The 72,089-nt window shown below is 39.0% G+C and overlaps 3 protein-coding genes across 11 annotated transcripts; 2 read left to right on the forward strand and 1 right to left on the reverse strand.

Annotated features, from left to right (window-relative positions):
- Positions 1 to 14,776: 14,776 nt before the first annotated feature.
- Positions 14,777 to 26,777, reverse strand: LOC107828176 (enoyl-[acyl-carrier-protein] reductase, mitochondrial-like). Of its 9 annotated transcripts, XR_012702325.1 has the most exons (12): positions 26,594 to 26,775; positions 26,342 to 26,439; positions 24,656 to 24,787; positions 23,790 to 23,933; positions 23,496 to 23,698; positions 23,141 to 23,217; positions 22,964 to 23,042; positions 22,715 to 22,827; positions 22,261 to 22,390; positions 21,958 to 22,047; positions 19,629 to 19,745; positions 14,777 to 19,276 (listed from the first exon to the last, which is right to left on the reverse strand). XR_012702325.1 is itself a non-coding variant. In XM_075237333.1 (10 exons), the coding sequence occupies exons 1-9, from the start codon at positions 26,728 to 26,730 to the stop codon at positions 22,002 to 22,004; spliced, it is 1,029 nt and encodes a 342-aa protein (XP_075093434.1). In that variant the 5' UTR covers positions 26,731 to 26,777; the 3' UTR covers positions 14,777 to 19,276; positions 21,958 to 22,001. The 9 variants fall into 9 exon arrangements, 6 of the variants coding, with proteins under 6 accessions (XP_075093434.1, XP_016510926.1, XP_016510928.1 ...); XR_012702326.1 differs by lacking the exon at positions 19,629 to 19,745; XR_012702324.1 differs by having other exon boundaries at positions 19,629 to 22,047.
- On the forward strand, positions 16,214 to 18,873 carry LOC107828175 (retrovirus-related Pol polyprotein from transposon RE1). The gene is made up of 6 exons (XM_075236393.1): positions 16,214 to 17,199; positions 17,358 to 17,491; positions 17,573 to 17,810; positions 17,904 to 18,025; positions 18,069 to 18,157; positions 18,256 to 18,873. The coding sequence occupies exons 1-6, from the start codon at positions 16,214 to 16,216 to the stop codon at positions 18,871 to 18,873; spliced, it is 2,187 nt and encodes a 728-aa protein (XP_075092494.1).
- On the forward strand, positions 18,870 to 19,758 carry LOC142172720 (secreted RxLR effector protein 161-like). The gene is made up of 3 exons (XM_075236394.1): positions 18,870 to 19,171; positions 19,272 to 19,482; positions 19,681 to 19,758. Exons 1-3 carry the CDS (start codon positions 18,870 to 18,872, stop codon positions 19,756 to 19,758), a joined length of 591 nt encoding a protein of 196 aa, XP_075092495.1.
- Positions 26,778 to 72,089: the final 45,312 nt, after the last annotated feature.

Here is a 72,089-nt window from a genome sequence, read left to right on the forward strand (position 1 = left end):
CATATCACAATGGACTTCGTTTTTGGACTCCCACGGACTCAGAGAAAGTTCGACGTAGTATGGGTCATCCCTGTGGCAGTTTTTTATTCTTTGGAGCGGTTGGCTGAGATCTTTATCTGGGAGATTGTTCATCTTCATAGTGAACCCGTGTCTATCATTTCTGACCAAGGTATGCAGTTTACCTCACATTTTTGGAGGCCAGGTACAACGTGAGTTGGGTATGTGGGTCGCGTTGAGCACAACGTGTCATCCTCAGACGGACGGGCAGTCTGAGCATACTGTTCAGAGTTTGGAGTATTTGCTCCGAGCATGTGTTATTGATTTTGGAGGTTCTTGGGATCAGTCCTTGCCATTAGCAGAGTTTGCCTACAACAACAGTTACCAGTCGAGCATCCAGATGGTTCCCTATGAGACATTGTATGGTATGCAGTGTCGGTCGCCGGTTGGGTGGTTTGAGCCAGAAGAAGCACGGTTGTTGGGTACATATTTAGTTCAGGATTCCTTGGATAAGGTTAAGATCATTCAGGATAGGTTTCGTACAGCTTAGTCAAGGCAAAAGAGTTATGCTAGCCGTAAGGTTCGAGATGTGGCATTCATGGTCGAAGAGCGAGTGTTTCTTTGGGTGTTGCCCATAAAGGGAGTGATGAGATATAAGAAGAAGGGAAAGCTAAGCCCTAGGTTCATAGGGCCTTTTGAGATCCTTGATAGAGTGGGAGAGGTGGCTTACAGACTTGCATTGTCGCCGAGTTTATCAGTTGTGAATCTAGTGTTTCATGTGTCCATGCTTCGGAAGTATCACGGCGATCCATCCCACGTATTAGACTTCAGCACTGTCCAGTTGGACAAGGACATGACCTATGAGGAGGAGCCGATAGCTATTCTAGACCGGTAGGTTTGTCTATTGAGATAAAAAATTTCCCTTCAGTTCGTGTGCAGTGGAGAGGTCAGCCTGTCGAGGCAGCGACCTAGGAGTCAGAGTTCGATATGCGGAACCGATATCCCCATCTTTTCCCCAACTCAGATACTTTTCTATGTCTGTCCATGGATGAACGGTTGTTTTACAGGTAGAGAATGTGATGACCCCAAAGGTCATCTCGTGTTTTAGAACCCAATCCGAGTTTCCGAGGCCTTCTAGACCATATTTCCTTCTCCTCGATTCGCGTGCACTTCCAGAAAGCCCTTATGTGAAAATTTGAGAAAAATACAAATTTTGCCTTTAAATTTGAATTTAAGTTGACTTCGGCCAACATTTTGGGTAAACAGACCCGGACCCGTGATTTGAAGGTCCCGGAGGGCCCGTAGAAAAATATGGGACTTAGCATGTGCTCGAAATTGAATTCCGAGGTCCCTAGCCCGAGAAATGAATTTTTGAAGAAAATTGTTTAACTGAAAAATATAAGAAGTTTGGAAATTGTATAGTTAGAGGTTGTTGCCTTCAGTCCAGCAGAGACCCGAGGTGCAGGCGTCCGCAGGCCTTTGCATCCCCTTCTATCCTGTTTCTTTCTGTTCTTATCTATTTCAGAGACAGACATGTATTTTCTTTATTCAGACCACTATATGTAGTATTCGTAGATAGTCCGTGTGATTGTGACACCAGTTCTGGGTGAAGTATCATTATGGATTTCGTATTGGTATTAGTTAAATTGTTAAATTCTATTCTTCCGCATTTCTATTTCCACTGTTTACTTTTATTAACTCGGTAAATTGTTAAAGATAAAGGTAAAAACATAAAATAATCAGTAACGTTGGCTTGCATAGCGGGTTCAATTTTAGGCGCCATCACGGTCCCGGCGGTGAGTAATTCGGGTCGTGACACTAAGTAATTACTTGGCAAAACAAACATGCCAAACTATGTAATTACATCCAAATCCATTTCCAATGTGGTTTTCCAAACAGACTCTAAATGACTAATAAGTGTCTTTAAGTGATGGCATTAAGGGCTAATAAGGGTCTTTAAGCGTTGGCATTACATGGCTAATAAGCGCCTTCAGGCGGTGACATTAAGTGGCTAAAAACTGTGTTTAAATGGCTAATAAGTTACTTTAAGTGATGATATTAAGGGCAAATAAGTGCCTTTGGTGTCATTAAGTGGATAATAAGAGTTTTTAAGTGGTTATATTAAGTGCTAATAAGTGCCTTTAAGTAGCGTTACTAAGTGACTAATAAGTGCCTTTAAGTAGCGTTACTAAGTGACTAATAAGTGCCTTTAAGTGGTGACATTAGGAGCCCGTTTGGATTAGCTGATTTGAAGTAGCTGATAAGCATTAGCTGCAGAAAAGCACTTTTAAGTGACGAAACTGTTTTAATAAATAAGCGGTTACATGTTTGGGTACAAGTACTGAAATTGATAATAAGTTGCTGCAGTATTTGATAAAATAAGTGTTGATAAGCTCTTTTTCTATTAAAATGACTTAACTAACCTTAGAACTATTTACACTTATACGGGCGTAATTTCTTCAAAATTTTAGATTTCATATCTATTCAAATACAAAATATTATATTTGTCATTTTATTTTAAATACAACTGTGCTTAGATAAGATAATTATTTACCGTGAAAATGGTAATAAAAATTAAATTTGATTTAGTGGTTGTAAAAATACGTGATTTATTTTTATGCTAGTTGTTAAGCAGCTGATGCTATGTGAAAGACTTAGAAACGAGATAAGAGCTTGAAAGCAAGGTGATAACCAAACCGTATGATTAATAATCGGGGCCTCGAGCTTGCCTATTCGAGGGTCTCGAGGTCGAGTCTGATGCTCGGCTAGGAGCTATCGAGGGTTATCAATGGAGACTAACAGTTATAAATAAATTAATGACGCCAATAATAAACAATAAATAATGTAATAAGATCAAGAGAATGTATTAGAGAGTATAGAGAATGTTCTTGTGTATTTATTATTGAGCAACAGATGTTTACAAAATGACAAGTATATGAGGGGGAATCAAAAACATAGTACAGATGCATTGATTACAAAGATATGGGGCTGATACAACCATTTAATGTCTTGATTCGCTTTTTTAGACTAGTCTATTAGGCTTTGTTAGCTATATGTACGTGCTTTGGGAACTTTGCCCTGATCCACCCAGACCACTAGTTTACATTGCCTCAAGGTCGATCATCGAGAACCCTTGGAGTCAATCACTGAAAATCCTCCAAATGCCTTGATGATCATAAAATCGGACCATGGATTTCTAACGTATACAGATAGTCCACGCGTTTCCTATAGCAAAGTGATAGGAAACGATTTTGAGCTCCTACTCCTTAAGCATCATCATCATGACGTCAGCCCTTCAAGCATTAAATGCCATAACTCAAAAGCCATACAAAGGTCGTCGTCAAACACGACTATCAAGAAGCCCACGAACCGCTACTGGTTCGCCTTTTCTGCTGCACATACGACTTCTATAAATGTATCAGTCATTTCATAATTCACATTTTTACAACATCTTCAAGTTTTCAAAGCTAAATCCATCCCCTTCCATATTCTTTCTTCTTCCGTTCTTAATTCTCTGCCCATCTTCTCAGAAAAACCTTTTTACCATCATGGCGAGAACTTCCAAGATAGTTCCTCGGAAAGACGAGGCTACCTCTTCATCTCGAACATCCAAAGAAAACCCCAAAGTGATACCCACCGTTGAGCAGTGCACTCCTACCGAATTCAGGATGGCGAAAGATTTTTCCATCGATAAACACTCGTCTATGTCGGGCCGCTGCAAACACGTGTCCCGGTATATCAGTATCGTGACCGATATAGGGAAAGTAAAGGAAGACTGCCGATGGAAGGAGGCAGTGCTGGCTGAGATCCCCCGTTCTAACGAGAGCATAATGTATTACAAGGCTAGCTTCCTTTATGTATATACATACCCATTCACTTTGGGTCCGGTCGATTCTTCCCTGGCGATAGATCTGGTCATTCTCGACTTCTATGACAAATACCGAGTGACACTCAGCCAAATCTATCCATCTTTCTGGAGAATAGTCTACATGCTCCGCCATTTTTCCAATAAGGTCGAGGGTGCGACCTTTACCCTTGACCATTTGATTAGGCTGTATAGCCCTCGATTTTATCGAGCTTTGATTAAGCTTCCCCATCGGTCCAAAAAGCCATTTTTCTCGAGCATTGATGAGGACAATGATCGAGGGTGGATGAGCAGGTTCATCCGAGTGAGGACCTCGAACATCATACCTGCCGAAAGGATGCCTTTCCCGGAGAAGTGGAACACGCATCGTAAGTGCTTCTCCTTCGAACATGCTTTATAGTCTTCTTACTTTTATCCTGAAAATTGATCTCCCTTTGGTTTTTGCAGCTATTGTTTGGTATCCCGAAGAGGCTCAGGATCTGTCGGGATGGATTAGGCGATTGGTAACCTCGTTCCCGTATCTCGTGCGGTCTTGGCCCGACCTGGCTAAAATGCGGTGGGTGGCCAAGAATCATGCTAAGGTCTTTCTTGCCACCTATATCTTATTTTTATATTCCTTCCCTGTATCCCTCATGCTGATAAATTTTGGTCATTATGTTTGCGCAGGCCCTAGCGATGGAGTGCAAATGAAATCGCCTCCCAACGGCGAGGTTGAGACTTCGGAGCCTGATAAGGGCAAGAAGAGGAATAATAAGGCGCTTGCGGATTCTCCTGCGGCAAATAAACCTAAATCACGCAGTCCTCGAGATGCTGCCAAGACTTTGGCTTCAGCTTCTGAAGCGGGCTCTGACGACGAGGACGTGGATGATGATAGTGACGATGTCCCTTTGGTATCAAGAAAAAGGTCGGGCATGGATCCTCCCCAAGTGCTGTGCCGGGGGCTGCTGAGTCGGGGTCGGCTGAATAGGCTCGAACCCATGCTTCGGAGGGCCTTGTAGAGGGTGCAAACGTGACCCCTGCCGTGGAGACCGTTATTTCTATTTTCAAAAGGCCCGGTCACAGAGCTTTTTGGGGGCAAGATATCCCCTTGGTGACATCGATGCCTTATGTGGCCTCAATTTGGGCCCTCAACTCTCGTTTGAGGAGTTAAAGGAAGCTCAGGACCCGAATGCTGATAACGTGGGAAGTCCTCTCAAGGGGGAGGTGTGCTTGGCAACTTCCTTGATGAAGTTGATGATGCTAGAAAGGACATCGATCCCGATGCTCCTAGCGCTATCAAGGCAGCAGAGAAGTTCCAGTGGCAGGTGATAGCTATTCATGCATACTTTTCTACTCTCAAGCATTTTTCCCTATTTTTATAACTCTTCTATTTATCCGTAGTCTAAGGAGATGTATGATCACACCCTCTCTAAGCTCCGAGATGAGCTTTCTTGCTGTGGAAAGGAGCTCGAGAAATTTGCCTCGGGACTGTAGGAGTCGGAGGTCTCCTTCTCCCGAAAGGAGAAGGAGCTAGGCGAACTTTAGGCGAATTTGGAGGGAGTGCTCCGAGAAAAGGCTAGCCTTGCTGAGAAGGTAACTCATTCTTCGTAAATCCGTTCATCGTTCCCATAATTCAATGTTTACTAAACTTATATTTTCCTCTACAGATCAGGCAGAAGAATGTGGAGATCCTCGAGTTGAGGAAGCAAAATGAGGTAGTGACCTCAAAATTGGCATCGACCTAGGGTTTTCTCTAAAGCGTTCGAAAAGAGATTGTTGCAGTATCTGCAGCTAAGTCCAAGGTCGAAGCAAAAGTCGCTACTTATCTGAAGGACACTGCCACTGCGAATCAAATAGCCCAAAATATGTCGGTGAAGGCTGAGAAAAAATTAATTCGGACTATTGCTCATGCTAGTGCAAAGGCGAAGAGGCAAGCCTTAGAGGAAGCCAGTGCTAAAGGTCCCGATCTCTCAGCTGAGATCAAGAAGGCCTGAGAGTCGGATGAAGAATTGGCACTCTTAGTCGCTTTGGACGAAGGTCCCTGAGATGGTTCGGAGAGCAGTGGCGATGAAGAGTAGGCCTGCATCGCTGTTGCTTCTCTTTTTTCTTTTTGTGTATGTATTCTTGGGGAAACCAGTCTTGTAATGATGCCCCTTGTAAATATATTTTTTTGGCAATGCAAGAGAATTTTTTCTTCTTCAAATCTTTCCATTCTTTATATTCTGGCATTCATGCGGATTTAGCCTTCAAATTTTGATGTTGGCTATTTGGAGCCTATACTTGGAGTAATCGGGGCCCTCGAGATCGGGTACCATCTCGAAATTAGGCTGATAGCTCCTTTGGGACTGATGCCTATGATAGCAGGGAACCTCGGGGTCTAAATACCTCCCGAACACCGCGTGACAACATCATTCATGCAGCCTGATAGTGGGGCCCTCGGGGTTGTCCTACCAGTATGTTTCCCAAAAAATGGTGCTGTCATGGCCAAACTTAATTGGTTTTCTGGATAGGTGAACAGTCGTCGCTTGCATATATATATGCATTCGCCCATTTCTCAACTGGAGATTCTGCTATTCTGGGTAATCATCCCTCTCATAGAACTTTTTGTTCTTTGCCTTCGCCTAAATCTTCATATTCCTCTTCCTATTTTACCACAGTAATAGATGTTATATCGATATCCGCCCATCAAAGAGAGGGAAGTTTTGCCTTTGTTCCGTGTTCGGTCGATGGTACACTGCCGGCACTCGGTGAGCGGGCCTCGAGGTGCTTTGTCTCGAGGAGAGACTTCACGTTAGAGAGACCTCCCAACGTTCAAGGGCATCAGGAGCATGAATCGAAGTTTATCTCTTCAATAAGGGGGGAACATCTCGAGATGATTAAGAAAGGCTGCAGATTGGGATAAGGAGGGGTACTGCAGGTACCTTCCCTGGAGGAGAGCATCATGACCCATGTCGAGGGGTTTTTGAGAGTGTATACGTATCCTTTTACGTTGGGTCCCCCTGACAAGGTCGTGCTTGAATTCTGTAGGAGGTATCAAGTTACCCTGGCGCAGGCTCACCCATCCCTTTGGAAGATAGTACTGTTGATAAGGTACTTTGCGGATAAGGCGGGGCTCAAATTCACCCTTAGTCATCTCGTTAGGTTATATCGGCCTCTGTACTACCGGGGCTTGATTACTCTACAACGTCGATCTACTCGGTCCCCTACCATTAACGACGAAGAGGACGAGGACCGAGGGTGGATGAGCCGGTTTGTTTGAGTACGGATAGTTGCTATTATCCCTGGAGAGATTTTTCCATTTCCTGAGAAATGAAATTTCACACGTAAGTGGTACACTTGTATTTTTATCGATTTGTCCGTAGTGGAGGCAGGCTCCATAAAGGGATCTTTTTATTTCATTCTTTGTAGTGATTCCTTGGTTTCCGAACGAGGTCCCTGATCTAGCTGAATGGTGTCGTAAGCTGGCAGCTTGTTCGACCCATGATTTGTGCAAATGGCGAGACCTACCCAAGAGGATATGGGAGGCAAAGCATCACGGTAGGTGTTTAGTGGCTCGTTTCCTCAGAAAGGTACTTTCTTTTTAGCGCACGAACTCTACCATCGCAGGTGTTAAAGTTTTTTCCGAGATGAGGCCGTGCCCCCTGGGGAGGAGGAGAGATTGTCGACCTCAGGGTAGAGGATCGATAATAAAGGGAAAGAGTATCTGAGGTGTGAGGATGCTCACGGCGGGGCGAGTTCTTCTCTAAGGTTCAAAAGAGGAGAGTCGGCCGATCTTCCGGCTTCGGAGGCCTCCATTTTTGAAAGAACATTTCCCATCCCCGTTGAAGGTATTTCGAGGGATAAGGGTCATGCAGCACCTTCCTCTTCTCCTACCAAAGGCACTTTGGGGGACACTAGGCCATGGGACGTTGGCTTGACCAGTGGTTTGGCTTTACGGTAAGCTTTGGTAGCCGGTATAGGCTTACCTTGGTTTTGCGCCCTCCCTTTCTTATTGAATTTTCTTTTGTAGGCCTTTGACAAGCTTAAGTCCGAGCTCATTCTCTATGAGGTCAGGCTGTAGAAAGCTTTGGATAGGGAGAAATCCCTTAGGCTCCTTTGTACGAGAAAGGAAGGTGAGCTAGTATACCTGTGGCGTGAGGCGGATCAAAGTCGGAACTGCGAAAGCCGTCTCGAAAGACAGGTAACCTGCATTTTGTGTTGATGTATGCTCCCCCTTTCATTTTCGGAGATTAATGTTTTGATAGAGAGAAAAATGGAGGAGTTGGAACGACTCTAGGGCAAAGTTGACCTGGTCAAACGTAAGTTTAACGAGTTGAAGGCTCAGGTAGATGCCCAAGTTGCGGCCAAGGAGGGTTCTTTGGCTAAAGCTTCTGCCCTCGAGGTGCGAATCTGAAACACTCGTGCGAATGATTCTGTCCGAGCTAATATGAGACTCGAGCTTTTGAAGGTGAAAGCCATGGTTGCGAATGCCCGGGCTGAGGCTGTAATGAGCTGCACTAAGGCTGACCAGAAAGTGGCGTCCTACTTGAAGGGTGCTGCTGATGCTAGAGCTGAGCTGTGGAAGGCTCTTGATCGTGAGAGCAGTAATAAAGAGTATAGGAGGTGTAAATCTCGGAGGGAAACCCTCGAGGAAATTCATGCCATGGGCTTCAACCTCTCAGAAGAGATCAAGCAGGAAAAGGTGGAAGAATACGATGCTAAATTCCTTCTGCCCGATGCCGAGGATGGCGAGGATGGGGTCGTCGGACCATAGTCCCCAAGGGGGAAGTATATTTTCTTTTCTATTTTTGTAAATAGTACTTTCAAAGTATGTTGTAAATGGAGCTTGTATTTTTTTCGCACTTATGTATAAAGACGAGACCTCATGGTTTTGTTTCTCCTGTGTTTCTTTTTACCTTGATTTTAGCCAGATGAACTGGTCTTTGAGTTGAGAGGAATCCTTAGATTCGTGCTATGTCCCTAGGGCTTGTTAGGTTGTCCTATAGGCTCTTACGTGCTTGGTCGATGCGACCTTTTAGTATAAGCTGGCGACAATGGCTCTTACACTTTTACTCTTAGGCATATTTAGTTAACTATTTTAGGTTTAGTCTCTGAATCGGTTTTCGACTCGAGCTCCTTCAAATCTCAAGTTTTTGAATTTAAAGCTGGCTCTTAGGCTCTTACCCGTTGGGTCGGTACGACTTTTGTATGTGGGCTGGCGATAGTGGCTCTTACGCCTTGGGTCAATGCGACCTGTTATGTGTAGGCTGGCGACAGTGGCTCTTACATCTTGGGTCGATGCGACCTTTTATGTAGGCTTTATTTTTCCCTCGATAAGGATTTTTTGAAATAGTGTTTGCCTGACTCTTCGATGGTTTAATAAAAAAACCTCAATTGTGAGTCGTTATAAGGCGATGATCGAGCACCTTGGGAGGTTTGGCTCGGAGGCTGAATATCTCAAAGCCAGTGTTTAAGAGCTGACATGGTCGAAGCTCTTTTGCCTATGCCGAGGGTAGCCTATTTAATCGGTTCTTTTTTAAGTATATTAAAAGTAATTGAAGGCTTGGGATTTTATAGCGACGGTCGGGCATCCCTGAGTTGCGTTAGTTTGGCTAGTACATCCTTGTGACCGTAGTCATGTATGTTTGGTCGGAGCCTTTTAGTCCCAAGTGAAGTAGTTTTGGTGTCTATATTGAGGGTATGCCTTTTTAGGGGTCTTACAAGTTCGATATATAGCTGAAACTTTAAGATCGGGTTTATGCCTTTAGTAAGGTCTTACAAGTTTTACATGCCTTTGAGGTCTTACAGTTTTAGATACTTGGTACAAGTGTGGTTCATGCCTTGCTTGAGGTATTACAAATATTTTTGTTGCCTTATATAGGTCTTACGAGATCGAGATTGCCCGCATGTGGTCTTATGGCCTCGGGTTTTGATAAGTCGATGGAGATGGCGATTGACGGCAGTCTCTGAGTTGTCGAGGATTTCTCGGCTCGGGAGCCATTACTTGAAAACTTGGTATTATCTCTTTGAGGGCTTACGATTTTGGAGTTTTCGACTCGAAGCTCATGTGGCTTTGAGACACGAGTCCCCGAGTGTTTGGGACGTTTTTGGCTCTGGAGTTGTTTCGTGATCTCGTTGTTGCCTCATCTAGGGCTTACGAGTTTGAATCTCTGAACCGGGGGTCGTACTGTTCTGAGTTGTTGGCGCCAGTCCCCGAGTATTCGGGATTTTTTTGGCTCTAGGCCATTTTTTGCAAAAATTGTCTAGCTTCCTTAAGACGCAAAATGCTTTTGGGAAGTATTCTTTGATTACTTGGTACAAGAATACATGCCTTTGGTGTTAGGGGTTCGGTTGTTCTATGAAGACATGGTTTGTTTGACTGTTTGGCCCGGTACATTATTTTCCTATCGAGACCCCATTTGGCGTATCTTGGCTTCTTCGAGTAGGTGTCCTTTCGGGGGGATGGCCCCGAGTGTTCGAGGTTGATTGAGAAAGAATCCTTGAATACTTGTTGAGTCTTCCTTAGGTAGCATATGGTTGTTGCCTCATTAAAAACCTTACCGGTAAAACCCCTCTTGGGATAAAAACTCAGTCTAAGGAAAAGAGTGCAACACATACTTTTTGAAACCTAAGGCCTTCGAGTTGGAAAATGCTTTGGCCATTTCAATCGGATACCTACACTCAGGTTAGTGTAGAATGTAATTGATAGAAAAGGAGATGGTCATACCTTAGTGTAGGACGTGCCGGTGGTGTTTCGAACCCTGATATGTTTCGGTCGCATGTGATGAGGACGTGGCACAGTCCTCTACTTTGTTCATTTTGGTACAGCCGAGAACATGCCTCGTGGTCGTTATTTCACTGTTCGATTATCCTTCAGCCTCTTTGATAGTGGAGATATTGGTGTTTTGGCTTGCGCCAGCCACATTGACTGGTATGGCGGTTTTCCCTTTCGTTGTTTTGTTCACCGTGCTGAGTCCGTTGAGGACTTCAAAAGGCGATCATAATTTGGTCAAACAGTTCGAACTGCCCGGTCACCTTCGATTTGATAGTATTGGCTGAGCTACCTGGACCCACAAGTACATGTTTAATTTGAAATGTGTTCACAAGAAAAGAAGTTACCAGTGTGCCATTGTGGGGATGGTATAGAGCCTCGCATTCGCTTATCCCTATCGAGGGATGTTTTTGACCTCCTAGCAGAGGGTTCCTGTAGGGCGCCAATACCTCAAAAGATCATATGGATGACATGTTGTGGCTTATAAGTTTTGCTCTTTTTGGTCACCTTTCTTTCCCGGAACTAATTTTTGGCCCGGTCGCTGAGAAATTCCCGGAGGTGACCTTTGCTGAGCAGTCGGGTCATTTCTTCTCGAAGTTGTCATCAATCTTCGATCATGTGCCCGTGCGTGTTGTGAAATTCACATACTAAATTAAGGTTCCTTTTTGAATGGTCTAATTGTACATGCCTTGGCCACCTGGTGCCTCTGATCTTACTGGTGGCGAACACGATATCTGATATGTCGACGTTGAAGATGTATTTCGAAAAGTGAGGTGCCTCCGTCAGCCCTGTGTACCTATCGAATCCAGCTCTGTTGACGAGTCCCTGAGGGTTCTTGCCTCGGTTTATCCCTTGATCATTACAAGGTATGTTGCGCCTCGGGGCGTTTCTCCTGTCTTCGGTGTATGGCTGGTACCTTTCTTTCTTAGGCATTGGCTCCTTCGCCAGAAGCCTGCTTGGGTATACCGAGCCCGAGAGGGCTCCCAATTAGTTGTCCTCAACCCTGATTTTTGATTGGTATAGGTTGTGAACGTCCAACCAGGTCATGGCAGGATATTCGACCAGATTCTGTTTCAGCTGCTTCGGAGCCACCGAGCTTCATTCATTCAGACCTAGAGTGAAGGCCTGCACTGCCTAGTCATCGGAGACTGGTGGCAGTTCCATTCGTTCCATTTGAAAGCGAGATACAAACTCTCGCAACATTTCATTCTCCCTCTACTTAATCGTGAAGATGTCAGACTTCCTCATTGCTACTTTGATGGAACCAGCATGTGCCTTTATGAAAGAATGTGTCAGCATGGCAAATGAGTCTATAGAGCTAGGAGCTAGGTTGTGATACCACATCATGGACCCTTTCGAAAGTGTTTCCCCGAACCTCTTTAGAAAGACGGACTCGATCTCGTCATCTTTTAGGTCATTGCCCTTCACTGCACAAGTGTAAGCAGTAATGTGCTCATTGGGTTCAGAGGTTCCATTGTATTTCGGAAAGTTTGGCATTCTGAACTTCTTTAGAATGGGTTTTGGAGCCACTTCCTCCGGGAACGGCCTTTGTATGAACTTCTTTGAATCCACACCTTTTAGGATAGGGGGTGCGCCCAGAATTTGGTTGACCCTGGATTTATAGGTCTCAACCTTTTTGTCGTTGGCTTCTATATTCTTCTCGCCTGATTCGATCCTCTTTGTGTGGTCCTCGAGCATCTTTACGATGGTGGGGTCGGCTGCCGACCCGTTGTTGCTTGATCTCTCCAGTACCTACTCGGCTGGGGTAGCCGTCCCAGGCGCTATCATGTATGGAGTTTTCCGGTGATTTTGTAGCTGAGCAATTACTAGCTGTTGTGCCTGCAACATTTCAAAAATAACGTGAAGGCTAACCTCCCGTTCTTCCCTAGCCGGAGTTTCCTAAGCTTCTTGTTGGTTTCCTTGGTGCACGCTCATGTTGGTATGGGAGCTTATATCGACGTGTTGGGCATCGCGTGAGACCGCATCCATGGGAATTGGTTCTGGTGCATTCTCAGGGTTTTGTGGTGGTGCACCGACACCTAGAACATCCACACCATTTTCTCCATGGTCCTCAAGATTGTTGTTTTCGCCTCCATTTACCGAGTTGGACATTTTGACCTGAAATCGAAGATCTTGGACAAGAAAAAGTGTGAAAGATAACTTGCATTGTGTAGTAAAACCAGCAAGAAAATAATCAGTATTATTTTTAGCCCCACGGTGGGCACCAAATTGTTTACCGTGAAAATGGTAATAACAATTAAATTTGATTTAATGGTTCTAAAAATACTTGATCTATTTTTATGCTAGTTGTTAAGTAGTTGTTGTTATGTGAAAGACTTAGAAACGAGATAAGAGCTTGAAAGCAAGGTGATAACCAAACCGTATGATTAATAATCGGGGTCTCGAGCTTGCCTATTCGATGATCTTGAGGTCGAGTATGATGCTCGGCTGGGAGCTATCGAGGGTGATCAATGGAGATTAACAGTCATAAATAAATCAATGATGCCTCTTTAAGGACAATAATAAGCAATAAATGATGTAATGAGATCAAGAGAATGTGTTAGAGAGCAGAGAGAATGTTCTTGTAAATTTAGTATTGAGCAACTGATGTTTACAAAATGACAAGGATTACCTTTATATATGAGAGGGAATCCCAATATAGTGCAAATGCATTGATTACAAAGATATGGGGCTGGTACAACCATTTAATGTCTTGATTCGCTTTTTTGGACTAGTCCATTAGGCTTTGTCAGCTATATGTACGTGCCTTGGGAACTTCGCCCTGATCCACCGAGACCACTGGTTTACATTGCCTCGAGGTTGATCACCGAGAACCCTTAGAGTCGATCACTGAAAATCCTTGAGATGCCTTGATGATTGTAAAATAGGACCATCGATTTCTACCGTATACAATAATTTTTATGATAAATATAATTTATTTTATGATAAGCATATAATCATAAGTTTTAATTATTAATAATTGACAAAAGTTTCTCAGCAAAAAATAACCCTAAATAGGACAAATTATTTGAAGAGAAACAAATATTGTCTTCATCACCACAACACTTAGAAACCAATACACCAAAAATTTGATATGACCTCATTTATTACATTCAGTTCAAATATATAAATATTAATACACAATCACATAGATATAAATATGCAAAGTAATAGAGAATTTGCTTATCTTAAATACTCAATGAGAATTGCAGACTTGAAGAGGTGGGGAGGGGGTGAGGGGAGAGGGGGTTTAGGTTGAATACTTGAGGCAGTGAGTATCGATGTAGGAGTTTTGTTCTAAAAGGGAATATTTTAAGGATAAAATAGTAAAAACTTTGGTCAAACTTAAAGTGCTTATAAGCTAAAAATTCATAAGCTGGGGGTGACCAGCTTATGGCTTTTGGCTTATTTTTGACTTATAAGCACTTGGCTTATAAGCACTTTTAACTTTACCAAATGTGTAGATAAGCCGAAAAGTGCTTATAAGCTAGTTTGATCAGCTTATAAGCTTAGCCAAACACCCTCTAAGTTACTTAGTGGCATTAAGTTGCTAATAAGCTTTTAAGTTGCGGCATTAAGTGACTAATAAGTGCATTTAAGTGGCAACATTACGTGACCAATAATTGCCTTTACGTGATGGCATTAAGTGGTCATTTGGTAGATTGTATAAAAATAGTACTGAATATGATGTACTAGTACCATTGAAATTAATTATGTTGAGATTATTTTTTATAGACCGGTTGGTTTTGGTATATTAAAAATAATATGCATTGCATAATTTTTAAATAAAAAATTATTTATGTACAAAAATACCCTTCACATTCTTTGGAAAAGATTTGAAAAGGATTTAAAGGGATATTTATGTCTTTATACATGTTTATCCATGTATTAAAAATCATAATATTGTTAATGCCATAAATTTTTATTCTTAAGGGGTATACCAAAGCTTAAAAATCACTTATTATTAATTCGGGGAGTATCAAATAACCCCAAAGTGGCTAATAAATGTCTTTAAGTGATGTTGACTAGAGTTAGTTAACCAAACTGATAAGTTAATTGTATAACTATAGTCAGTTAGTTAGTTAGTACAGTAAGTAGGAGTTAGTTATACTGTAGTTGTATAAATATATTGTATCTGAGCACGTGATTTTTGCCCTATGTGAGAATTACTCCCAAAAATTCAAAATACAGAGATCAATTTCTCTCAAGTGTGGGTTTCCTCTGCGTGTCTTCTTCCTTAAGCTTGATCTCCAGATCTATGATAGCTAACATGGTATCAAAGCCACTGGAGTGAATCGAAGACATCTCTCAAGCTAGCTCTTCCTCTCGCTACCTCAATTTCACAATTCTGTGGGAAATTATCCAATTGTAGCGTGTAGCTGAAAACCTAGGGTTTAATCTTGAAGAAGAAACTGAAAATGACGATTGGAGAAGAAACAACTACTGATATGCCAATAATGCAACTTCTACAGCTATGTTTCCGCCAATTGACCACAATCATCCACTTTTCCTTCAACCAACAAACACTCCAGGTAGCAATCTGATCTCTCTTCAACTTACTAGTTCAGATAACTACGCGATATGGAGTAGGTCTATGAGGATTGGTCTGTTAGGGAAGAGTAAGTTGTGCTTTGTGGATGGTCGATTTCCTACGTCTAAATTTGAACCTGAACTTCATTATCAGTGGGAGAAAGTGAATGTTGTAGTTCTCTCATAGATAATGAATGCAGTAAAGCCAGGATTACTTAGTAGTGTAGTATATGCCCCTAATGCTCATAAGGTTTGGGAAGACTTAAAGGAGAAATTTGACAAGGTAAATGGATCTAGGGTTCTGTATCTCAGTAGAGAAATTCATAACATCACTCAAGGTACTATGTTTGTTGCTGACTACTTCTCTAAGCTAAGAGATCTTTGGGATGAGTTCAATGCAATAATGCCATGTTCTGGTTGTCCTTGGCCTGAATCAAAGAAATATGCCCAATATTTTGAGTATCACAAGCTACTACAATTTCTGATGGGATTGAATGAGTCCTACTCATAGTCAAGGAGTCAGATTATGATGTTGTACCCAATTCCTATCATTAACAAGGCCTACTCACTATTGATTGATCAAGAAAGCCAAAGGAGTCTGGCTAATTTTACTCAGATTAGTCAAAATACTAAAGGCATAGAAGGAGCAGTGTTCTATAGTAATAAAAACTCAACAAATGCAGGTGAAAATTTCAAGTTTAGAAAGAATCAAGTGTAGTGTGACTATTGTCACTACAATGGGCACAGAAAGGAGAATTGCTACAAGCTTCATGGCTATCCTTCATACTTCAAGGGAAAAATGAAAGGGCAGAACTCTAGAGTGTATTCAAATAATATGAGTGTTTTAATGTCTCCAAATACTACTGAACCTGACAATCAACAAGGTGCTTATGGAACTCAATCAGGAATACAGCAGGTTCAGCATGCCTACATGCCTCAGTTTTCTCAGACTACTCCTAATAATAGTCCTACTGCTCCTTTCTTCACTAAAGAGCAGTATCAACAGATACTTCAGATGCTAGCCCAAAGGGAATGAAGAGGGTCCAAAATCATCCAGTAAGCTAGCTGCTGCAGGTACTCTACTCACTCTAATGTCCAATTTTCTCAAGCAAAATTGGATTATAGACATAGAAGCCTCAAATCATATGACTTCTCAACTTGATGCACTTACTTCTTGTCCGTCCATTCCCAGTTCTGAGAAGTTCAAAGTCCAATTACCTACTGGAAATGTAGTTTCTGTATCACATAAAGAAACCTCATTAGTACTTAGAAATAACAATATTTCCAATGTGTTGTACATTCCAGAATTTAAATACAACCTGCTCTCAATATCTCAACTCACCAAAGAACTTCAATGCATGGTTGCATTCTTCCCTGACTTCTGCATTTTCCAAGATCTCTATAGTGGTCAGGTGAAGGGGATTGGTAAGGAGAAGCATGGCTTGTACATACTTCAAGGAGGACTTTCCCAGGATTCATCAGCAACATCAATCAATAAGTGTGCTCACGCAGCTAGCTTAAATAATTCTATAGATATATGGCATTGGAGACTCGAGCATGCTCCTATTGATGTAATAAGGAAGTTAGATGCTCTTAGTACCCTAAATAAAGGACCACAATACGGTCATGTATGTCCAGTTGCTAAAAAGTCCAAACTACCTTTTTCTCTAAGTACTTCAGTATCTAATGTTGCGTTTGAATTAGTGCATTATGATATTTGGGGGCCATATAGAGTTCCCTCATATAGTGGTAAGAGGTACTTTGTTATAGTAGTTGATGACTATACCAGATACACTTGGATTTTCTTGCTCAACTTCAAGTCAGAAGTTATAGTTGTACTAAGAGACTTTCTAACTCAAATAAAAAATATGTTTTCATCTTCTATAAAAGTCTTAAGGACTGATAATGGTAGTGAGTTCTTTAGTAATGAGTTTAAACAATTGCTTTCTACTCTTGATATATTTCATCAGAGTTCATGTGTTTACACACCTCAACAAAATGGAGTTGTTGAGAGAAAACACAGAACAATTCTAGACATGTCCAGGTCTCTTAGATTTCAGGCAACTATACCCCTCAGGTTTTGGGGTGAGTGTGTTACCACAGTAGTCTATCTCATCAACAAACTACCCTCTAGAACTCTTGGGTACAAATCACCATTTGAGTTGCTCTACTTACATCCTCTTTCTCTGCAACACTTAAAAGTTTTGGTTGTCTGTGCTATGCAACATGTCCCAGTATTGTTGACAAGTTCTCACCAAGAGTTATTCCTGTTGTTTTCCTTGGTTATTCGTCCTCTCAAAAGGGCTATGTCTTGTATGACTTGAATGCTAAGTCTTCATTTGTTAACAGAAATGTTGTCTTTCAGGAAGGTATTTTTTCTTTCAAACATGTGTCACCTTCAGGTAGCACTGTGTTTCCTATACTGGATCTATTATCCTCAACTAGTACAGATCCCAGGCCTTCTACTGCAGATTCCTCACCTGAAGTTAGTCCTTCTTCACCTGAGTCTAGCACTACATCTGAGGGGGACTACACTTCACCTCCTGAAGATACTATTATAGATATTGTAGCACTAGAAGATCCTCCACCTAATACTCCTCTTGAGACTGATCCTGTGACTGCCCCACCTGATGCTGCTCCTATTCAAGTCAGAAAATCCTACAGGACCAGCAAACCTCCCATTTGGATGTAAGACTATATGGTGCAATCACATGATGTGTAGTGTCCCTATCCTATTTCTGCTTATGTCAGTTACTCTCATATCACTCCCTCATATAGCAGAGTATTGGTTTCCTATTCAGTTGGTTCTGAACCTCAATCCTTTGTTGAGGCAGTTACAGATCCTCAGTGGGTGGAGGCTATGAGGTTGGAAATTGCAGCATTAGTGGAAAATAAAACCTGGAGTATAGTTGATTTACCTCCTGGTAAAACTCTTATTGGTTGCAGATAGATATTCAAAATCAAGTATAAGGCTTAAGGAGAGGTTGAAAGATACAAGGCCAGACTGGTTGCCAAAGGTTACAGTCAAAAGAAAGGTTTAGACTATAGTGAAACCTTCTCTCCTGTTGCTAAAATGGTCATAGTTAGATCAATTGTGGCCCTTGCTGCATCTTAGCACTGGATGATTTATCAGATGGATGTTCATAATGCATTTCTAAATGGTGATTTGGTTGAAGAAGTGTATATACACATTCCACAAGGGTTTGCAAGCCATGGGGAGAGTAAGAAGGTTTGCAAACTCTACAAGTCATTATATAGGCTTAAACAAGCACCAAGACAGTGGAATATGAAGCTGACAGAGGTACTTTTGCAGATGGGCTTCAAGCAGAGTCATTATGACTATACATTGTTCATCAGAGAAGCAAATGGTGACGCAGTTATTATTCTTATGTATTTGGATGACTTGCTGATCACAGGGAACAATGATAAGTCATTGCATGATACCAGGACACAGTTGCAGAAGAAGTTCAAGATGAAGGACTTAGGGGAGCTAAAAAATTTCCTTGCCATTGAATTTGCTAGATCAAAGGAAGGAATTCTTATGTTCCAAAGAAAGTATGTACTTGAATTGATGTCTGAAACAGGTTTAGGTGGTGCAAAGCCCTCTGGTACACCATTGGAGTTGAATAAAAAACTCACATATGTAGAATGTGATAAGTGCATTCAAATTACAAATCAAGAAGGTGATCAGAATCTTAAAGACCCTAGCTGTTATCAGAGACTTGTTAGAAGGAGTTATACATCACCATGACCAGACTAGACATTGCTTTTGCAGTGCAGGTCCTAATCCAGTATATGCATTGTCCTAAGGTGTCACACATGGAAGCTGCTCTCAGGGTAGTTAGATACATCAAACAAGCACCAATCCAGGGGCTACTTATGCCTGCAGAAAGAGCAGACAAGCTGATTGCTTATTGTGATTCTGATTGGGCATCTTGTATAGAGTCGAGGAGACCAGCAACTGGATACTTGGTTAAGTTTGGAAATGCACTGGTGTCTTGGAAATCAAAGAAGCAAATAACTGTGTCCAAAAGTTCAGCTGAGGTCGAGTTCAAGAGTATGGCCTCATGTGTAGTAGAGGTCGCCTGGATGATAGGTCAAGGAACTTGAAGTGAAGATTCAACAGCCTATAAGTTTGATATGTGACAGCAAGGCTGCAATACAAATAGCAGCTAACCTTATCTTCCATGAAAGAACTAAACATATTAACATTGATTGTCATTTTGTTAGAGAAAAAATTTGTGAAGGATTGCTGAAGACACACTATGTGCATACTAAAGACCAACTAGCAGATCTACTTACAAAGAGTTTGGGAAAGTTTCAACATGATCAGCTGTTGAATCAATTAGGAGTAAAGAATGTATATAAACCATCAGTCTGAGGGGGAGTGTTGACTAGAGTTAGTTAACCAAGCTAATAAGTTAATTGTATAACTATAGTTAGTTAGTTAGTTAGTACAGTAAGTAGGAGCTAGTTATAATGTAGTTGCATAAATATAATGTACACCTTGTAATGAAATACACGCTTGTATCATTCTGTTCTTCTTCTTCTAATACAGAGATCAGTTTCTCTCAAGTGTGGGTTTCCTCTACGGGTCTTCTTCCAAAAGCCTGATCTTCAGATCTATGACAGCTAACAAGTGATAGCATTAAGTTAAGTAGTTAATAAGTACTTCCTCCGTTCCAATTTATGTGAACATGTTTGACTGTGCACGGAGTTTAAGAAAAAATGAAGACTTTTGAAATTTGTAGTCCTAAACAAGTCAAAAATGAGCCCAGAGTATTTGTGTGGTTATAAAAGCTTCTCATTAAGAGTAAAATTATAAATTTAAGCTAAATTATTACCAAATTTAGAAATAATTCATTTTTTTTTTGAACGGACCAAAAAGAAAATAGATTCACATAGAGTGAAACAGGAGAATACTTTTTAGGTGGCGGTATTAATGGCTAAGTGTCTTTAAATATCAAAATATATTTGTGGCTAGTAACTGCCTTTAATCCTTTCTTTCAAACAAGAAAGAAAAATTGACTTGCTGTCATAACATGTACGAAGAGTTGTCAGATTTTAAAAATGACCATAGTATTTTGAAAGCGAAAGAAATCGCCGTCAGGCTTCAGCTAGTCCACCAACTCTTGCCACCACTTTTTTTTTTTTTTTTTTTTTTGCCTACTTTCCTCACCGAACGGCCTACTAAACTGTTTTGGCCAATTTTTGTCGTCTCTTGTCCTTGGCCCGATTAGTCACGTCTCATTTCTTAATAAAGAATGTCAGAATTTTAAAAAATAATTTTTTGAAGTTTATAAAATTTTCGAACAATTTTGAATTTCATCTTTAAATGAAAAATCGAAAATTTCATTGTCTAATATTAATTTCGAAAAAAGTACTTTTTAGGTGACGGTATTAAGTGGCTAATAAATACCTTTAAATATCAGTATTATGAGTGGCTAGTAAATGCCTTTAATTCTTGCTTTTAAACATTAAAAGAAAAATGAACATTTGTTGCCATAAGATGCACAAGGAGTAGTCAGATTTTGAAAGCGAAAGGAATCTCCTTCAGCTAGTCCACCAACTCTTGCCACCACTGTTTTTTGCTTACTTTCCTCAGCGAATGGCCTATTAAATTGTTGTGCTATAATCTGGTCAAGTTTTGTCCCGATTAGCCCCGTCTCATTTTCTAAAAGAAAAGTAATGTCAGAATCTTAATGTCCGGTTCTGGATTCATCACGTGATAGTTATGCTCTTTCTCCATAATTCTTAATTATTACGGTGGGTTGCTATAAGCACCCTCTACTTTCACTAAACAGGTTGTGAGTTCGAGTCACCCAAAAATAAGGTGGAAAGTTCTTGAAGAGCAGGATACTTAGTCCAAACCTCACTAGTGGGATTATACTGGGCAAGACTCCGTTCAACTAGCTTACATCTTAGTGCGCATTTGGACATAAGAATTGTAAAAAAATTAAAGTGAAAATGTAATTTGAAAATTAGAGTTATATATTTGTACATGAATATAATTTGGGGCTGTTTTTGAATTTTTCTGGATAATCTGAAGTGAAAATTTTAAAAAATAGCTTTTTGTAGAGTTTTTCAAATTTTCAAAAATTTTTGAATCATCTTTAATCGAAAATTGAAATTTTCAAGGCCAAACAGTGATTTCGAAAAAAAAAAAGAATCTTTTGTTATGGCTAAACGGTCCTTAATCTGATTAGACTCACTCATATTTTTACTCAACTCCTCAGGTTAATGCCGTTTTAGAAAAGGCTGAACTAGATACAAGATTACTACATCCGCTTTAATTTAAAAAAGTTACTTTGATAGGACATGAAGCTTAAGAAAATAATAAAAATTAGTAAAATCAGTTGTATTAAATTCGTTATAATATTTGTGTGGTTATAAGATATTTAAAGCTCGTGCGGCTACATAAAGTTATTCTTGCATTAAAATAATGACGTTATTTACTTATTAGTCGATTTTTAAAATAATGGTATTTTTTAAAAAACATATTCAAGATTACAAGTTATAATATTTTTATAGTTATACAAGTTTTTCCCCGAAAAAAAGTCTATTCATTCTTGAATTGCATACTGAATTAAAATACATTATATAAATTGAGGTACTATAACAAAACTCAGTTGAACTCGTTGGCTTTGACTCCGAGACGTGAATTTATGATTTCTAAAACATGATTGCACCATAATAAATGGTATTAAGTGGGAATTAATCTTGCACCATTCCATATTTTTAGAGCATAGAAGTTAGCAAATAATATTATACTAATTCTAGAAAATACATACATAAAATACCTAATTTGATGAAAAAAGATCATGAGTTCACATACCCTATAATTGAAGCAAAAATCCGCCCTGGCAGGAAGCTTCGAATTTAAAATTCTGCCCGACATATTCTTATCAAAGGAAAAATGGGTAACCTATATCAATACAATTGAAATCACTGAGAATTTGTCCCCTTGACAACATAAATTAGACCTAATTATCTGATTTGAAAAGAAAGCATATGAAAATTACTGCAAACCACTATGGATGAGATTAAAAAGTAGATCTGATTATTTAAAATGAAAATATAACCCAAGCTCAGTGGAAAACTATTGTCAGATTGTTACAGTAGATAATATAAGTGAAACCTTGAATTTTCTTCCCTTCTAATCTTAAGTTACAAGTTAGAACTTAAGAACTTGTTTCTTTCGACTTCCTTGTTTCCCCATTGCCTTTTCAAGAGCTGTATGAAAATCATTAAAAGGTACTAGCTCCATCCTGTATTAAATATTTCAACACATTAATATCAGTACACTGTTCATTTAATGTTACTTACACTTTATTGAAATAATGTAAAGCGAAAAACAAAAAGTCGTCCATATCTAGTGATATGTGAATTGCTCCACAATCCTAGTTGGCGAAAATAGCTTATAAATAAGAACGCTCAACCTACCCCTGCTCAAATGGGGGAAAATTCTCAAGTCGATTAACTATATACTCCCTATTATTGTAATTTAACTTTTGTGCATCGATCAAATAACATAATTTTTCAACTACAAGTAATTTGATCTATATATAGAGAGAGAGGGCGAGAGATCGTACTCATATTTCAATCTCCCGGCACGGGCAAGGGCCAAGAGATAATCAATCGAACACCTATATTGTGCTTGGTCTAAATTCTTTTCTTGCAGCCAGAATCCTCTCAATGAAACATCCTGTAAAGAAAGAAAAAAAAAAGGAAAAAAAAAATCCCAACAACATTTCAATATTCTTTTTCCAACCAAGTATGTAATTAACAATCCAAAAGATTATGTAATGTTTAAATTTCATATTTGACTGTTTGAAACTAACCTTAAAAATGAAAGATGAAGTAGATATTGTAATAGGTTTCTTTGACATCCCTCCATATGTAACCATAGTGCCACCTTGCCTGAAATATCATGGTATTATGTTAATTTTCTTTATAACAAATTGGTGAAAACTTAAGCTTAGAAGAAAACCAAATTAAATTAACAAAAGGTGTCTCACCTTAATAATTTTATAACTAAAGTAGCTGCATTGCCACCAATACAGTTCAAACCCAAACGAGGTTCAGGTATATCATCCTAGAACATGCACATAAATAACACCGGAAATTAGTCACTGCTACAACATGTTAAAATATATTAATAGTATAAATTAATTTGAAGGAGTCTTAGAGTAACGGTAAAATTGTCTCTACTTATTAGAGTTTGAGCCGTGGAAGCAGCCACTAATGCCTGCATTATAGTGGGCTATTTACATCACATCTTTTTGGAGGATGCGACCCTTTTCCGAACCATGTGTGAACGCAAAATATTTTATGCATCGGTATAAATTAATTTGTGGTCTAGTATAAACATACCAAGAGACTTTTGATAGATTTCACATCCAATTCACTCTCAGTAAACACCAAATCAGCACCAAGTTTCATTAATTTTTCTTTAACTTCATCAGATCCTGGCTTATCTCTTATGATATTGATGCTATGAATTCCACGAACTCGAGCTAGCTGAATGACACATTGCCCCACAATACTTGTTGCTCCATTTTGCACAATTGTGTCTCCTATTTTGTAGAGAGAGTAATTAGTAAAAAATTAGATGGTTTGAAGAAAGAAAACTAAAGTAATTAAAGAGTTTTTGGGAATTATTTAAACCTGGTTTTAAAGCCACAAAGTCCTCGAGCATTCTCAAGGCGCTCAAAGGATTAACAGAACATGTGGCAGCATATTCAATTGGGGTGCTTTTATCAATTTTGTGCCATAAACTTTGGTCTTCTACAACGTAGGTCTGCCATGTACCTGAGTAGATACATAAATACAAATGTCACTGCAAATTACATAATTTAAACTTAGTGAATTTTTGTTGCTTATATATATGTGCCTAGGGATGGCAAATGGGCAGGTCGGGTGGGGTCGAATATAGATGGGTCAAAAGGGTAATACAAAAATGGATAAATTATTCGACCCGACCCATATTTGATATGGACAGAAAATGGGTTAAAAGACGGATAATACGGATATTCATAGCTTTTTGAATATGACCACTTTTGGGAGAATTCTTAGTCTCGTAAACTTGAAGAACCCCCAATTTCAGTCTATACAAATATAAAAGTTAAACTCATTAGTTATTCATTGGTTATCCATTTTCTAAGCGGATAATATGGTTTTATTCCATATTTGATCCGTTTTTGAAGAGCTCAATAACCAACTCATTTTTTGTAGATAATATGGGTGGATAACTGGTTTTTTTAATCCATTTTGCTACCACTATATGTGCCAATAATTTGTTCACACAAACACATTGCGTATATAGTCTGAGTTAGATCAACAGTTTAAGATTCGAACCCTGGGTATGGAATCGTCTTAGTTAGGGAGCATTTTACTATCAAATGTGACACTTTCTATGCAAATCCGGATTCAATCGGTTCTCAAAACGAGTACCGGACACAGAATAAAAAACCAAAAAAAAAATAATGTACACCCATTTCATATTTTGAATCTATTTAACAACATAAAAGTACCTGGAATATATGCAGAATGAATAACCAAATCTCCATGGGAAAGAGTCTTAACTGCAGAGCCAAAAGAATGTACTTCTCCAACCCCTTCCCATCCACCAATTGTTGGTACTTGTGGCCGTACTGGATAGACTCCTGCTATGCAATAATTCAGCAAAATTTATGGGGTTGGTGGGAGAATATCTATTCTAATAAAATTACTATTACTGATAATAAGGAGAAAAATAGTTGTAGTAATAAAACTTTTGATGCAAGATGATGCCAAAAGACTAGTTAAATCAAGGTTAGTGAAATTATTAGCAGGTTATTAGTTTGTCTAGAAGGCGGTTCAGTGCACTAAGTTCTCACTATGCGCGGGGTCTGGGGAAAGGCCGAATTACAACAGTCTATTGTGCACAACTTTACCCTGCATTCTTACAAGAGGTTCTTTCCACGGTTATTAGTTTGTCTAATTGTAAAAATGTTTACATGATAGTGGATCTCATATTAAAATAATAGTTAGTCACTTCATTAGGACATTAATTTGTATAATCCTGGAAACTTTTACAAGACATGATAACCCTAATTACTATAAATTACTAAGGTAAAAAAAACTAGTAGTACTAATTTATATAGTGGAAGCAAACTTTGAATTTATATCATGTGCTTCAAAGAGAAAACAGAAAAACAAAACTCAAAAGGAGGAACTTTAAGCATTTTCCTCTTTATGCAGTTTGATTTGGTAAACTGTAATTTTTCTTTGTAAAATATAATTATGATCCCGCCTAATTTTTCACGCTCTACATATGTGTAGAAAATTTTAACCACGTAAAATCATCACGAAACTAGCTATTCCAATTATCGTTTTCTCCTTTTTCCCAAATTTCATTTTTGAAGTTTCTTGGACAATGAAAATATTTTTCAAAAAAATATATAATTAAAAATTAATAATTAGCTAACTGAAGAGTGTTTTAAAGAAAAAATTGAGTCTTAGAAATTAATATAAGATCCAAATATTAGTTAAAGCAAGTAATATGAAATTAAAAGTTTAAATTATTATAAAAAAATATTTTCGCTCGTAAGGCAAGTCGTTTTTATTTTCTGAGAGCGAACATTTTCTGGTAGTCAAACACTAGAAAAATGATTCACTAAAAAATACATAACTTTTTCACAAAAAATACATTTCTTCATACAAAACACATCCTAGGGGTCAGATCTCAAGGACACAAAAAAATGCAATGTGATTTATTTATACTTGTCCTAGCATTGGAAGCCAAAGTTATCTGATCAAGTGTGGAGCAAGAATTTAGGTTAAGGATTCAGCGATCAATAGCTTTGGATCAAACTCATTATTTTCATTTAAAAAATTCATTAAATATATAAATTATTAATTTGCAATTAATAACTTAAAACGATTAGAATCATAAATGGTAAGCTTAAGCTTCGCCTCTTCTAACCTAATATTTGTGAAGTAATTATAAATTGCAAGTAATGACATGAACGAGCAACGGAGCTGGGGATTCGAAACTGCTTGGTCGAGAAATTATACTTTGTATGTAAAGTTAATTTTTTTTGTACAATATATGAGATATTGAATTTCTTTGGTTTCTCCGCATATTTAATTTTATTTTAATTTTTAAACTTTTTTGATAAATTCTAGCTCCGCTTCTGACACCACGCAATTCGCCAAATAAACCCAAGTTATCAAACCTTCTATTCTGTTAATATCGGCAGGGTTGATTGGAGCTGCGAGCATTCTTACACAGACGTCGTTCTCTGTGATCTTCACAGGCGGAATTTCAGTCACTCTGCAGAAAAAAATTTCATTTTAAAAATGCAAAAATACACCAGACAAAAGCATTTCTAATTGTACAGTATGAAATGGCCGGTAGTAGTACATTTTAAAAAAAAAAAGTATGAACAGTGTAAAACTAGAACAGGAACGTGTATGTTGCGACGGACCTAGTGACGGTGTCAGGAGGGCCGTGCTGGTCGTAGACAACGGCCGTAGAAGGCGGAGACACGGCGGCCGGAAAATCTACGATAGACTTTTGTTTTTCATGGCAAAAGGGAACGTAATGTGAACGTTGCGATAACATTATTTCCTCTCTCTCTAGTGTTTGTACTCAATTGCTAAGATTGGAGAAGTGTTGGTACTTAAATAGTGGTAAGCAAGAGATTCGCTGAAACCTACCACTGATTTTTATTTAACATATGCCCGATTTTTATTTAACAATACACCAAATATTTTACTAGTATTTGGACATAAAATTGGTTGAAACTTGAAAAAAAAAACTTTTTGGAATTGTGTTGAAAAAATAACATTTAGAAGTTGAAGGTGCGTTTAGACTTTGGACATGCATTTTATTTGAAAAAAGAGTCAGAAGTTTTGTCAGTGGATGAAAAAATTTCACCCAAAAACTGCCCTAAACCAGTTTTTGGAAATGTGAATCTTTTTTTTTTCTCAAAAAATGATCATATTCAATGAACAAATAATGTTTTCAAAACAATTTTAGAAAAAAGTTATCAAAATTTATGGCCAAACGGGAGCTTCGCTTTTTTGCAATTGGTTACTCTTTTGATCTTATTTTATACTAGTACTAGTATAACTTATGATGGTATTTAACTGAATACTAAATTTGCGATGCTAATTTCTATATACTCCTTTTGTCTCAATTTATGTGGTGCATTTTTTTAGTTTGTTTTAAAGCAAATAACACATTTTTATACTTAAAAAGAGTTTAACTTTAAATTATTTATTTAATGAGATGATTTATAGCTACAAAATATTTATAACTCATATTTTAGTTCACAATTTCCGAAAGTCTTTTTTTCTTGATAAACTATGGCCCAATTAAATTGCATCACATAAAATAGGATAGCTGGAGTAGAAATTACTACCAATGGAAAAAAATGTTAAAACGGTTTTAGTTGATTGAAAAGTTAATTAATAATATAAATAAACTATATCATAAAAATTTAAAATGTGAATCCTTAAGAAAATTAAAATAACGTCAAAAGTTTTGAACGAACTCAGATTTAAAGAAATGTCATAAAAAATTGACAAATAGACTATACTTACAACTATATTTTACACATAAAAAATGTGGTTTATTAAATGAGTATTGCAATTCCGACTCCTAGCAAGTTAATTATTCGGGTAAAATTCAAAAATAGCCAGATTTACAAGTGGTAATTGAAAAATAGTCACAGTTCTTAAAGTAATTGAAATGTAGCCACTTTTCATGTAAAGATAAATCTGAACCAAAACATTGTTAAAAATTCAAAAAATATTCCAGCATAATATACTGTAGTTTGAATTTTTGACATGTGAACTTTTAGCATAATATACTGAGTTCCAGCATGATATACTGGAGTTCCAGCATAATATGCTGGAAGTTTATGCACAGGTGCTCCAACATCTAGAATATTATGCTGGAACTTTTCTTGTGCTGGAGTATGCTGGAAGTTCATACACAGGTGCATGCGGATCCAGGATTTAAATCCTATTGGTTCAATTTTAATGTTTTTAATATTAAACCCATTATATTTTTAAAGTTATGGGTTCATATCTATTATTTTTGCAATTTTAATGAATTTTTACTTCGCGTCGAAAGTTATGGGTTCAGTTGAACCCGTAGTTATTACACAACATCCGCCTCTGAGGTGCACCAATCTCCAGTATATTATGCTGGAACTTTTTGTGTTGCAGCAAAATAGCGGCTATTTTTTAATAATTTTGTAAACACTGCTTATTTTTTAATTATCATTCCAAAAACTGGCTAGTCCATGCTATTTTCATAATTATTCGAATCGTATGAAGAAAGCACACTGTACCAATTTATAAAAGCAACCATAGGAAACCTCGAATAATTTGATTTATGCCAAGTCATCAAATAGCACCCCACGTGTTTTAAATGATTTGGAGAGTAGATTACACGTTTTTCCCAATAGTACGTTTTAACCCCTAAAGTTTCTATAACTTTATTTGAACCCCGGAACTCTCTGCAGATTATAGCTTCCAGGTACAGCCATCACATCTCCACCACTTCCATTTTTTTACAAAATTCAACGTACGATCTATAGAGATGGGGCAAACAGTTTTGGAAAAAGGAATCAAATAAGATTTAAGACAGATGTCGTGTTCTTAATTATGTCCCCCTCGAGTCCATGCAATAATTCTGGCCTCATACTTTGCAATACGAGAATTCCATTAGTTTTATATATAATAAAACAAAGAGGTAGGAAAAAGATTTTGTTCCCCTGTTTTAACATTTCTGGTTTATCTCAAATTGATTTTATGTACTATTTGTTCTTAAAATGAAAACTTTACACGTTTACTATTCTTTAACCAAAACTTTTAACGAGTCTCACTTTCTGTTGCTCCTTCTCTTTGAAAACTTTCTTTCTTTTCTTTTTTCATTTACATGCATGATGCAACATACAAACCTCGTACAACTAGTGTGAACAGTATTTTATTCTGCAGAATTCAACATTTATGCTAGAAATTTCATCAACAATATTCAAGATTTAGTGCGTGTATGAAAAAATAATATTTAACCGGCACATACATTATTCTTTTCAGGCAAAAGTGTAATTCGAACATAAATTCTTCAAAATTTTTAACATAAAAATCACATTATATAAAAGGTAATATAATTCATCGTAGCATATAATTTAAAATATTTAAAAAGAGTTTGAGTAAATTTTAGTTAAAGAAAAAAACTTAGTGTCCAAATTGTACACTTTCAGAGAAAATGGGATGAAGGTAATATACTAGTATTATTTACTGTTTAATTTTCACCGTATTTTCGTTTCTGAAACTGAAAAGAGAGAAAATACAGCACATGCACTCGTTTCGATCTTCTTTTTTTTTTTTTTATAACTATTTGATATTCAAAATTTATCGGTTCGACTAATTCAGATTCATGTCGTGTATGATCCTAAGGGGAACACCATTTACCAAGGATTTTTTCTATTTCTAAATATCAAAATAAAAACTTCCGATTAAAAGTTGAGGAATATCATTCATCTCATTCGGTAAAAGCCTCTTGGTTTGCCTATTTCTTCTTCTCTTCTTCTAGCCATAACTATAAGCAAAATATCCCCTTGGCAAAGCCTAATTGGAGCAAAGCCAATAAACTTAAATATGTAATGTGTGTATACGGTGGAAGTCGGGGCTATCCGATTTCGTTCTTCGATGGAAAAAGTGATACTATGTCGGAAGACCAGGACGTCGAGCTCGGGATAGAAGTTCCTTTCCAAGGTCGAGGACGATAACACTTACCGAGGTCAGAAGAAGGCATGCTTCGAGATGATGCCGGTATGATTTAGTAACGGAAAAAGCAAGATACCCGCATGGGCCGGAGATCACGGCGTGAATTTCGGAATGGATTGGTCTTCGGCGGTTAAACACTTGTCAAATATGATTTCTTACTATAATTGGAAGTGTATCTTATTTAGGACTCCCCTATTATATAAAGGGAGATCCCATTCATTTGTAAGATTCATTGTTAGCTGATAAAAAAGTATACACACATTACTCTCTTGCTATTTCACTTACTGTTCATCAGAGTTGCTTTATACTTTGCTATTCCTATTATCACACCTCGAGACTATCAGCTGTCGACGTCGAGATTTGGCTTACATACTGGTTTGGTTTACTTTGTTCTCTAATTTATCTATTTAATCCCTTGTTTATCAATTGACATTGAATTAAATCACATATCCTTAAAACCACAATACAAGTTTAATTGTTACTTGAATTTTAGGTAAATAGTTTGGCGCCCACCGTGGGGCTAAGGATAATAGTGATTGTTTTAGTGCTGATTCTGATAACACACGTTATTTTTACACTTGTTCTTGTCAAGTATTTTTGCTCTCAGGTTAAAGCATGTCAAACTCGCAAAATACACCTGTACATGGTGATGATGGTTATGGATTTCACGAGGAAAACGACAATGTAATTGCTCCAGGAGCCGGGTGCCACCTGCTAATCTCGGGGGAGCATCGATCGCCGAACAGTTGATATCAATTCGCACGTTGCTCTAAATGCGGACCGAGGCACAGACCCCGAAGGGAGTGTACGCACGGAAGGCCGATCTAGTGGCCAAGGTACACAGGGCAGAGAAGACGGGGGAGTTAGCTCCAGATAATATTCGAGATGTTATAGGCAACAGGCTACTATTTTTCGATTGCAAAATCAACATAGGACTCCAAGTGTGGTCGGGCCAGAAATCACTCGTTGTACCGAGCCAGTGCCAGAAAGGTCGAATGGTAACGAATCAAGGACTGATCCTGTAGTAATGAAAATGCTCGAAGAGCTCACCAAAAGAATTGAGTCGGGAAAGAAGAAAATCGAAGATGATGATAAAAAAGTAGAAACATACAACTCATGAGTTGATCAGATACCGGGGGCATCCCCGATCCTAAAGGGTTTGAATTTGAAAAAGCTCGTGCAGAAGCCTTTTCCTCAGAGTGCGGCTCCGAAGCCCATTCCTAAGAAGTTCTGTTTGCCCGATATACCTAAATACAATGGGACCACCGATCCTAATGAATACATCACTTTGTACACGTGCGGAATAAAGGGAAATGACTTAGAAGATGATGAGATCAAGTCTGTTTTGTTGAAATCATTTTGGGGAAACTTTGTCAAAGGGAGCAATGATTTGGTATCACTGTAAGCACGTGATTTTTGCCCTATATGAGAATTACTTCCAAAAAATTCAAAAATAAAATAATTTTTCTTGGTGTGCCATTTTTGTGATATTTTGTGACATTTTGAATAATTATTTGTATTTGTTTGTGCATGTTTATTTGCTAAATTAATAAAAAAATACAAAAATATATCGCATTTTGCATGTAGGATTTAATTCTATAATTGATAATAATTAAATTTGTTTTACAAAAATTAAAAATTACAAAAATAGGCATCGTTTGCATTTTTAGCATTTAATGTCCAAATATACAATTTTATGCTTAATTAATACTTAATTGTGCGTTAATTGTTATTGGGAGTTAATTTGCACTTTTATAACTTAATTTAGTTCTTAATAATAGTTTAAGTATTTTTATAATTTAGTTTTAGAAAAATAAAAGAAGAAAAGAGAGCGAAAATATAAAGAAAGTCGGAATTAGGCCTCTTCTTCAACTTCAAGCCACAGGCCCAAAAAATGGCCCAATCTTCCCTACGACCCAGTCCATTTCGAACTGGGTCGACCCAGTCCATAACCCAACACCCCTATTATTTTACAAACAAAATAAAACAAAAAAAAAGAAAGAATAACCCTAAAAATGCCTAAGCATCCCCCCCCCCCCCCCATTTCTCCTTCTTCTTCCTCAAAACTCCATTCCAACCATGGCTGCCCCTCTCCCATTCCCTTTATCCCCACATCACACTCACACACACACTCACCAAACACCTCCAAGCTGACCTCCCATGAACTGATGAACGACCTCAAACTCCATAAACGACCTCAAGAAAACTCCATCGCTGCTGTTTTTTTTTCTTCTTCTTCCTCCCCCTTGCGTCCCATGAACGACCATCTGTTGGATGACCTCATCGCCGGACAGAATCCCAGACGAACCCAGTCGCCAGGTTACCGCCCAGGCATGAGCTGTTGCTGTCACGCGATATAGCTAGTCGCGAGCTACGTGAACTGCTGGCCGCGTATAGCTTCGTTGTTATCTTCGTCGTCGTCACGTCCAAACGACCAGCAGCGTCCATGCTTCTTCAGCTCGTTTTGCTGCTGTTTCTTCTACTCCGAGCTGCTGCTTCTCCGCCATGGACGAGCACGCACAGGTGCGTCGAACAGCTCTACTGTGAAGCAATGTTACTTCCTCCGTTTCTGCCGCGTCAACTACTGTTGCTGCTTCGGCGCGGCTTCATTTGTTCATGTTCGTCGTCGTTTGGTCAAGCTTTGATCGAGGTCTGTCAAAACAGTCCGTACACCTTCGTTTCAATCCGGTTGGTAGATTTTGAGTTTTATTTTATCCGTATTTTGTTTTGATATTTCTCGAATCTAAAAACGGCAAATGTTTGTTTTGTTCATGTCTATCGTTTGAATTATTTTTTTTAGTTTGTTCATATGTTTTGTTAAATTAATTTTTCAGATTTCAAATAAACGATTAATTAGTTGTTTTCATGTTTATTTCATGTTTGTATTATTGTTTAAGTGAATATTTGTTAGTTTGTTGTTTGTTAGATTCAAATTGAAATTTAATTAATTGTTTCTTCAATTTGTTTCATGTGTTTATGTATTGTTAGAAATTGTTAATATTGTTAAGTTCAAGTTTAAGTTCATAATTGTTTCTTCGTCGATCTTGTTATTTGTTTAAAGAATTTAGTTGTATTAAAGGAATATATTGTTTTAATCGTTTAATCCGTCATGTTTGTTGTCTTAAAATAGATTAATTCATGTTCATACTTTGTTTGGATGATCTTGAATCCAAATTTTGTATAGTTTGATTTCTTGTTTACCATTTATGATTATTTCTTGAATTGTTCTCATAATCTTGTTTAAAGTTTAATATAAGAATTGTTTGTTGTAATGTTGTTAGAGTTGATTTTAAGTTCAATATGACTGAGTTTAGAAATCTTCATACTTTGTTTATTGTTGGTGTTGAATCCGAAAATAGGATTGTTTGTTGCTAAAATATTGTTCAATCAAATTTTAGTTGTTCTTGGTTGTTCAATTTGTGTTCATGGGATTTGTTGTTGAAATGTTGTTAAAATCATGTTCATGTGATATTGTTGTTATGATGTTCATCCGTGTTCATATTGTTGTTTGAACATTGTTAGAAATTGATCATATTGTCTATATTTTGGTTAAGTTTGATTAATTGATGTGTTATAGCTGATGGGTAGTTTGGTAAATTTGTAATACGTTCAGGGGTAGTTTGGTAATTTCAGTAAGGTCGGAAGGGGTAGTTTAGGAATTGTACATTTTGAAATTGTTTATTTGAAGCATGGGGGACAAAATGAAATGGGGTGGGTTGTGATATGATTATTTAATATAAAGGGGGGACAAGATTTAAATTAAAGGGGAATCTTGCATTATTTTAAATAAAGCATGGAGGACAAAATATAATGGGGTGGTGTGATATATTTATTTAATGTAATGGGGATGAGTGGGAAGATAATGGGTTTGGTAGAGAAAGGGATTGATTTTAATTGATTTATGGGATGGGATATATTTATGTGAAGTCTTGAACACAAGAGAGGAGGAGAAATAGAGACAGAAAAAAAAGAGATTGAAAAAAAAAGCTGAACATTTATTCCGAAAAAAAAACTTGAAACTCTCAAGAAAAGAAAAACATACAAAGAAAAAAAAAATTGAAAATTAGAAGAGAAAGTAGTACACACCTGATAAATATTCTGGTATACAAGTGTAGAAATTAAGGGTTGAAGATTAACTAGCCTTTCAAAAATCTGAAAATTTCCCTTGGTTTCTGTCCATTATTTTCGGCATTCCTGGATTTTATTTTGAATTTTTCAAAGCTGTCACTAGGATTTTCGTTGACTGGTTATTGATGGTTATTGTTGTTGTTGCTGTGTTACGTATTACGTTGCTGACTTTCTTCTTCTTATATTGACAATATCAGGTACACAACTGTAATTTTGGCATTTTGTAAGCTGAAATGAAGAATGGAGTGTTAAATTTTTAATTTAGTTTAATTTAATTTTTTGTATTGTATTTAGGTTATTCATGTATTATTATTCCGTAAATCACTGTCATCGGCATAACTAGGCATATTATAGCGACATATTAAATAACGTCTTTACCAGATTATTAGGAAATATATTTAAACCTGATTATTAATTAAAATTGTTTAAATAAAAAAAATAGAAGAAATAACGTAAAAATGACGTTATTGAATCAGTTTGGCAAAAATTAACTAAGTTCCTTATTCATAAGGTTTTTCGTCAACGATAAGTTAATCCGAATCATGTAGTCAATTTCAGTTATAACATGAATTAGTTTGCAAACAAGTATTAGGACATGATGAATTAAAACAAAGTTAGTTAATGTTAAATTGTTTAAATTTTTAGAAATATGATTTAGTACTCAAGTTTTTATTTTTATTTCTTTCAATTTTCAGTATTTGTAAATAATTAGTTTCAATAAGCTTAAGTCTTACTAATAATTTGAATTTTAATCCAACTATGGGATAATTAGTTTTTTTATTTTTTTACTTTTCGATAATTCCATGTTGTATTTATGATTATAATTTTATTACTTTCTGTTAATATCTGTTTTTCTCTTCTATTTAATATGTCATTTTCAAGAATGTAGATATTGATTTTATATTTATAAAAAAACTTAGTAATAATAAAAAGGTTGTCATTAAAGGATATTCTTAAAGGATTTCGCTAAAAATAAATAGATAGTCTTACTAACAATTTGAATTTTAATCCAACTATGGGATAATTAGTTTTTTTTATTTTTTATTTTTTTACTTTTCGATAATTCCATGTTGTATCTATGATTATAATTTTATTACTTTCTGCTAATATTTGTTTTTCTCTTCTATTTAATATGTCATTTTCAAGAATGTAGATATTGATTTTATATTTATAAAAAATTTAGTAATAATAAAAAGGTAGTCATTAAAGGATATTATTAAAGGATTTCGCTAAAAATAAATAGATGTAAATAATACAAATGTATAGGATTCTCCAATCTCATTTATTTATTTAATTATTTTAAAAAAAATTACTTAGAATTTGGGATGGATTGTTTAGTGAATTTCACTTCCTTCCCAAAAGATAATGACGCGTTAGACTCTTTAGGCGCGATTTAATTAATTTTACCTTCTTAAACTCGGATGCGCATTTCATGCGACCCAAATCTAAATCCTAAAACATCAAATAAAATATGTTTCGTATTGTGGGTGCATTTCATGTGACACAATCCAAAGATATGTTTTAAGCGATGTTCACATTCCTAAAAAATAATAATTATAATAATAAAGCGGTAAAACATAAAATTTGCACATGGTTCATAATTGTATTAAAAATCAGATAAATAAGCCGAATATAACAGTTGAGCGACCGTGCTAGAACCACGGAACTCGGGAATGCCTAACACCTTCTCCTGGGTTAACAGAATTCCTTATCAGGATTTCTGGTACGCAGACTGTAATATAGAGTCATTCTTTTCCTCGATTCGGGATTAAAATTGGTGACTTGGGACACCCTAAATCTCCCAAGTGGCGACTCTGAAATAATTAAACCAATCCCGTTTCGACTGTCCTTTAATTGGAAAAACTCCCTACGCTCCTCGCGGTGCCGGAAAAAGGAGGTGTGACAGCTCTGGCGACTCTGCTGGGGAATTAACCCAGAACCAGTGGTTCAGGGTTAGAAATTCGAGCTCATATAAATTGTTATATTTGGTTTTATCTGATTTTTACATGTTTGAGCCTAATATGCTAAATGTTGCTTTTACCGCTTTGATATTACATGAACTGTGTATAAACTGTGCCGAAACCCATCTCCTCTCTGAGTCTTCTAAATCATGAAGAAGGGTGTACTTCGTACGACTTCTTTTCTGTATAGTGTAAAAACCCAATTTAGAACGAGGTTCGGACAAGTTGCTAAGCCGGTGAAGCTTCTGTATTCCCGGTACGCTACCCCCCCTCGGCTCGAGTTGTCTGCTCGGGTAAGCCAGGTCTAGAACAAACACCCAGGTTCTGAACCTAGTATAACAAAGCCACATGCCGGATCCCTAGTAGGAACGTTTGTTTGCATCACGTGCATCTGACTTTGGAGGCTCAACACAGGGGTTAGGTCTGTCTAGGACAGGTGCACCAAAAATGAAAATGACCATCCTGATGCATCTTATTTGTTTTATGTGCATTTATTTGCTCGGTCTTGCATGTTGACCGGCTTCTGAGTCTCGGGAGTGTAAAGAATAAAATAAAATAAAAATAACAAGTGGAAAGTTAGATGATTAATTTAGAAAAATCATTGTCCAAGTACTGTCGAAATGCTGCCGAATTTTTTTTTAAAAAAAAACATATATATTTTTTTTGTTTGTTTGCTTAGAAAGCAGAAAGTGTGTAGGAATAAGTCTTTTATTTTAATTTGCTTTATTTTCAAAAAAAAAAAAGATAAAAAAAAAGGAAAATAGTTTTTTTTGCTATAAAAGAAAAAGGAAAAATTTGTTTGTTTTCAAAAATTAGTTAGTTTATAGCCTGAACTACGCGGGTCTGATTCTCACCGGATGTGAGATTAGAGGCAAACCTCTTTGGTTTCGGCTCACTGTATTCAAAAAAAAAATCCAAAAATATTTAACATTACTCACTTCTTTAGAAAGTTTTTTTTTAGACCTCAAATTATTTTTTTTTTTAAAAAAATATATTTCCTTTTAATTTCAAAATCCCATTTATTTGTTTAAAAGATATTCAAAATAAAATTCAAAAATATTTTTTTCTGTAGTATTTCTTTCATAAATTCAGAATATTAGTTCAAAAATATTTCCTTTCTCCTTAAAAGTTTTTTCAAAAAAAAAAAAAAAAATTAAAGTCCAAAAAATATTTCTTTAGAATATAGATAGTTTTTAAGTCAAATAAAAGTTTTTCCTTCTTTAATCACTATAATAAATGTGCAGGATGAGCACAAGTCAAAATGAATCATTCTCAGTGTGTAGCGAGGTCCCTTCGCAACTCCACATGTGGTGGAATGATATGGGAAAAGATAGTATAAAGATAGTGGAAAGAGTTTTGGGAGGTTTTGTCGATCTGTTGAATATCAAGCCAAGGACAGATATCATCGAGGCTCTAATACCGTTCTGGGACCCAACCCGCAACGTGTTTCGTTTTGCTGACTTTGAACTTTCACCTACACTAGAGGAAGTCGCCGGATATGCGGGGTTGAATGGGAAACTAAGAGGGCAGTATTTACTTTCACCAAGACCAGTATCTCCGCACGCGTTCTTGGATTTGCTAAGCATTAGTCGGAAGGTACAGAATGATGATTTGTCGAAGGGATGTTGTACTCTCCAATTCTTGTATCAACGGTACGGAATTCCTCAGGGTTTGGAAGAACCAAACCTCAGATTAATTCACACTGGGAACAGAATCAAGTGGGAAGCAAGACGTACTTTGGCATTTATCACAGCATTTCTGGGAGTTGTGGTCTGTCCCCGCAAAGATAAAAAAATAGAGATAGGCTTTGTAGGGATGGCCGATGTTGCAATCAAAAGAACCGACAGTACTGTGGTTCCTTTAATTTTATCAGAAATCTACCGAGCTTTAACTATATGCCGAGAAGGAGGCAAGTTCTTTCAGGGATGCAATCTGTTACTCCAACTGTGGATGCAAGAACACCTCCATCACCGAGTGGGATACATGAACCACGGGTTGACTGAGAGAAACTGCATTAGCGGCTTTGAGAAACGAATGACAGGCGTCATATTTCCCGAAGGCGTCGAAGCATGGCTTGCACAATTGAGGTCAACAACAGCCGACCAAGTTGAATGGGCATTTGGGTGGTTGAATGATACTGAGGTAATATACATGGCGGCCGAGGAATGTCATGTTCTTTTGATGGGACTTCGTAGCATCCAACCATATGCTCCTCATCGGGTACTGCGCCAACTAGGAAGATTTCAGGTAATTCCCACTGATGAGGATCTAAGCAAGCACGCCATTGAGTTGAGTCCAGGAGTCGTGTTCCCCGAAGGAAAAATTAGAAAGATGTGGCACGAATGTAGATTCCTTGAACCCAAGACTATGGTTCGAGAGCTGGCTAAGGGTGAGGTAGACCCAAAATACGATGTTTGGTTCGGGAAAAGGTTCCAGATTCGTCAGAGGCCTGCCAAAAGAGCTCACGTCCAACAATTTACGGATGATTCGCAGGAACAGTGGGGCTGGTTAGTGAGAGAGGAAGGCTACCAGGTTGAAATCGGTAAGCTGAAGCGACAAATTGAAAGGCTTATGTTTGAAAACAACGTTCAAGTAGCCTCAGAGCAGGGTGAGAAGAACAAATTAGCCAAAGAAAACCAGGCACTGAAAGCCCGAATTCGCCAAGTCAGTAAGAGTGATAGTGACCGACAGAAACGTCGATCTGATGAAAGGTTGATAGCGGAATTGAGAAATCAAGTCAGCCAAAGCCGAGAAGACTTGGAGAGATCCCAGGCTTGTATAACAAGAATGCGGGTCAGGTGGGCTACAGTTACAACATCACGGAGAGAGCACCTATGGCAAGTAAAAAGGGACTACGAAATGAGTGTTGCGACATTGAGAGAGATAAACTCCATTCTCAATAATCGGGTCCTCAAACAAGCCCAGGATGCTAGAACATATAGAGAACACTGCCATGAGTCGATAGCCCGGATGGAAGAACAAATGGAGAGGTTCCAAGAGCAGCTCATTGACAATACTCGAATATTGGGACTAAAGAATCAACGGATAGAACAGCTGTGCATAGAGAGGGATAGAATCAGGGGTAGGATCAATGATATAGGGCGCTATATCACCACAAAGTGCCTAACATGTGAAGAAATGCCTCGTGATGTCCTATTTGCCTCAGTCATGGGTTATGTCCATCAGATCATGGAGGAACTAAAAAGCTTGCAAAGAAGCCTGGCCCCCAAGCCCGCGGAAAGGCCGAATGATGCCTCGCGGGCACCAAAATTCAAAGCTTTAATGTATCCCTAATTCAATCTTGCACTTGTTTGTTTTTCGAGTCTGTTGTCTACCCATATGTTTTTTTTTCTTCAAACATTCTCAAAAATATATATATAAAGTCTGTATTTTTTGTGATGGCTTGTAATAGCATTATTTTGAGTAATAAAAAAATATTTTTTGTTTTTTTTGTGATGGCTTGTAATAGCATTATTTTGAGTAATAAAAAAAAAAAAATTTGGTCTTATGGCACGAACTACGCTTGGTCTGATTCGTGCGGGGTCACGATACGTAGGCAATCTCTATAGGATTCGACCGTAATTATAAAATATATATATATATATGTATATATATTTGTCAGAGCAAAAATAAGCCGGGATGATGCATGCGGTCAGAGCAAAAGCATGTTAGAAATGATTAACTGCCTAGGAGCATTGCATCCCCTAACGTGCAATTACAATATCTGTTAAGACTCTAACACTGACAAGTTTGTTGTTTTTCCAATCAATATCAGTTAGTTGTTAGAGCGTACTGGCACCGTACCATTATCATACAAGATCAAAAGGTCTTATACCAGAAAGCATGACTGGGTCAGACAACAGCGTTGAGTCAGAAAAAACGGCCAATCAGATGCTGAAGGAAGCCCTGGAGAAAATGGAAAAAATGAGGCTAGAAATGAATGAAATGCATATAGCCTTAGCTAGAGCCCAGAAGGGGCAAGAACTACCCGTTACTCCTACCCTCCAACCAACACACACGCCGGAATACCCCTCTCCCGGTCCTTCAACAAGTTTCCCAAGCCATCACTATTATCAGGGAAGAGAGGCTTATGATTCCCAAGCTCCACCACCCACTCAAAACCCTCCTCCACCAAATGTTCCCGTCTTTGTGGCACCTCCCCCAGCCCCATTGCACAGATCATCTAGTGAGCCACTGTTTCAGGCTCACGATACACAATACTACCCCCTGAACTCACATTCAAAGCACCCGAGCCACATACCTATAATCCCCACTTTGAGGTCCCGGCGGAGATTGAAAAGCCGGCTAAGAGCCCAGAGCAGGACGAGGTGATGCGGAAATTTAAAAGCCTGGAGCAATCCTTCAGGAACATACACGGGTTAGGTAACCAAGTCAGCGTGGCTTACAAGGATCTATGCCCTTTCCCTGACGTTCAATTACCAGCAGGGTTCAAAATGCCCAAGTTCGATTTATACGAAGGGCATGGTGATCCTATGGCACATCTACGAGGTTTTTGTAGCAAAATGAGGGGAGCAGGGGGCAAAGATGAGCTATTAATAGCTTACTTTGGCCAGAGTTTGAGCGGGTCGGCGTTAGAGTGGTATACAAGACAAGATCCGAGCAGGTGGTACACCTGGGATGACTTGGCACAGGCTTTCGCAGGACATTTCCAATACAACCTTGAGATAGTCCCAGACCGTCTCACATTGCTAAAGCTCGAGAAGAAACCCGGAGAGAGCTTCCGGGAATTTGGGTTCCGATGGAGAGAACAGGCAGCCAGAGTTGATCCCCCAATGAGAGAAGGAGAAATGGTGGATTACTTCTTACAAACTCTCGAGCCAACTTACTTTGGTCACTTGGTGACGTCAGTTGGCAAATCATTTAATGAAGTTGTGAAAATGGGAGGTATGATAGAAGAGGGACTTAAGTCCAATAAGATCCTGAGTTATTCGGCAATTAAGGCAACAACTCAGGCCATTCAGAGCGGCACGGGAGGTGCGCTAGGGAAGAAAAGGAGAGAGGAGGTCACGACATTAGAGGCCGACAATTGGTCCAGATCTAGAGGTCCTTCCCCTCATTACCAACCCAGACCCCATCGTCTAAACTACCCACACATTCCAAATTACCCTCCACAACCCTACTACCAACCACAAGAACAACATTTCACCGTCCATCAAGCCCAGACATACACCCAACCTCCGGTTCGCCCACAATGGCGCGCGCCGGTTCCCCACAATACATACCCACCTCCACATAACACATACCCACCACCACAAAACACCTATCCACCACCAAGAGCCTACAGGAACCCTCCAGGGATTGGTTTCAGGGGAAATCCGGCCGCCAGAAATGAAAGATTGCAGAGGCAAAGAACTTTTACTGAGTTGGGGGAAACTTATATTGCCTTGTTCCACAAATTGAGGCAGTTGGGTTTATTAAATCCTGTTGAGCCTAGATTACCAAATCCCTTACCCCAAAATATGGATCACTCGGTAAGATGTGAATATTGTTCGGGAGCTCCCGGACATGATACCGAGAAATGTTGGAGGCTGAAACATGCAATACAAGATCTTATTGATACCAACAAGATCGAGGTACAGGCACCGGAGGCACCTAACATTAACCAGAACCCATTGCCAAAGCACCCTGAAGCCCACATGATCGAGCTTGTGCACGAAGGAGGGGAGCCGAAGAAACCCCCACAGACAGTGATGATGATCCGTGCCACTCCAAAAGAAAAATCGATCAATGAGAAAGCAGGGGTACAGTTGAAGGGGGAAGATGTCAAGCCAGTGGTGATATTTGGGAAGAATCCATCTGCCGCTACAAGGAAACCAGAACCAGCAAAGTTGGTAATAACGGGAGCATCATCTGCACCCGTGGTTGTTGTGAAAGGGGTCTGTAGGGAACCGGTCATCATAAAACCAGTAGTCCAAACACCAATGATTGATAGCAAGGCTGTGCCTTGGAAGTATGAGAAGGCAGTGGTGATGTACAAGGGACAACAAGTGGAGGAGAATAGTTGTGAGGCGCAGGGACTGACTCGATCAGGACGGTGTTTTGCTCCGGCGGAGTTGAGAAGACCCAATCCAGCTGCAATAAAGAAACCTGTGTCAGAAGAAGAAGCTGAGGATTTCTTAAAGAAGATGAAAGTGCAGGATTACTCCGTGGTCGAACAATTGAAGAAAACACCGGCCCAGATCTCACTGCTATCATTATTAATCCATTCGGATGAACATCGTCGGGCCCTGATGAAGATACTGAATGAAGCTCATGTGCCCAATGAGATTTCTGTAAATCACCTGGAAACGATTGCCAACAAAATTTTCGAGGTGAACAGGGTAACATTTTCAGATGATGATCTGCCAGTGGAGGGCACGGAGCATAATAAAGCTCTCTACCTAACTGTCAAATGTGAAGATTCGGCAGTTACTCGGGCATTAGTGGATAACGGCTCAAGTGCCAATATTTGTCCATTATCCACCCTGAACCAATTGAAGATCGACCACGGAAGAATCCAAAAGAATAGCATTTGCGTCCGAGGATTTGACGGAAATGGAACAGCCACCGTGGGGGATATTATACTTGAGTTGACCATCGGTCCAGTCCAGTTTACCATGGAATTCCAGGTATTAGATGCTACGGTATCTTATAACTTTCTGTTGGGACGACCGTGGATCCATGCAGCCAAAGCAGTGCCATCCACCTTGCATCAGATGGTCAAGTTCGAGTGGGATAGACAAGAGGTCGTGTTGCACGGCGAGGACACTGCGTGCACCGTAGGAGGCGCCATTGTACCCTTCATAGAGACCAATGATGACAAAGGTCCCTGGGTCTACCAGATTTTTGATGCAGTGTCGGCAAACAAGTTCCCCGAGGGTGAAATCATTCAGCATCCTAGGATAGCTTCCGCAACGGTTATGATGGTTTCAGAAATGCTGGGTAATGGGTTTATGCCAGGAAAAGGCTTGGGAGCTGAACTTCAGGGAATTGTTCAACCTGTGTCCTTGCCCAAGAATTTGGAGACCTTTGGGTTGGGGTTCAAACCGACTGCGGCAGATGTAAAACGAGCTCGGAAAATGAAGAAGAAAGTTTGGTTTCTTCCCAAACCTGTGCCACGTCTATCAAGATCTTTTGTTAGAGCAAGCGCCAAGGGGTCACCAGTCCCGAAAGTTCTCGGGCCATTGATTGGGATTGACGGGGATCTGAATCAGAGCTTCGAAAGATTGTTCACTAATGTCAATATGGTAGAAGTCGGAGAGGGTTCCAGCGGAACAGACATACAGTTTATGGGGCCTAAGGCCAAAACCAACAATTGGACGGTTACTCCTCTTCCTACTCGGGGAGAGTCCTGGTAGTAGGCTTTGATTTTTACTTTCTTATTTTTCGGATTATTCAGGGTGTAATCCAAATCTTATTTTATCTTGTAAAAGTGTGAACCCTGTTATCCCGCATTTTAATAAAATTCTTTTCTTGTCTCATTTTAATTTTGTTTTATTCTTTTCTCTTTCTGAACAGTTCTCTTTTTACTGGTTCTAATGACATGGCATGCACGACGGATCTTCGACCTAGTCTAATAAATCAATCTGACTCTGATTTAATGATACAAGAGATCGATTATGATGATGAGTCTGAATATGATGAGGATAAAGCCTTCGAAGAAATAAACCGAGAACTATGCCAATTTGAAGAGAAACCCAAGCCTAATATGAATGACACCGAGGCTGTAAATCTAGGGGATGCGGATAATGTCCGAGAAACCAAAATCAGCATCCACATTGAGCCTAGCATCAGGGAAGAATTAATCAAAGCACTCATTGAGTTTAAAGATGTTTTTGCATGGTCGTATGACGACATGCCGGGTTTAAGCACCAAGCTAGTGGTTCACAAATTACCCATTGACCCGACATGCCTCCCCGTCAAGCAGAAACTGAGGAAGTTCAAGACAGATATGAGTGTGAAGATTAAAGAAGAAGTAACCAAGCAACTGCAAGCAAAGGTTATTCGGGTCTCTCGATATCCTGATTGGTTGGCTAATGTAGTGCCAGTACCAAAGAAAGATGGGAAGATCAGGGTATGCGTCGACTACCGTAATCTGAACAGGGCAAGCCCAAAGGATAACTTTCCATTGCCCAATATCCATATCTTGATCGACAATTGCGCCGGGCGAGAAATCGGCTCCTTTGTGGATTGCTACGCTGGGTATCATCAGATTTTGATGGATGAAGAAGATGCAGAGAAAACAGCTTTCATTACGCCATGGGGGACTTATTGTTATCGGGTAATGCCATTCGGTTTGAAGAACGCTGGGGCAACATACATGAGAGCAATGACTACTGTGTTCCATGATATGATACACAAAGAGATCGAAGTGTACGTAGATGATGTGATCATCAAATCCAAGCATCAGGAAGACCACGTAGCAGACCTTAGGAAGTTTTTCCAAAGACTTCGAAGGTACGACATTAAGCTCAACCCAGCTAAATGTGCATTTGGTGTTCCATCTGGAAAGCTGTTAGGATTTATCGTCAGTCGGCGAGGCATTGAGTTGGATCCGTCAAAGATCAAATCCATCCAGGAATTGCCGCCACCAAGGAATAAAACAGAAGTAATGAGTCTGTTGGGAAGATTGAACTATATCAGCAGATTCATCGCTCAGCTCACAACAACTTGTGAACCCATCTTTCGATTGCTGAGGAAAGATGCCGCGATAGAATGGACGGCAGAATGTCAGGAGGCATTTGACCAGATCAAAGGTTATTTATCCAATCCACCTGTATTGGTTCCACCTGAGTCGGGGAGGCCATTAATCCTTTATCTAACGGTCCTGGATCATTCGTTTGGTTGCGTGTTGGGTCAACACGACATCACAGGAAGAAAAGAGCAAGCCATCTATTATCTCAGCAAGAAGTTTACAGTCTATGAGAATAAGTACACTCAACTTGAGAAGACATGTTGTGCTCTAACTTGGGTAGCACAGAAGTTTAAGCATTATCTGTCGTCACATACTACTTACCTTATTTCACGTCTGGATCCATTAAAGTATATTTTCCAGAAGCCTATGCCCACAGGAAGATTGGCAAAATGGCAGATATTACTCACAGAGTTCGACATTGTCTATGTGACGAGGACGGCCATGAAAGCTCAAGCATTGGCCGATCACTTGGCTGAGAATCCTATTGATGAAGAATACGAGCCTTTGAGGACGTATTTTCCTGATGAAGAAGTGATACATATAGAGGAGTTAGAACTGAATGAGGAGCCAGGGTGGAAGCTTTTCTTTGACGGGGCTGCTAATGCAAAAGGAGTTGGAGTAGGAGCAGTACTTATTTCAGAAACAGGACATCACTATCCTGTTACAGCTCAGCTACGTTTCTATTGTACTAACAACATGGCTGAATATGAGGCATGTATTTTGGGCCTACGATTGGCTGCAGACATGGATGTTCAGGACGTCTTGGTCTTGGGAGACTCGGACCTCCTAGTACATCAGATCCAGGGTGAATGGGAAACACGGGATTTGAAGCTTATACCATATCGACAATGTTTGCACGATCTGAGCAAGCGATTTCGATCAGTAGAGTTCAGACACATCCCGAGAGTTCACAATGAGGTTGCCGATGCTTTGGCCACTTTAGCATCGATGTTGCACCATCCAGACAAAATCCATGTTGACCCATTGTATATTCAGGTTCGTAATCAGCATGCCTACTGCAACATAATAGAAGAAGAAATGGATGGCGAGCCATGGTTTTATGATATCAAGGAATACCTCAGGATGGGAATATACCCGGAGCAGGCAACAGGAGATCAAAAGAGAGCCATTCGACGACTGGCAAATGGATTTTTCCTTAGTGGAGGAATGTTGTACAAAAGAACCCCAGATCTGGGATTGTTGAGATGTATTGATGCAGGTCAAGCCACGATAGTGATGACAGAGGTACATGCTGGAGTCTGTGGGCCCCATATGAGCGGATATGTGTTGGCAAAGAAGATTCTGCGAGCGGGATATTATTGGCTCACTATGGAGCATGATTGTATCAATTTCGTACGAAAATGCCATCAGTGTCAGATACACGGAGATCTGATTCATTCTCCACCAACGGAATTGCACACAATGTCCGCACCATGGCCATTTGTGGCATGGGGCATGGATGTCATTGGGCCTATCGAGCCGGCAGCTTCGAACGGTCACAGGTTCATTCTGGTAGCCATCGATTATTTCACTAAGTGGGTTGAAGCCAAAACTTTTAAGTCTGTAACCAAGAAGGCAGTGGTGGATTTCGTCCATTCCCATATCATTTGTAGATTTGGGATCCCAAATATAATAATCACGGACAATGGTGCTAATCTTAACAGCAACTTGATGAGAGAAGTATGTGAACAGTTTAAGATTACACACCGTAATTCCACCCCGTATCGGCCCAAGGCGAATGGAGCAGTTGAGGCAGCCAACAAAAATATAAAGAAGATATTGAGGAAAATGATTGAAGGATCCAGACAATGGCATGAAAAGCTACCATTTGCGTTGTTAGGATACCGCACTACTGTTCGTACTTCAATAGGTGCGACTCCTTATTTGTTGGTATACGGAACCGAAGCAGTAATACCAGCAGAAGTTGAAATTCCTTCCCTTCGAATTATCGCTGAGGCCGGGATTGACGATGATGAATGGGTCAAAACCCGACTAGAGCAGCTGAGTTTAATGGATGAAAAAAGATTGGCAGCAGTATGTCATGGCCAGTTGTATCAAAAGAGAATGGCAAGAGCATACAATAAGAAGGTGCGCCCCAGAAAATTTGAAGTAGGGCAACAAGTATTGAAACGGATCCTCCCACATCAGATTGAGGCAAAAGGCAAGTTCGCCCCGAATTGGCAAGGGCCGTATATTGTGACCAGAGTATTATCCAATGGCGCTTTACGTCTGACGGATGTTGAAGGAAGATGCGTCGACATGGCTATCAATTCTGATGCAGTCAAAAGATATTATGTGTAATTTCTTTTGTTGTTTATTTGTTTGTTTGTACTTAGTGCTTATCGGATAATGAAATGACGGAGGCAATTCTTTCTTCTATCCAAACACTTTTAACCTTTGCTTTACCCCTTTGAGCCATACTTATCTTTTTATACCCCTCTCTTGGAATCATTAATGAAAAAATGTATGAAAAAAAAAACTTTTTGAAGGTCGCAAGAAAACAAAGGAGTCAGTGAACTACGTTCGACCTGATTCCTCAAAGAGGATACGTAGGCGCCTCACGGCTCGGTCATAAGGTAATAAAATAAAAAAAAGAAAAAAAATCAAAAGAAAAATCCCCAAGTAAGAAAACTGGGGCAGAAATTATGTTTCTAAATTTTGAAAAAAAAGAAAGAAAAAAAAGAGAGTTTGATTCCAAGAGTTGTAATACTTTACCCATCAAAGTTATTTTGAATTTTATATCCTTTTCTTCTAAAACCTATATTGATATCCAAAAAAGACCTCCCGATCAGTATCCGAGAGGTGTTAAGATAGGCAAATGAAAACCAAGAATAAAACATCGGTCCCTGACTGAATGAGGATCATGAATTGAAAGAATTTATAGCCAAAAGAATTCCCGGCAGAGATAAATCTTATCGGCAACACTCCAATCCCAAGCTGAGAAAATAAGATAAGAGAGTCTTATCGGCGAAAACCTTCACAGGCGCCATAAGGCGACGTAAGCTGAGAAATACAAAATGAGAGAGTCTTATCGGTGAAAACCTTCACAGGCACCATAAGGCGACGGGAGTTGTGAGAAATGAGAGAGCCTTGTTAGTGAAAACCCCGCGAAGGGCACTATAAGGCGACAAGATAGATTGACGGAAAAGATCCGTATTTTGCGAAGAATTGGGCACCTATTTATCCCCAGCAAGTGAAGACATCAGAAAATTTGATCGACACAAATAGACTGGGTTGATTAATCCGGAATGCACAACATGATCATTGGAATCAGTTGTATCACCCAGATAAGTTCATTTTTTTTTGTTCAGAAAGATTTTCTCATTTTTCTATCTTTTCATTTTGTTGTTTAAAAGAATTTTTCTAGAAATTTATGTTTTAAGGAAGGTCTTTCAGAGCTTACTACCAGTTGCCAAAATGGTACAATATAAAAAGTGAAAAGGGCAGGCAAGAGACAAGGCAATAAGGCAAAAGACATTGGTTGCTAGGCCGAATAATACTGTCCTAAAATGGCAAGGAAAGTACGGGGAAGAGCCGGAAAAAAAAAAACATGTTGAGGAAATTGTAAGCCAAGTTCCAAGACGATCCCCAGAGTACTCCGACCGAATATCGACCAAGCTACGAGGTGGTCGGACAACACAGAAGGGGAAGGGAAGAAAGGAAAATTCATCTTCGGCAAAATAACCTCCAGAAATTTTTGAGATACAAAATGGTGAAGGGATAAATGGAAAAACCATCCCCAGCAGAATGTTATCCCCAGCAAATAACATCATCCCCAACAAGTTTTGAGAACGCCGAACAAGAATAAGGGAAAGGGAACAATCATCCCCATCAGGAGTGACATGACCATTCGCCATATTTCAAAAAAAAAAAAAAAAACTAACTAAATTTTCTTTGATTTGAACAGGAAAATAAAGTGTTGATGATGGCCTAAAGATACGCCATAAGAAAGATCGCCAGAATTGGGGCATAAAATTTTCTGCCACAAGTGGAAATTTTCTCGGAGAATCGAGGAAACAAATTCAAATTATTCTTTACCAATTAGGTCGCCCACCAGTATAATGCGGGAATACATTTCTCTTTTCATTTCAGTTCTAGGTCACCCACCAGTATAATGCGGGTATGCATTTATGTTTTCATTTCATGTTCTAGGTCACCCACCAGTATAATGCGGGTATACATTATGTTTTCATTTCATGTTCTAGGTCACCCACCAGTATAATGCGGGTATACATTTATGTTTTCATTTCATGTTCTAGGTCGCCCACCAGTATAATGCGGGTATGCATTTATCTTTTCATTTCATGTTCTAGGTCACCCACCAGTATAATGCGGGTATGCATTTATCTTTTCATTTCATGTTCTAGGTCACCCACCAGTATAATGCGGGTATGCATTTATGTTTTCATTTCATGCTCTAGGTCACCCACCAGTATAATGCGGGTATACATTTATGTTTTCATTTCATGTTCTAGGTCACCCACCAGTATAATGCGGGTATACATTTATGTTTTCATTTCATGTTCTAGGTCACCCACCAGTATAATGCGGGTATACATTTATGTTTTCATTTCATGTTCTAGGTCGCCCACCAGTATAATGCGGGTATGCATTTATCTTTTCATTTCATGTTCTAGGTCGCCCACCAGTATAATGCGGGAATACATTTCAGTTCTAGGCCGCCCACCAGTATAATGTGGGAATACATTTAGGTTCTAGGTCTCCCACCAGTATAATGCGGGAATACTTTTAAGTTCTAGGTCACCCACCAGTATAATGCGGGAATACTTTTCTGTTCTAGGTCGCCCACCAGTAAAATGCGGGAATACATTTCAGTTCTAGGTCGTCCACCAGTATAATGCGGGCATACATTTCATAATTTTGCATTGAAGCAACTTTTTAGTCTTGTATTACAGAGTTTGGAATCAGTAACCCCCACCAGAAGGCGGAAGGTTACAACAGGAATCCCCAGCAGTAAACAATAAAATCCCAGCACCGGGAAGCAGAAGGTTGCAACAAGAGGTCCCAGCATAAACTCAAGTCCATGTGTCAAAAGGAAGAAAAGCATCGGAAGAAAAGCACTGAAAGAAATGCAAGCAGACAAGGAAGCAAGGCAACAAAAACAAATTGTACTCTAGCCTAGCTTCTTGTTTTTTTAAGCACGGTGTAACAAGGAGATCGGTAAGCAATAATAATAGCATGCAACAACAGTAACATTGCAGTCCAACGGTAGTCCCAGCTACCAAAATTTCTCGAACTACATTGACCTGATTCCTGTTTAGCCCAGGATATGTAGGAAACCTTTGAAGCAAAGGTTCGGTCAAATCTTTTTCAAAAAAATGCTTCAACGGAGTACTCGGATGGGCAAAAATCGCTCGTTTTATCTTTGCACGAAAACCCTTCGTGTCTTCGGGCAAAGAGGGGCAGCTGTAAGCACGTGATTTTTGCCCTATATGAGAATTACTCCCAAAAAATTCAAAAATAAAATAATTTTTCTTGGTGTGCCATTTTTGTGATATTTTGTGACATTTTGAATAATTATTTGTATTTGTTTGTGCATGTTTATTTGCTAAATTAATAAAAAATACAAAAATATATCGCATTTTGCATGTAGGATTTAATTCTATAATTGATAATAATTAAATTTGTTTTACAAAAATTAAAAATTACAAAAATAGGCATCGTTTGCATTTTTAGCATTTAATGTCCAAATATACAATTTTATGCTTAATTAATACTTAATTGTGCGTTAATTGTTATTGGGAGTTAATTTGCACTTTTATAACTTAATTTAGTTCTTAATAATAGTTTAAGTATTTTTATAATTTAGTTTTAGAAAAATAAAAGAAGAAAAGAGAGCGAAAATATAAAGAAAGTCGGAATTAGGCCTCTTCTTCAACTTCAAGCCACAGGCCCAAAAAATGGCCCAATCTTCCCTACGACCCAGTCCATTTCGAACTGGGTCGACCCAGTCCATAACCCAACACCCCTATTATTTTACAAACAAAATAAAACAAAAAAAAAGAAAGAATAACCCTAAAAATACCTAACCCCCCCCCCCCCCCATTTCTCCTTCTTCTTCCTCAAAACTCCATTCCAACCATGGCTGCCCCTCTCCCATTCCCTTTATCCCCACATCACACTCACACACACACTCACCAAACACCTCCAAGCTGACCTCCCATGAACTGATGAACGACCTCAAACTCCATAAACGACCTCAAGAAAACTCCATCGCTGCTGTTTTTTTTTCTTCTTCTTCCTCCCCCTTGCGTCCCATGAACGACCATCTGTTGGATGACCTCATCGCCGGACAGAATCCCAGACGAACCCAGTCGCCAGGTTACCGCCCAGGCATGAGCTGTTGCTGTCACGCGATATAGCTAGTCGCGAGCTACGTGAACTGCTGGCCGCGTATAGCTTCGTTGTTATCTTCGTCGTCGTCACGTCCAAACGACCAGCGGCGTCCATGCTTCTTCAGCTCGTTTTGCTGCTGTTTCTTCTCCTCCGAGCTGCTGCTTCTCCGCCATGGACGAGCACGCACAGGTGCGTCGAACAGATCTACTGTGAAGCAATGTTACTTCCTCCGTTTCTGCCGCGTCAACTACTGTTGCTGCTTCGGCGCGGCTTCATTTGTTCATGTTCGTCGTCGTTTGGTCAAGCTTTGATCGAGGTCTGTCAAAACAGTCCGTACACCTTCGTTTCAATCCGGTTGGTAGATTTTGAGTTTTATTTTATCCGTATTTTGTTTTGATATTTCTCGAATCTAAAAACGGCAAATGTTTGTTTTGTTCATGTCTATCGTTTGAATTATTTTTTTTAGTTTGTTCATATGTTTTGTTAAATTAATTTTTCAGATTTCAAATAAACGATTAATTAGTTGTTTTCATGTTTATTTCATGTTTGTATTATTGTTTAAGTGAATATTTGTTAGTTTGTTGTTTGTTAGATTCAAATTGAAATTTAATTAATTGTTTCTTCAATTTGTTTCATGTGTTTATGTATTGTTAGAAATTGTTAATATTGTTAAGTTCAAGTTTAAGTTCATAATTGTTTCTTCGTCGATCTTGTTATTTGTTTAAAGAATTTAGTTGTATTAAAGGAATATATTGTTTTAATCGTTTAATCCGTCATGTTTGTTGTCTTAAAATAGATTAATTCATGTTCATACTTTGTTTGGATGATCTTGAATCCAAATTTTGTATAGTTTGATTTCTTGTTTACCATTTATGATTATTTCTTGAATTGTTCTCATAATCTTGTTTAAAGTTTAATATAAGAATTGTTTGTTGTAATGTTGTTAGAGTTGATTTTAAGTTCAATATGACTGAGTTTAGAAATCTTCATACTTTGTTTATTGTTGGTGTTGAATCCGAAAATAGGATTGTTTGTTGCTAAAATATTGTTCAATCAAATTTTAGTTGTTCTTGGTTGTTCAATTTGTGTTCATGGGATTTGTTGTTGAAATGTTGTTAAAATCATGTTCATGTGATATTGTTGTTATGATGTTCATCCGTGTTCATATTGTTGTTTGAACATTGTTAGAAATTGATCATATTGTCTATATTTTGGTTAAGTTTGATTAATTGATGTGTTATAGCTGATGGGTAGTTTGGTAAATTTGTAATACGTTCAGGGGTAGTTTGGTAATTTCAGTAAGGTCGGAAGGGGTAGTTTAGGAATTGTACATTTTGAAATTGTTTATTTGAAGCATGGGGGACAAAATGAAATGGGGTGGGTTGTGATATGATTATTTAATATAAAGGGGGACAAGATTTAAATTAAAGGGGAATCTTGCATTATTTTAAATAAAGCATGGGGGACAAAATATAATGGGGTGGTGTGATATATTTATTTAATGTAATGGGGATGAGTGAGAAGATAATGGGTTTGGTAGAGAAAGGGATTGATTTTAATTGATTTATGGGATGGGATATATATATGTGAAGTCTTGAACACAAGAGAGGAGGAGAAATAGAGACAGAAAAAAAAAGAGATTGAAAAAAAAAGCTGAACATTTATTCCGAAAAAAAAAATTGAAAATTAGAAGAGAAAGTAGTACACACCTGATAAATATTCTGTTATACAGGTGTAGAAATTAAGGGTTGAAGATTAACTAGCCTTTCAAAAATCTGAAAATTTCCCTTGGTTTCTGTCCGTTATTTTCGGCATTCCTGGATTTTATTTTGAATTTTTCAAAGCTATCACTAGGATTTTCGTTGACTGGTTATTGATGGTTATTGTTGCTGTTGCTGTGTTACGTATTACGTTGCTGACTTTCTTCTTCTTATATTGACAATATCAGGTACACAACTGTAATTTTGGCATTTTGTAAGCTGAAATGAAGAATGGAGTGTTAAATTTTTAATTTAGTTTAATTTAATTTTTTGTATTGTATTTAGGTTATTCATGTATTATTATTCCGTAAATCACTGTCATCGGCATAACTAGGCATATTATAGCGACATATTAAATAACGTCTTTACCAGATTATTAGGAAATATATTTAAACCTGATTATTAATTAAAATTGTTTAAATAAAAAAATAGAAGAAATAACGTAAAAATGGCGTTATTGAATCAGTTTGGCAAAAATTAACTAAGTTCCTTATTCATAAGGTTTTTCGTCAACGATAAGTTAATCCGAATCATGTAGTCAATTTCAGTTATAACATGAATTAGTTTGCAAACAAGTATTAGGACATGATGAATTAAAACAAAGTTAGTTAATGTTAAATTGTTTAAATTTTTAGAAATATGATTTAGTACTCAAGTTTTTATTTTTATTTCTTTCAATTTTCAGTATTTGTAAATAATTAGTTTCAATAAGCTTAAGTCTTACTAATAATTTGAATTTTAATCCAACTATGGGATAATTAGTTTTTTTTATTTTTTTACTTTTCGATAATTCCATGTTGTATTTATGATTATAATTTTATTACTTTCTGTTAATATCTGTTTTTCTCTTCTATTTAATATGTCATTTTCAAGAATGTAGATATTGATTTTATATTTATAAAAAAACTTAGTAATAATAAAAAGGTTGTCATTAAAGGATATTCTTAAAGGATTTCGCTAAAAATAAATAGATAGTCTTACTAACAATTTGAATTTTAATCCAACTATGGGATAATTAGTTTTTTTTTATTTTTTATTTTTTTACTTTTCGATAATTCCATGTTGTATCTATGATTATAATTTTATTACTTTCTGCTAATATTTGTTTTTCTCTTCTATTTAATATGTCATTTTCAAGAATGTAGATATTGATTTTATATTTATAAAAAATTTAGTAATAATAAAAAGGTAGTCATTAAAGGATATTATTAAAGGATTTCGCTAAAAATAAATAGATGTAAATAATACAAATGTATAGGATTCTCCAATCTCATTTATTTATTTAATTATTTTAAAAAAATTACTTAGAATTTGGGATGGATTGTTTAGTGAATTTCACTTCCTTCCCAAAAGATAATGACGCGTTAGACTCTTTAGGCGCGATTTAATTAATTTTACCTTCTTAAACTCGGATGCGCATTTCATGCGACCCAAATCTAAATCCTAAAACATCAAATAAAATATGTTTCGTATTGTGGGTGCATTTCATGTGACACAATCCAAAGATATGTTTTAAGCGATGTTCACATTCCTAAAAAATAATAATTATAATAATAAAGCGGTAAAAGATAAAATTTGCACATGGTTCATAATTGTATTAAAAATCAGATAAATAAGCCGAATATAACAGTTGAGCGACCGTGCTAGAACCACGGAACTCGGGAATGCCTAACACCTTCTCCTGGGTTAACAGAATTCCTTATCAGGATTTCTGGTACGCAGACTGTAATATAGAGTCATTCTTTTCCTCGATTCGGGATTAAAATTGGTGACTTGGGACACCCTAAATCTCCCAAGTGGCGACTCTGAAATAATTAAACCAATCCCGTTTCGACTGTCCTTTAATTGGAAAAACTCCCTACGCTCCTCGCGGTGCCGGAAAAAGGAGGTGTGACAATCACAACCTGCCACCAAATTCCATCGACTCATTTGCCATGCTAGCAGATTCTTTCATGAAGGCACACACCAGGGCCATAAAGGTCGCAACAAGAAAATCGGATGTTTCAAGATAAGACAAAGGAATAACGAAATGCTAAGGGAGTTTGTATCCTGATTTCAAATGGAATGCATGGAGTTGCCACCGGTCACAGATGATTGGGCCGTTCTAGCTTTTACCCAAGGGTTGAACGAGCGGAGTTCAATAGCATCACGATAGTTGAAACAAAATTTTGTCGAGTATCCAGCTATAACTTGGGCAGATGTGCATAATCGATATCAATTGAAGATCAGGGTCGAGGACGACCTATTAGGAGCCCTTTCCGGTTTAGTACATCCAAACAGGTTCGCAGTTAAAACCCCGAGGGACGTCGACAGGGAACCAAAGTCAAACAGTAAACGATATCAACCATATACTGCAGATCGAAGGAACAATGGTTCAGGATGCAATCCCTCCCAGAATGATCGAAGAAGCGATTGAGGACACAATTCTCGAGGACTTATGAGCAAAACTGGTTTTGATTATCATGCCGATCCCGTAGAGGCACCTCGGTTATCGGAGTATAACTTTAGCATTAACGCATCGGGCATTGTATCGGCAATCAGAAGGATCAAAGATACTAGGTGGCCCAGACCCATACAGATCAATCCTTCCCAAAGAAACCCAAATTTGATGTGCAAGTATCATAGCACGCATGGTCACAAGACCGAGGATTGCAGGCAACTAAGGGAGGAGGTAGCCCGTCTATTCAATGAGGGCCACCTTCAAGAGTTCCTCAGCGATCGAGCTAAGAATCATTTCAGAGAAAGGGATGCCAACAGGAAAAATGAACAGGAGGAACCCCAGCATGTCATTCATATGATTGTCGGTGGGGTCAATGTTCCATAGGGACCTATATTCAAACACACTAAGGTGTCAATCACTAGGGAAAAACGAACCTATTATTATGTGCCCGAAGGCTCCTTATCATTCAACGACAAAGAAGCGGAAGGCATTTGTTAGCCACACAACGACGCTCTGGTAATTTCTATCTTATTAAATAAATTTCAAGTTAAGCGTGTTTTAGTGAATCTAGGTAGCTCGGCGAATATCATCTGATTGAGGGTTGTGGAGTAGCTCGGCCTACAAGATAAAATCGTGCCAGCAGCTCGGGTCTTAAACAGCTTCAACATGGCCAGTGAAACAACTAAAGGGGAGATTATTTTACCGATGAACGTGGATGGAAGCATTCAAGATACCAAATTCCACGTAACCGAGTGCGACATGAGGTATAATGACCTACTCGGGAGGCCTTGGATCCACAACATGAGGGCAGTCCCCTCGACTTTCCACCAAATGATAAAATTCCCGACAATGGACGGTGTAAAAATAGTATACGAGGAGCAGCATGCCGCAAATGAAATGTTTGCAGTTGATGAAGTAACACCAATATCAACGCTATCCACCTCGAAAAGGTCGATCATCAAAGGTAAATAGGAAAACAAAAAGCAATCACAACCACCAGCCTCGATCGAATTAGGAAAGAAAGGGATAGAAGAAAAGGAGGAGGATTTTCTAACTCCTCGAACTTTAATTGTTCCCGAATATTCTTACGTCACCAAATCAATAGTCGAAGAGCTGGAATAGGTCATATTGATCGAGTATCTACTCAAGCGAAAGGTATACCTTGGAACGAGATTAACCCCTGAACTCAGGAAAAAGCCTATTCAATTTCCTATTGATATTATAGATTGTTTTGCTTGGTCCCATTGAGACATGACAAGGATCCCACCAGAGATAACGACGCATTGGCTAAGCCTTGACCCCAGGTTCAAACCAATGAAACAAAAGATAAGGCCCCAGTCTGAGGTAAAGCACACATTCATAAAGGACGATGTGACAAAACTTCTCAAAATAGGGTCCATTCGGGAGGTGAAATATCCTGAATGGTTAGCAAATATAGTCGTAGTCCCTAAAAAAGGGAATAAACTTAGAATATGTGGAGATTATAAAGATTTAAACAAGGCATGCCCCAAATATTCTTTTCCACTGGCCAACATCGATCGCATGACCAGATCCTTACCTTTCTCGATGCCTATTCCAGGTATAACCAGATTCAAATGAACCCTGAAGACTAGGAAAAGATTTCATTTATCACCAAGTATGGAACATATTATTATAATGTAATACCCTTCAGGCTAAAAAATGCAGCAGCTACTTACAACACCTAGTAAATAAAATGTTCGAAGAACAAATAGGTAAGTCAATAGAAGTTTATATTGATCATATGCTAGTTATATCCCTGCAAGCAGAGGACCATTTGGCTCATTTGTAGGAAACATTCAAGATTTTGAGGAAATATAACATGAAGCTCAACCCCGAGAAGTGTGCCTTAGGGGTCGGTTTGGGAAAATTCCTTGGTTTCATGGTGTCAAATCGGGGGATCGAGATCAACCCCGATAAAATCAAGGACATCGAAGATATTACCATTGTGGACAGTGTAAAGGCTGTGCAAAGGCTAACTGGACGAATAGCTGCTTTAGGCCGATTCATCTCGATGTCGTCGGATCGAATCCACATATTTCTCTCCTTGCTTAAAAAGAAGAACGATTTCTCCTAGACCCTAGAGTGCCAACAAGCATTAGAGGAATTAAAGCGATACTTATCGAGCCCACCACTGCTTCACACTCCAAAGGTAGATGAGAAACTTTACTTGTAATTGGCAGTATCGGAAATTGCAGTAAGTGGTGTCCTAGTTTGAGAAGAGCAAGGTACGGAATTTACCGCTTGTTATGTAAGTCGAACCTTGGGAGAAGCAGAAACTAGGTATCCACACTTAGAAAAATTGCCACTTGCAATGATACACGCTTCTAGAAAGTTAAAACCATACTTCCAATGTCACCCCATATGTATGTTGACCACTTATCCACTTCGTAATATTTTTCACAAACCCGAACTATCGGGACGATTGGCCAAATGGGCCGTCAAACTTAGTGGGTACGATATCGAGTACCAACTCCGAACGACCATCAAGTCTCAAATTTTGGCGGACTTCGTGGCCGATTTCACGCCAACTCTTGTACCCGAGGTTGAAAAAGAAATTTTGTTAGAATCAGGCACATCATCGCGGATATGGACCCTTTTCATAGATGGTGCTTCTAATGTGAAGGGGTCCAGGTAGGGTATCATTTTGAAGACGCCCATGGGTAGCACTGTTAGGCAGTCTATCAAAACTTCTAGGTTACTAACAATGAGACCGAGTATGAGGCTATGATTGCAGGTCTCGAGCTAGCTAAAAGCTTGGGAGTAGAAGTCATTGAAGCCAAGTGTGACTCTTTACTAGTGGTGAACCAGGTAAACAAAACTTCGAAGTTCGAGAAGATAGAATGCGAAGGTATTTCGACAAGCTGCATGTAACTTTGCATCGTTTCAAGGACTGGACTTTACAGCATGTAACTTGAGAACAAAATAGTAAGGCCGATGCACTTGCAAATCTAGGGTCATTGGTCGAGGAAGATGAGATCATCTTGGGGACTGTCGTTCAACTATCGAGATCTATGATTGAAGAGGGTCATGCCAAGATAAAATGTACAAGCTTGACCTGGGATTGAAGGAACAAAAATATTGAATACTTGAAAAACGGAAAGCTCCCATCGGACCCTAAAGAGTCGAGGGCCCTACGAACCAAAGTTGCTCAATTCACATTGGATGAAGATGGAACATTATACAGAAGTACATTCGATGGACTATTGGTAGTATATTTAGGACCAGGAGACAGCGATTATATTTTACGAGAGATATATGAAGGAACTTGTGGGAACCACTCCGGCACCGAATCGTTGATTCACAAAATCATTAGAGCAGGATATTATTGGGATAGCATGGAAAAAGAAACTAAGGAGTTTGTTCGAAAATGTGATAAATGTCAAAGGTTTGCACCGATGATCCATCAGCCCGGAGAGAAACTTCATTCAGTCCTATCAACATGGCCATTCATGAAATGGGGATGGATATCGTCGGCCCTCTACCAACGGCCCCAGGGTAAAGCTAAGTTCATTTTATTTATGACTGACTATTTATCTAAATGGGTTGAACCACAAACATTCGAGAAAGTAAGAGAGAAAAAGGTTATAGACTTCATCTGGGATCACATCGTATGTCGATTTGGGATACCTGCCGAAATGGTGTGTGACAATAAAAAACAATTTATCGGTACTAAGGTAACAAAATTCCTCGAGGAGAAAAAAATAAAAAGGATATTATCCACACCGTACCATCCTAGTGGGAGCAGACAAGCCGAATCGACGAATAAGACTATCATTCAAAACTTAAAGAAAAGGTTGAACGACGCTAAGGGGATGTGGAGAGAAATGTTGCCCGAAGTCCTTTGGGCATATCGAACAACATCAAAGTCCAGTACGGGCCAACCCCATTCTCCTTAGTATACGGCTATGAGGCCTTGATTCAGGTCGAAGTCGGGGAACTTAGCGCCAGATTTTGACATACGATGGAAGAATCATATCACGAGGCTATGATTACTAGCCTCAAGCTATTGGATGAAAAATGAGAAGCTGCACTCGTTCAGATGGCTGTGCAAAAGCAAAGAATTGAGAGATATTGTAATAGAAGAACCAACATTTGCCACTTTGGAATCGGGGACTTAGTCCTAAGGAAAGTCACTCTCAACACTCGAGACCCAAACAAAGGGAAACTAGGCCCAAACTGGGAAGGACCATATCGGGTCCTCGGCATCATCGGAAAGGGGTCTTACAAACATGGCACAATGGAGGGCAAAAAAATTTCCCAACAATTGGAATGTATCACTCCTCAAACGGTATTATTGCTAAGGTATGACTTTCACCCTTTCTATTTGTATTTGATACTAACTTATTGTAGGTGTTCGATCGAAGACGTCGAGAAACTCTTCAACACGAGGACCTTAGGTTTTAAAGTACTCGTTGCACTCTTTTTTCCTTAGATCGGTTTTTATCTCAAATGGGTTTTTCCGGCGAGGTTTTTAATAAGGCAACAATTATGTGCTACCTAAGAAAAATTCAACAGTATCCAAGGCTTCTTTTCAATCAACCTTGAATATTGGGGGGAATCACCCTCGGAGGATATATTTTTGAGGAAAATACTTCCTATCAAAGGTTCTCGATAGGGAAACTTTGTAATGGGCCAAACGGTCGAATGAACCGTGTTCATATAGATTGGTCAAGCCCTGATGGCAAAGTATGTACGCATGTATAAATTATTTCAAGAAGCATTCTTTATATATCAAACATTTTGTGTCTCAAGGAAAATTTTCTACTATACGAGCTTCCTACTTATGATTTTGTGAGAAAGGGCTCAAGAGCCATGCGCAAATATACCTCGAACACTCGGGGACTATCATTGACGATCGACATATTCGAGTTATCTAAACTCGAATTCACAAGACCTCAAAGAGGCACCCCTCGATCTATAGGCCAAGGCCATCATTCTCGGGGGCGTTCGAAGTGTTATTGGAATATAAGCACAAGGGGAATACCCAAAGGCTACGACCAAATTCATGCAGCTCGGAGATGTACGAATCCCACAATAAAAATAGGTCTTCAAATTCTTTGAAAAAATGGTTAAAAAAGGCTACACTCGGCAAATAATCAAAAGGGATTCGATAAAATCAGCCCTCAAAAAACCTTAAGAGGTATCAAACTATCTTAATACAAACGTGCTAAGGCACAAAAACAGAGGGGTTTTAATCGACATCGAACCCTAAAAAAACCCAATAGTGAAAAATACATGCTAAGGCATAAAGAAAATTTTACTAAGTATTTTAAGCCGAAAGAGGGGAATAATATCCATCTTTTAGAGGCCATATCGGACCAATCTAAAAAGCCTAAGGGCCAATACACTCAAAGTTCGAGATCTTGTTCTCACTCCAACCGAACCCGAGGGTTCGACTATCCAGAGCCCAAATAACGAACAACTTGACTAAGGCTCGGGGACTCACCATTATCCGACACAAACCCTAAAGGGCCTTTACCTCATGTTCGAACCTTATTCGAACTCGACTATGGTGACTTCGAGGAAGCCACCCAAAATCAAAGTCACGAACGCACCGTTCAAAGCATAAGATTGTGCTAAAATTTTTACAAGGCAAAAAACATGTTCATAAAGATCGAGAAGGCATTCAAGAGAAACTTTCTTTTATAAATTGATAAAGAAGGATATGTAAAAGAGATTGACATAGGTCTTACAAAAAAGGAAAAGAAAAATAAAATCCTAACTATGCCCGGGGCTGGTTTCTCCCTTGGGAACAGCTTCTCCTTCAGGCCCCTCATCGTTATCAGACCCTCCTAGGATGCCTTCATCGTCGTCATCATTATCGGAGGAGAAAAGGAACCTGGCATCAGCTTCAAGCGCCTTAGCTTGATCTATCTCTTTAGATAGGTCAAAACCTCAAGCATGGATTTCCTCGAGGGTCTCCCTCTAGGACTGACACCTCGCCAAGTCATTCCTCCATTGCTCTCGATTGGAAGCCTCCTTTAGCTGCCCCTAAGCAGCCTCGACATCGGCCAAATACACGTCTATGGACTTATCAGCCGTGATCTTTGTCTTCCCGACCTCCGCCTTGGCCTCAGCAAGCTCGCCTTCGAGCTCCTTGATCCTTTTGGCCTAGGCTAAAATTTTCTCTTTGACGCCTCGAAGTTGGACCTCTGCCAATGACAATTTGGCCAAGGTAGTCTCTTTCTCCGCAGAAGGGAGGTCCATGTTCTCCTTCCATCGATCGCAGCTGGCTTTTACCTGATCGGCTTTTCCTCGGAGCAGCTTGATCCTTTCTAGCTTCTGCTGCAACTGAGATATTGAAGTATCCATAGTTGAGTTGAGACCGTACTCTTTCAAAAGGATAGTTACCTTCTCATCTAGCTCGTCCTCTTCCTTACGATCCTGGGCCAGGTCAGCTCGGAGGTCCTTGATCTCCTCTTCTCTATTCACATACAGGCATTTTAGAGCGTCTCTCTCCTCGGTAAGCTTCTTGAGATCAGCCTCACACCGGTTCAGCTTGGCCTGGGACTTGGTGAACGCTTCCGTATGAAACATTGCAACCTATTGAGAAAGGAAAGAAATCAGCAAGAAGTAAATAAAAGCAAATGTAATAATGGAGAATGAAGTTTACCTAGTTCAGGATACGATGGGCCTTGTCAAAAATCATAGCCACATCTAGGTCGAAAACATCATCGACCCCTGCAAGGCAACCAAGGAGTATGTTTTCCCCATCATGGGTCGTTCCCACATCGGGGGTCTCCATAGATCGAGCCTCTTGAAATTGCCCTTCGGAAAATTCAAGGTCGAGCGTGAATCATTAGTATGGATTGCCCCAAGCAAGTTACTAGTGGAACTCTTCCCCTTCTGAAGGGGCCCGGAACCGGACCCCTCGGGCACACTCGTCGGTTGTTCATTAAGGCAGGAAATATCTTGGGCCCCCGATAACTTGGGGACTTTGCTTGGAGTACCTTCCGAGATCACCTTGGTCTGAGGGTGAGTCTCCTCGAACATCACCGGCCCAACTGCCTTAGAAGCTTCGACGCTTCCCCTCTTCGAGGCACCTGCTCACAATCAGCGTCCTCGCCCTCGTCTTCTTCATCTCGTAGCTTTTGGGATACACCGACAGACAGAGAAGCAGAGTTATCCTTCAACTTACGAGCCTTACTATTATTAGGCTTCAGGGTATCAGAAGGCGAGGCCCTTCTCCTTTTGCTTGTCATTGGCCGGTTTGGGAGCCACCTCTTCCCCAGGCAGGGCCGACCTCATCATAACAATGTCCCCCAAGGCATGCATAAAAATGAGTCAAGTATAAATAAAGAGAAACGTTATAGAAAAGGTCATTAAAGGCTTGCAAGATAAACTTACCTTGATTCTTGGTCTCCCATCTGCCCCTTGCCAAGACATGCCAGCAACGCTCGACATGGGAGGAAGTCGCAGTCAGCTTATGAACCTAGTCTTCGAGGTCAGGGATCGCATGAGGCATCTAAGCAACCGCTGCTTAACAGATGAAAATATTACTTGATGCAAAAAATAGAGTACGAAGATTAATGGGTAGTACGTTATTTACGATTGGGGTTCCACTTCTCGGGGAACAACAATTTCTCCTCGGGGATGAGGTCGCAGGTCCTTACCCGCACGAACCGGCTCTCTGACCTCGTTCTTTGTCCTCATCGATGCTTGCAAAAAAGGACTTCGTTGATCGGCAGTGGAGCTTGATTAATCCTCGAAAAAATCTAGGTCGATACAATCCTATAAGGTGGCTGAGAGTGAATTCCGACCCCTTGGCGTTGCAAGAGAAGAAGCGGAGTATAATCACTATTGTTGATACCCAATTTTTCCCTCATATTTTTTAATTGTATATATACTTTCAAAATTGTGCATATGCATCATCATATGATTTATGAACACACACAAGTATTTTTCATAATTTTTAAAGGCTTTAAATCAATTTATTTCTGTATTTATTATATAAATATCATATAATTACCATCCAAATTATTTTTATGATGTTTTAATCATCTAAACTTATCATTTTTACCAATGTGAGGTCTTAAATATTTTCAGTTCATTTCTTATAATTACATTTGTATTTTTAGGGATAAATTGCATATTTTACAATAATAGCCCATATGCATGTATAATTACATTATTTATGCAAAAAATAACTTTTATATTTTTATAAAAATAAATAACTATTTTAAATCATTTTCATGCACGAATGATATTTTTGTTATTTATTTATTACTTTTATAAATTATTTATTTGATTAAAATTGGGTATTTAAAATCTAGCCGTAAATTCCTCCTATTTTCGGACCTAAAGCTACCCAGACCCTAGCCCAATAATACATGAGCCCAAACCAAATAACTCTTCAGCCCAACCGACAAATTAACCCGACCCAGAACCCCGACTAATCGTGGCCGTTGATCTATGATATCAACAACCCATATTATTCCTACCTTTTTAATATACCCAAACCCCTAACCCTAATTCATTCCCTCCAAACTCACTGCCTCTCTATTCTCTCCCCTCTGAAGAACCCTAACCCGCTGCCTCTCTCAACCTCTCCAAATCCGGCCCTAAAATGGAATCAATCGTTGATTCACTTATCTTATTGATCTTCTCTCACTACTGGTTACTCGTCTGTGGTGTTACCTAGTTTCTTGCCTAAACATGGCAAGAAAATCTCATCAAAATCAAATCAAATTGGTTCAAATCCTTGCTTTCTCTGATTATTCTGTCTATGTTCATCATGCATTCATTGTAAGTACGAATATTTTCTATATCTGTTGATGATTCTTACCTACCTTAAATTAGGGTTTTCAGACCTCTTTCAATCAAACCAAAACTGGTTCGATTATGTGATTTTAAGTGATATTTTGTGTATGTTCGTCATATTCTGTGTGGTGTTTGATTTTATTATGCCGATTTTACACTCTCCCTAAAATTAGGGTTTGAGACTTTTCCCTTTCCCTTACTGATTCTGATTGCATGTAATGATTCTTTCCTTTCTCGTTTTTTATTGATGATTTTTCTTATTTGGATGTTAATCTCTACCACTATATAAACCCTTCCCCCAATTCCCTTTAGAGAGAGACTTTCTGAACTCGATATAGCTTCACTAAATTTAAAGCTTTACTCTGATTTGCATTCTATATTCTAATTTTGGCTGGCTGGAAGCCAATGCCATTTAGTTCTGGGATCTTGCTACTCAAAATATTGTGGACTTTTATTATTTTGTACATTTTCGCTTAACTGGTGAGTCACTTGACTTCTGCAATTTCATTCTTACATGTCTATGATTTGCATGTGTTCTTACTTCTGAATCTATGGTTCAGTATGCTTCTGAGTTATGTTAGGTATTGTTCTACCAACTTTACATGTTTTAGCCTCTTTAACACTTAACTTCTCCTAATGCTACCAGTTCTGAAGTTATTTATTCTTAGCCTAGTTAATTTGGACTCTCTTGAGGGTTATTCAGTTAGTATGTTAAACTCTTGAATGCTCATGAACATGTTTACTCACTTGTCCTGAATCCCTGCAGTGGATGCCTTACATTTGTGTTAGCCTGTGTTAAGACCTTCATTGTTAGTCATAATTTACCTCCCTGCTATTGTGTCATTCAACATGATCACTCGACCCCATACCCCCTCATCTAGTGTTTGCTTGTGATTTGGAACAGTTGTCTCATCATGTTTGAATCATTGCTTTGAGATGTTAGGCTAAATATTTGATACAAATTGGATCATTTTTTAATAATTAGACCACTATAACAATGCTTGAATGCCTATGCTTGTTACTTGACATGATTTTACGTTCTATTCTGAGTAATAGTTTGTATATGTATCTTAATTTGTGATTGTAATCTCACCCGCTTTGCTAACATGATACCCTACTCTTTCTATGATTATTTGACTTATCACCATGTTGTCCTGTTTCCTTGGTAATAACATTAGGTTGAGTACTTGGCATAATTCAACCCCTGTTTTGCACCTGTCTTGCACCTGTGTAAAACAACCTTAGTCAATCCTGCAAACAAAAGTTCTTTCTCAACTTTTCTTTTAGCATGTGACTGCTTCTGTGCTAAGTGTTGAACCTGTTTCTCAGTTTACATTAAGCTTGTTCTTTTTAATTATGTGATTTAATCAACTGTTTGCCCGGTTTGCTCAATGTGGTTGTGTCTGTTTAAACCCTTCAATTCCTGTTTCTCAATTTTGGTCCTTACTTTCACCTGTCACCTAAGTTTTATGAATCCTATTCTTAGCCAGCTTGAAAGCCAAGGCTACTTAGGTTCTGTCCTTTGACCTCCGTAGTGTGAGCACTACTCAGGGTTCATTTGAGACCCTTGTGAACTCTGGCACACTAGGGCTTGGTTCCTAGTTTCTCCTCTGAATTGTCCTTGCTAACCTCCCTAGTGTGAGCACTGCCCTGGGTTCTTGAAGCCCTTGGGAACTCTGACATACTAGGGCCTTAGTTCTATATGTTCAACTCTATTTTGTGCCCACTGGGTGAATCCCTCAAGTCCTGGCTGCCTTATGTCCATGAACATGTAATTTTGGGGCTGTTGTGAACTATGAGAATGAAGGCCTGGCCTGGTCAGGTGTACCTTTGGGCCTACTGTAGGCTCCTTATAGCTATTATACTTTGTAATTTATTCTATTCATTCTGAGTCTGCAATAATTCTTGTAATAACATTTTGGGGTATTAGTTAAATTGGGTAAGGGGTTAAATTGGGGTATTAGTTAATTCTAAGTGAAAGTTCAAAATGTTTTGTATGTCGCCTAGTATTTTTCATTTTTGAGCAGCCTAAGTTAAGGTCTAGAACCACCCTGAGATAGGTCCAAATGCACCTGGATCATAAGCATGGGACAGGTAGTACATGCGTAGGGTACGACTTAGAATTGACTAGTGCACGTTAGGTAAACAACTTAAAGATAGTAATCGAGTAGCAGGAGATGACAGTCTGTGCCCGCTGAATAATATGAGTAACACCCCACCTTGAGGGAGTTATGAAGTATTATTTATGTTGCACGGGGTGACCCTTTAGGCTAAAAAACTTAGTACCCCCCCCATCTTTGTTTTAAAATCAATCATTTTATTTATTTGTCCTTCCACTTAGACTAATTTATATAATTCAATTCGGTCGAGACCCACCGTTGTGGACCTCGACGAGTGCCTAACACCTTCTCCTCATGGTAATTTGAGCCCTTATCTGATCTTTGGTGACGCAACTAGTTAATCCAGAGTTATCTGCAAATAGGTGCCCTAACGCACATTAATCCGTTGGGTGGCGACTCTCTCTTTTAAAACCCTTCCCTAAAAGAGTTGTTAATGTCAAAACCCGATTTCGCGAGAAAAAGGGCCGCGACAGCATGGCGACTCTGCTAGGGATATTTTTAGGCTCTTACCATTGCAAACTTGGTCTACATGAATTAGTCTCTCCCGATAAGCATGTCTTTGTTATTTTTCTGTTACTTGAATATCCCTCTCCCATTTTCCATTTTTATTGTTACATGCACATCTTCTTCCCTATCTCTCTTTTATATGAACTCATATGAAACCCTTCGCTTAATCTGATTACAATGTGCGTTTTCCCTTATTTCCTAATCATGCTCACTTGCTCCAAACTTTTTAATTTTGCCATATCATGTCTCTCCTCAATCCTTACCCCTTTATTCATTTTATTACAATTCTTTCATTACGCGAACTAACTTCTTCCCTGTTTTTCTTTCTTTCATGTCTTTATGTTTATTTAATACTGCATTTACTGCTTTGATAATGCAAAATATTTGAGAACGTGTTGTTTTATCTTTGCATAAAGCATGCTCCATCATACTCCGCTCGTGCGTAATTAATACCATAACAGTACTTGATGAGTGTCCGCGCTCTTTCTAAATCACCCTTTAAATTTGAAAAGGCTTATTTGCGGTAAAACTAGACGATCAGTGGTGCAATAGATGGTTCCGTGCCTTTCCCTCTCAAGTTGTCCGCTTGAGGGTACCAGTCTAGACTCTTCTAGAAACCCCACTCTAATATTAACTATGCATGCATCATGTCTAGATCTAGTACCGGTTAAAACGCTATCCGCGTAACAACTCGCTAAGACAAGCCTTGTCCAAGAAAATGTTGTGGGATAGGCACTTCTTTAGAAATTTGACTGACGACAAGGTCTATTGGATGTTCGAATGGTTCCCTACTAGTGAATTCATCATTAGGTCAAGAGATGTTCCTTATCTAGTGCTAATAGGATTAAGGGGTATCTATCCTTATGCTCCTATCAGAGTCATGAGGCAAGCTGGGAGGAAACAAGTCATACCCTGAGTTTCCAAGATGGTTCACTACAAAGCGGATTTCCAAGGTGATGCTATTCCATTCAAGTACGAGTCACAATACATGTGGCATCTAAAAATCATTGTGTAGAAGAATACCATTGAGCCAGATCGCTACCATGACGATCGTGCGTATTTCTACCCATCATGGTTGGTCGATGACATAGTAGGAGAAGTAAAGCCGAGGATTGATTTGGGAAATAGGGTCAAAGACGACGCTGTCGAGGAACAAGTGAAATATAGGAGGTTATGCAAAAGGATTTTTGAATTTGAGGACAGACATTTGGAATAACACAAAGTAGATATGGAAGCAATCAATGAATGGAGAGGAATCACTACTAAATAAATAGAGAGGTTAGGGTATTTAGAGCAGGGTCTGATAGAGCTTGAGGGGAAGATGAAGAAAAGGATCGTGGATTGTCAGAATGCAGAGGGTAATGAAGGATGACATCTAGCAAGGGCGTATCTGCTGCTGGGCATGCGCGACCTGGGGAATCTGATCGATGGGGCTAAGAAGGCCAAGCTTGGAGAATGTCCCTCTGGGACCGAGTAGATCAGAATTGATTTTTTCTTGTTTTCTAGAGTCATTTTAGAATTCGATTGTAATAGGGCAAATGCCACTAGTAACTCTTTATAATTATTGTCATTTTAATAGAGATTTGGTCGATTTATTATATTAATGAAATGACGCAATTATCATCATTGAATTTCTCCAAATCTATATGTTGCTAGACCTACCTCGGGCACAATGAGGTCCCCCAAACTAGGACGCGAATTTATAATTCCGCAATACATGTTTAAATACTACAAATGTCCTTTCAAAACTCCCTATTGACTTGTTTACCATTTGCTTTTTCATTTTTTATTTATTCTGATCTCCTAAGGTTGGTTCGTGCATACTGGCATCAGCAACATATCATACCAGATCTAGAGGTCCTCCACCTCCTCCTCCTCCAAGTAATCTTAAAAGCAAAGGAAAAGCCAGAATGGATAATACAAGTAATATCAGGAAGGACAATGCTACACATGAAGAGAATATCGAAACTTCAGATGGTCGAAGCACTCTAGCACAGAATGACTTGGTTTTACGGCTGGAACAAATTATATTGGAGTTACAAGGGGAACTCGAGTAGGTCTGTAACTTGGCAAACATCTCCCTCACCTTGAACGTCCCCGAGGTTAACCAACCAAACACCAAAAACCCAGCACCTCCACAAAACACAACAAACAATCATCCATAAAATCCTTCCGCACCCCATCAATATGCCACGCCTCCCCAAAATCCTAATCCTCCACCGGTACCAACTCCTCCTCAACACCAACATCATCCAATACAATACCCACAAACCACTACCTACCATACTCTTCAAAACATACCACATCTTACCCCTGATCCAACAAACTCGACCAATGATCACCACTACACCCAAATCCCTGGAGTCCATCAAAGCAACCCTATATATGTGGAAACCTTACCCCACACTCCACAACAAACCTTATACATAGCAGAATCCACCGAGAAGGACTTTTTCATCAAGAATATGGCGGAGGAACTTAAGAAACTCATAAGTCGAGTCCAGGGTGTCGAAGGGGGTAAAGGAATTGAGGGTTTGAACTATGAAGATTTGTGTATTTAGCCGGACATAGAGCTGCCGGAGGGCTACAAACCTCCCAAGTTCGAAATGTTTGACGGAATAGGTGACCCAAAGGTGCATCTAAGGACATATTGCGACAAGATCATATGAGTTGGTATTTACAAAAGAATCCGCATGAAGTTATTCATGAGGAGCCTCACTAGAGATGCCCTATCTTGGTATATCAACCAAAATCCAAAGAAGTGGGTAAACTGGGTAAGCATGGCATCAGATTTCATGGATTGATTCAGATTCAACATAGAGAATGCACCAGATGTCTTCTATATCCAGAATCTCAAGAAAAGGCCAATAGAGACTTTTTGAGAGTATGCTACTCGTTGGAGATCGGAAGCTGTGAAAGTAAGGCCCGCATTAGAAGAAGAGCAAATGAACAAATTCTTTGTCCGGACCCAGGATCCACAATACTACGAGAGGTTAATGGTTATTGAAAATCATAAATTCTCCGACATCATCAAGTTGGGAGAAAGAAAGATGAAGGAATTAAAAGCGGGATGATAACCAATTTCGAGGCATTACAAGCTACCAACAAGGCCTTACAGTCATGACTCAGGAAGCACATCCAAGAAGAAGGAAGTAGGGGCCATGATGGTAGCCCAAGGCCCGAAATCTCCTCACATACCAAACGCCTCCACCCACATATTAGCCTTCACCTCCCAGATATCCACAACCCGCCATGGCCTACCATCATTACAATACCCAGCCAGTATATTACCACTCACCGCCAGCCCGCCAAAACTATCAGAAACCTAGACCAAATTTCGACCATCGGCTAGACAATACACTCCTATTACTGAACCCATTGATCAGTTGTATGAAAGATTGAAGGCTGCTGGTTATGTTACTCATATTCCCGCCGTTGCCATGGAAAATTCCTCTTAGTGGGTCAATCCAAACAAGACATGTGCCTATCACTCGGGCATGAAGGGACATACTATTGATGAATGTCGCACTTTAAAGGACAAGATCCAAACATTGATTATTACCAAGGTTATACAAGCAAAAGAGGTTGTACCAAATGTCCGCAATAACCCCCTCCTGGATCATAGAGGCGGAGGGTTAAATGTGATAGAAACCAATGAAGAATGGGATCCGAAACGATCATTCACCTAAACATCTCCAGCCGTTCTCACGCCTATTGTGGTACAGACTCAGTCACCAATTGAGGTTGAAGTAACAACTCCTTCAGCCACGCCAACTCCGTTTGAGGTGAAAGAGACCACACCCTTCACTGTGATGGTAACACCCACACCATCCTTTAATTCCAATGTTATACCATGAGACTATGATGCAGAGGCGAGAAGGAAAGAAAAAAGGAAAATGGAAGAAACAAATGTCGCACAAGGTATGACCAGGACCTGTAGGGTTTACACAACTGAGCATTTGGGAATAAACCAGTAAAGAAGCCGCTCCCAAGCAGCCTATCATTGAAACAGGCCCGGATGATCTTTAGAGAAAAGTGCAAGCAAGAGAATATTCTATGGTTGATCATCTAAAGAAAACCCCTGCATTAATGAAAGTGTTGAACGAAGCTTATGTACTCAACAACATCACTAGCGGAGAAATGGCCAACATGGTAGGACAAGTGTTGGAAAGCCACAAGATCACTTTTCACGAAGATGAGTTGCCACCGGAAGGACTGAGTCACAACAGGGCACTACATATCACAGTACAATTTGAGGACAAATTCATCGCCAAGTTCTTGATACATGGGGGTTCAAGCCTCAATATTTGTCCATTGACTTCTTTGAAGAGATTTGGTAAAGGTTTGCATGAAATACGAGCGGGAACCATGAACGTGAAAGCATTTGATGGGTCCCAAAGGGCCACGATTGGGGAAATCAATCTATGTTTGCAGATGGGCCTGACAAAGTTCGATGTTGAATTTTAAGTATTGGATATATCCGCCACATACAATTTGTTGTTGGGATGACCTTGGATACATGCTGTTGGAGTCGTAGCTTCTACGCTACACCTGGTCGTGAAGTTCGAATAGAACCATCAGGAGGTGATCAATCATAGAGACGGAAGTAATCCCATTTACACCAATCAAACCATTCCGGTTGTCGAGAATAGAAGGAATTTGGGTGGAGAGATGTACCATCGCATCGAGCGTGTCAACGCAATTTAGAAAGACAAATGGTGGAGTAGCAAAATAGAAAGTATATTGGAATGGACAAAGTATGAACCCGGCAAGGGTCTCGGTAAGAATCTTCAGGGTATCAATAAACTGATACAGCCGAAACGTCACGGTACAACTTTTGGACTCGGGTATCAGTATACTTGGAAAGAGTACCAGGATTGGTTGCCCCATAGCATGGTCTTTATTACCCTCTTGAATAGCCAATACCATATTTGCACCAGACGTTTCAACAGACTGATGTGATATGGGGGTCTAAAGAAGATGAGGCTTTAGCTGGCCTAAGGAACCTATTTCTGGATGATGAAAACATGGACTACAACGCAATAGTTGAGGAGGAGGAGGAAGACCTTACAATCTAGATTGTGGGAAAGGGAGTTGTTCTCAAGAACTGGACTGATGTACCATCTCGGGCCCATCGAATTCCTGGGTAGCCTGGCAATTAGCATGATCTATTTTTTTTAAAAGCAATTTTAAGCATTTAAGACATTTTCAGTATTTTGTGTAGACACATTTTGTTTTGAAATAATTGCTCGAGTCATCGGGTCGTACTTAATTTAATATTCTCAGGATTTATTTAATGCATTGCCATTTTTGTATTTATTATTATCTTTTACATTTTCTCTACAACGTTATTATTACTTATCTTGATGAACCAACGAATGTGACATGTAATGAGACAACGCAACGTAAGGATAGTGATTCGAAAGAGATA

This window comes from Nicotiana tabacum, chromosome 18 (assembly GCF_000715075.1).
Source record: "Nicotiana tabacum cultivar K326 chromosome 18, ASM71507v2, whole genome shotgun sequence".
In the NCBI taxonomy this organism is placed as follows: Eukaryota; Viridiplantae; Streptophyta; class Magnoliopsida; order Solanales; family Solanaceae; genus Nicotiana; species Nicotiana tabacum.

Coding starts and splice junctions, on each gene's coding strand:
- LOC142172720 (XM_075236394.1), top strand. CDS start 18,870: ATGACCAGACTAGACATTGCTTTTGCAGTGCAGGTCCTAATCCAGTAT. Junction 19,172..19,271: donor AAAAGTTCAGCTGAGGTCGA/GTTCAAGAGTAT, acceptor GATATGTGACAG/CAAGGCTGCAATACAAATAG. Junction 19,483..19,680: donor ATCAATTAGGAGTAAAGAAT/GTATATAAACCA, acceptor CTTCTAATACAG/AGATCAGTTTCTCTCAAGTG.
- LOC107828176 (XM_016655438.2), bottom strand. CDS start 26,730: ATGTTATCGCAACGTTCACATTACGTTCCCTTTTGCCATGAAAAACAA. Junction 24,788..26,341: donor CGATATTAACAGAATAGAAG/GTTTGATAACTT, acceptor ATTGCATAGCAG/GAGTCTATCCAGTACGGCCA. Junction 23,043..23,140: donor TTAGTTATAAAATTATTAAG/GTGAGACACCTT, acceptor ATGATATTTCAG/GCAAGGTGGCACTATGGTTA.
- LOC107828175 (XM_075236393.1), top strand. CDS start 16,214: ATGTCCAATTTTCTCAAGCAAAATTGGATTATAGACATAGAAGCCTCA. Junction 17,200..17,357: donor CAGGCAACTATACCCCTCAG/GTTTTGGGGTGA, acceptor AACATGTCCCAG/TATTGTTGACAAGTTCTCAC. Junction 18,158..18,255: donor AGGTTACAGTCAAAAGAAAG/GTTTAGACTATA, acceptor ATGATTTATCAG/ATGGATGTTCATAATGCATT.